Below are 72,089 nucleotides of genomic sequence, written 5' to 3'. Positions count from 1 at the left end.
CGTGTTGCACTTGCCAGGTAATCACCTTCGTTCGAATGGTAATTTCAAGACAGATATCTCAAGATTACTCGTTGCTCTGTTAGTTGGTGAGCACTGTTCTCATAAAAATTAATAAATGCGAAATTAAGATGAAGGCTCATGTAGAAGGAAGTGAAGTAAACAATCAATCAGTTCCCAACAATTTAATTTTAAGTCGCGCTTCTGCTTTTGTGGACAATTTACAGCGCCGCTGCATGGGCGCTGACATTTTTTAACACATTTTCGTTGAAGAGCTTGGCTAACGTTAGCTGGGACACCCTGTATGCACATGAATGTCTGCCCACTTAGCTACGATATTTTTATATTAGCCTATCGTTCACCGAGTTGTAGTCATTTAGATAAAAAGTCAAGGTTAGATGTAATTAAAATTTCGTGCCCAAAGTGTCTAGGTGTCTTGTGCTTCAATAAAACTACAGTCTATTAAGAATATTTCGATGTGATCTGAGCTCTCAGAACAGTATTTGCAGTAAAACACCTTTTAATTCCTGTACAGTGCTACAACACAGAGAATTATGTTTACCCGGGGGACGTTTTCTGCATATTATCATGACTCCGTGAGCAGTCCACTGCGATTATATGTATTTTGAGCCCTGACTAGTCGTCTTGTCTTGTTAATAAAATACACATACCGGACGTGAACTCTTCGTTAAGAAGTACGCGACAATGCGATTACATCAAAAGTGTGCGGAAGAACACTCAACGGCTTCTAGCGCACTGACATTCGTAGCTGTTCACATCGCATCCATATCGGGGCTAAACATCTCTTTTTCTAAGCTGAGTAGCCTAATCTATAAAAATACTCACTCATCTATGACAGAAAACCATTTATTTGCTAAAAGACACTGCAAGCACAACACGCGCACTCACGTTTCCGTTTACTGATATTACGGGGTACGCGGTTATCGTACAGTATCGGAGGGTACTTTTGCAGGTGTATACCACGCCAGACTTTGCTTCATATGTCCACTATGTTATCATTGCCAAGCAAAGACCCCGCGTCTGACTCGCTCAATCATGTCCTGTCCACGGAGTAGTCTTATCTTTGCAATATGGAACGCTTCCGCGATTTCATGCATTGGTTTTATCTGCACTGATGCCAAGAATCTTAATCCTTGGAAATGATAGTCGCCACGCACGATTTTCCCAGTGCATGGCTAGGTGAGCCTCGGTTGTATGTTATTCTATGGAGATAATTCATGTTGTTTCACTCTTTCGTTTGTCCCATTTAGTCGTTTCATATATCCCAGCCCTCGCTTTCGTTTCGCGCTTTTTAATGTTTTCCGATCACGATAGGGACACCAACAAGCAAAAAAGGAACATGAGGTCACATAAATGATACTTTATGCATAAAGAAGAAAACAGGTCTTTTCAGTTCTTTGTGTTAATTTCAGCAAAAGCAAAATGCTTTCTAACATTGTAATGCTGCACTCGACGGTCTTTGACGGCAGGCTGGCGCACCGTGGGTAAACTTCTCCTGACACTGGGATTGTTTCGATTCTCATCGAAGTGGGCTTGCACCTAATATTACAAGTGCGATTGAAAGTTTAAACGCGGACAAGTATAAAAAGATTGAAGTAGTCAGGCGTGCTTGAAATTGGCGTGTATCAACGGTTTAAAGCACTGTGCTTCTTTTCAAGTAACTCGAAGTGACTCCCCCGTGTCTCAGCATAGGCGCAAGTCAGTGACTGTTGCTTTTGTAGATTTCTTCAACGTAACCAAACACGTGAGACAGTCTTCTTTGGCATTTAAATCTGACGCGTATTAATATTTTATGCTTCAGAAAATTCAAGCAATCTGTATAATTCCGGAAGCCCGCTTCTCCACAGCGCAGAACGACACTTCTCCACAGAGCTCGTCATACGGTGAAGACCACTTCTTGCTCTGTCCGGTTGCAACGTCGTTCCTTTCTCCTGCACTGGTCGTTAGGGCATGTTATGTTGCAGCTACAATTAACGCATCTGGAATAACAAATATCTTCAGACTCGTACTTACCTTTGTGCCAATGCAACGAAGTGACAAGTGAGTGCGATTTCGAGGAAATTAAAAAAAAAATAAAAGCTAGCGTAAAGCGTGCACGTGAGTGTAACACAACAAACAAACCACCACATGCTGTGAACACTTCTCTCTCACGATTGCAGCAGCACCATCAATCAAACTCAGTGATGTTCAGCGACGCGCACGCCGAAACTGTAGAACCTGTCTAAAACAGAGAAATAGAGAGAGAGAGAGAGAAGATAAGACACAGCCGGGAGAAGAGGCGACTGAGGGTGGGAGTCATTTGAGACGCGAAACGCTCTCAACTCGCAACATGCGTTTGTGGAGAACGAAGATAACGCGACACACCCACTGTTGGCTCTTTTTCTTTTTTTTTTCCTTTTTTTTTCTTAGCCTACTACACGCGATCGCACGCGTTCGAGCATGCTTTCGGAAACTTCCTCTTCGGAAACGGGGGAAGTTCAAAAGTCGCCGCCCACGACACCCTTGGAAGTTTCAACTCGTATACTCAAATACGTACCACCCGAATTCCCCAGGGCCTGTGCATTCGTTTGTGGGAGCCGTACGTGTTTCCCAACGATTAAATGCGTTCGGCTTGCACGAACCAGCACTCGGCGCTGAGCTAGAGCTTCGCCTTGGGCAATCGGAAACTTCAAAAGAGCACGTCCTTGCGTTACGGTAAAACTTTGCGCAAATGACTGTTCGAAAGTTCCTATACCCCCTCTCTCTCTCTCTCTCTCTCTCTCTCTCGTAATTACAGCTGAATTCGGAAGAGGTGGCCACGTGTGAAGAGTTCGTGTCGACAGCGTTTGCGACGTCATAGCTTCGCGCATGTCCCGTGTAGATGCTTCCATGTTGGGAGAGCGTGAAGCGGAGCACAGTGTGACGGCATTTTCAATGTAATGTTTCGCCAAGCGCCCCCGCCTGAATATTTCCGAATCGCATGTTAAACTTCACCTCACTTACTCAGTGAAATGCAGCGAAGCCTACGGGTCACGTTAGCCAACCAGAAAAGCAGAAGCAGACGAAGGGACTCCCCCCGCTGAAAGCTATATGATCGCCCTCACTGGGATAACAAAATAAAAGCTTCACGGAAGGATTAGTACAGCACAGTGTGCGAGCCGTATGGCTCCCTTCTACGGAACACGCGGCCGGCTTTCGAAATTGATTGACAAGAGTCCCAGCTGTAGCCTTCTCTGCGCTGCATTGAGTTGGTGAGGCAAAGTATAGTCTGGACTCGAAAGCCTGATGAAATACCTAACCTAACCTAACCTAACCTAACCTACTATGTGAGCCCATGGATCATAATGTCTGAAATTTCTAGATTCTATAGACGTCCGTTTTCTGTAGAAAAAAAATTGATGGGTCCCCTGGTCCTGTCCCTATAAACAAGGAGAAGCTGTAAATGTCTTGCGTGATTTTCTTGGGGACAGTGATCTCATTCTAGTTCCTTGTGAATAGCGCAGTTAGGGGACACAAATTATTTCATGCAACAACACAATGTGGACCTACTTTGTCGTACCATTTGACATTTTTGTGTGCTTCTGCGTGCTTTTACTGTGCCATGGACTTCTTGTACGCTCTGCTTTTAACTGATGCATTTAATCATGAGCAGAGTAATTGCACTTTTCATTGGTCGTACGCTGACTAAGTTTTTACAGTTTTTATCACGACATTTGTATATTTGTAGAGTGAGTCTAGGAAGTTTCACTGCGTGCTACTATAAAAGCTTCTGACTATTTCTTTTTATTGTTCTGTTTAAGTTCTTCCCTCGTGTAGCGTTTAATATACGTGTGTGTTAGCTATGATTATGGGATAGCAGGCTCATAAGTAGCCAAACGTCCCATATTGTCACAGTTAATAACCAAAAAAAATGCAAGTACCAGCAATACAGATGTTTTGTAACAAGTAATGAGCGCAGTGAAAGTGGCGTTCTTGCAGACGAGTTCCTAAGCGAGGCGGACATATCCGACCGCTAATAACGTGAGCTTCAGAAGCGCTGCTGAGCACGAGGTCGCGGGATCGAATCCCGGCCCCGGCGGCCGCATTTCGATGGAGGCGAAATGCAAAAACGTCCGTGTGCTTGCGTTGTAGTGCACGTTAAAGAAACCCAGGTGGTCAAAATTAATCCGGAGCCCTCTACTACGGCGTGCCTCATAATCCGAACTGGTTTTGGCACGTAAAACCCCAGAAAGAAGAAGAAGACTAATTAATAAAAATTCATTAACTATGTGAAGGAAAAGACGCGCCTCCATCCAGCGGCATCGCCAACGCTCGGCCCACTCTGCTCGCGCTGCTGGTCGCTGATGTATTTGGAGACGCTGCCTCTCGCTGCCTCGCCGTTCCTTGAACTCGTAGCGTCCTGGAAGGACACCGCCAATAAACCTCTTCTCAACTAGTTTAGGGCCTTGCGTGCAGTTGTCTAAATGGCAGATTTGGAGGCAGTGGCATTTTCACTGCACACGCACCCATCTTTTAAATATCTTGAAGAGCACACCTGATTCGAGGTATTCATCATCAATTTCCAAAGCTCAATCGAGGCAATGTCAAGACTGAGCGCGCCCCGCTGCGCGTTAGACGGCAACACCCCGTAAAGAAGTGTGGGGTGAAGTTTGAATGATATCACGCCGCGGCAAATCCTGACCCGACACGCAGCCGCATATGCTGGCCAGGCAACATTGACGTATCAGTAGTTGCCGCGACTGGCCGAGACGCTCGCTTTCAAGTTTCCTACGCGCTTCTCGGTCTGATATGATATCGGAGCCGCCTTTTTTGCTCTCCCGCGGCGCTCAGTTTCGATATTGTCAGGATTTACCGTTGAAATTCAATTATAACAATCTTAAATTAGGTGCGACTTTCAAGATTAAAAAAAATTAGGAGGCTATAAAATGTGACTGCCTTCAATTTCGCCATTTAAATACCTGCCTCTAAGGCACTCATAAAAAACGGTACTTAATAAAATTTTATTAATTAGCCTTCTGAAGCTCACATTATTAGCAAAAAGTATGTCCGCCTCACCTATGAACTCGTTTGCAAAAACGCCACGTTCGCTGCGCTTATTGCATTTTATAAAAAAAATCTGTATTGTCTAAAAATATATACACCCTGTATAACCCCTGTAAGGCGATCGACAATGTAGTTCCAGTAAGCACACAAGCGTTAACTGCATAACAAAACAAAAAGTAAATTTCTACACAAAACTTGACCATATCATATCGGCTCACAAGTATCTCTAAAGCACGCGGATATGTTTATGGGATAGCACGTATATTCAGCGAATTATTTGATTTACTCGTATTTAGCCATTCGGTATGTACCACTAAGTGCATGGCCATTCTATGTCAATCTTCCAGAATCGGTATGTCCCACTATTGCCCAAGATGTCCAGAATTCCAAAATGTAGCTATGTACGTTTCGCACATTTCCCTGCACACACGCCTGTCATCGCCATTCTTTCCTCGACAAGGAGGAGGATGAGGAGGAAAAAGAAGATAGGAAAGGCAGAGAGGTCAACGAGACGCATGTCCGGTTCGCTACCCTGCACGGGGGGGAGGGGTTTAAAGGGATGAAAAAAAAAAAGGAGAGATAGACAGAAGAAGGTACTCTCAGTGTGAACACGTGCGGTTGTCCAACACTTCACAGTCGGACACTGAGACCAGTCGATTTCATGAACTGTAACATCGTACACAGCCTTCGTAATCGTGGTATCGCAGCGTACACGCCTCACGTACTGTGCATCCGCCTGATCTGGCTTTAAGAATTCTTTTGAGCGGAGAAAATAGTCCCACTACCATCAGAGCAACAGCAGAGATGCCAAGCTCCTGCAAACAAACAAAACATATTGGCACAGTAAACTTTTTTGGGCGAGTTAGTTGATACCCATTCAAGCCATATATAGTAGCGCAAAGAAGCACGGACAAAGAAGTGGACAAGACAACCTGGACATGACAACCTTTCTTTGTCCTCTTCTTGTCTTTCTTGTCCTTCTTGTTCTTCCTTGTCCTTTGTCCTCTTCTTTGTCCTTGTTTCATTGCGTTACGGCTTGAATGAATATTAGCATACCTTGTGAGCGGGGTAATGCATAGTAATGCATACACCAAAAAATTACACGAGAACATTCGCCTTTGGAGTGAATGAACATAAATATTGCGCGAGATTACACGTTGCAGAGGATGAACGTGAACACGATTCTACGCATCGCCCTGGGTCGTACACAGTTTATTTAACTGCTTCACTCAAGCTGCACTTCAAATATAGATGTACAGTTTTTTTTTTCCTGTGAATCGCGATTTTATAGCCCCCCATTCCCCCTTAAAATGAATGACGGAGTCAGTGGAGGCCCCTCACTCGAGGACCCCGCTGGTACAGCAGTTCAACGCAGCGTTGACGAACTCCACTGGATGCTCCTGGGCCGGCAAGGAGATGACCTGTGTCAGCCATGCAGCCGATAGAGTATACAGCCCTGGGTGGAGGGGCAAGGATGAAGAAGGGGGAGAAAAATTTTAATGGGCAAGTAAAAGTGTGTGTATTGTGTGTTGATTAGTAAGGTGTCAGTAATTTAAATTAACGAGAGTGCACTGACGATTATCGCACAATTCCTAGAACAACCGGTGCCGCGAGTAAGCTTTGCCTGAAAAAATAACCAATGTATCTCGGGCACACTCTCAAGAATTACATTAAGAGTATCCTAAAGCGCCCTGTATGTACTGCCAAAATGACGATGACTTTCGCAAGAGCCTCAAGTTCGTTCAAGGAACCACGCATGATAAGAATGAGCACCGGAAGCAGAAGTAGGAGCGTAAATTTACATCAGTAACCAATTTCTTGCTCATCTTCAGTTATTCTTAAAGCATAAACGTCTTCATTTTAGACGATTACAATCGCAGTTCAAATAATGTCACGTTGCGAATCTTCCAACTTACGAATCCGTTATCAACTAGGCTTCGCCGTTAGCGGACTGGCTTTCAGAAATATGTCCAACGCCACGATTGGCTGGCGTAGAAACATTTTATGGGGGTGCGCGAATGTACGGAAATTGTCAAATGTTCGCTTTTTTTTTCTCTCTCTAACATAAGGGGTAGCAAGATGAATTGTGGTCTACGCCAAGAAATACTTTTGTAATGGGTGGGAGAGAAAGAGAGATGGTGAGGAAGGCAGAGGAGACTTTTCTAACTTACGCAGGAAGACAGCGATTGCTGTGCAGTGGCGCCACCAACTCCCGTAGCGAAACCTAGGAAGAGCTAAGTTCAGATTCAGCTTTCAGATTTATCTATTTCAGAAGATTGCATTGAGTATTACAAAGTTTAAATATACAGCAGGAGGTCCCATGGTTCAAGGTCCGTAGGTGGAACCTCAAAGTTCTGCAAAATAATGTACAACCATTCAATAAAGATGCATCACCTTTAGGCAGCGTACGAGCTTGTTGTTTCGATTAGAAAAACCCCTTTGACCATTCTCGATGCACTTTGCATCCTTTTATGCCGATGTGTGGTGCTGGAAACTTTACACCTGAACCTTCAATGAACACAACCTTCACTTGAATCTGGCAATACACTGTTACTTCGTTTATTTATAAGAGTTATCATAGCACACCAAATAATCGCTTTTTACTTTCGTCTCACTTACAAGTTGACTGATCTGGCTGGACGTACTATTGTGGACGGCATTTACATTTATCAAATTATTAGAGGTATTCGCATAATGAAACTTTCGATTCTTCCCCTTTCCCCCTCCTCAAGTGTAGGGTAGCCAACCGGGCACATCCTTGGTTAACCTCCCTACCTTTCCCTCTTCGTTACTCTCTCTGTCTCTCGAATCGAATTGAATACAAATGTTCGAAAAAAGTGATCTTCGAATACTGAATTGGATACAGAAAATTTAGTAATTTCTTAAACAAGATATAAAGTTTTCATTCATCCATTTTTTAAAAAAGGACTAATCTGACGCTTGCAATTACATAACCAGACTTCCGGTCAACCGAGAATTGGATAAATCGCAAATAACTGCTTTTACATATCTGATTTACCACGGCGAATTGCTGCAATGGAAGAAGGGAACACCGCACCACCAGACGCAGGATAAGTGTTGCTTGTTTGTTGAATGGGACAATCCGGATATACTGGAGCCCCGCACGTCGTTCTAATCAAAGGGACACAAACATGGCGAAACTGACGAAACAATTAGTTGCTTTAGCTAAATCGAGACAAGAAATTCGTATGCCACCTAAAAGCGAGACATTCTTATTGAATCACTGTAAATTATTCAGCAACAGTTGTTCGCTCGTTGCGATCACTCAGAAATTGGTGCCGCTGTGCCCGAAACATGGTTCTCCTGCACAATATTCGCTCGAAACACTCCCCAGCTGCACCAATCTTTTCTTTCCCGAGACTTCCATAAGTTGTTATGCCTTATATTCGAATGAAACAAATATTCGACAATTTCGAGTAGTGAATTCCTGAATCGAATACGAATCGAATAGTTCGTATATTCGAAATTTCGAATATTCGTATAACCCTAAAAATAATTTTATTTATCCGACCACCCGGGCTTCTTCAACGTGGTGCATCGCTTCTGTACCGGCTGTTGTGGGGAGTGGTCTTTACGAAGGCTTACACGACATTAATTGGAATGACCGACAGCGCAGCATGCGATGTCCTGCGGCAGCGAAGAGAACATCGAGGATTTATTGTGCCACCGTCGTCGATTCCAGTCACGGAGGCAAATACTGTCTGTCGCATTGCGACGACTGGACCATTGGCCGTGGTCCGTGCAGGCGCTGCTCGAGAACTGTCCCCAAACCTCGTAGGCCCAGAAGGCTGTGAAGGCACTTTAATACTAGTTTCTTGAGGGTGACAGACCTGTGTGAACGGCTTTGACTTAGTGGGGCCCTCCGCGCGCATGCGCGAACTCACCGCGTCCTTCCTTCCCCCCTCTCTCTCTCTCTCTCATCTTTCTATTCCAATTACCCTTCCCCCAGCGTAGGATAGCCAACCAGATGCACTGCTGGTTGTTGTTGTTGTTGTTGTAGCCTATCACGCCTGTGGCTCCTACCCACGGAGGGGGATTGGCCAAGAAATGGGTGGATTATTCCAAATTAATATGGAGGATACATTTCCGAATATCTATGAAATTAGTATTGAACAGCGTAGAGTTATATGTTAAAGTAATGCTGGTTAACATCCCTGCATTCTCCTTTTCTTTCCTCCTCCATTCTCTTCACGTGGATCAAAGAAAATGAATCAAAAACTGGGCAGGTTGAATGCATTATGCTAGTCACCGCTTTTATTAATAAAATAAACGTGTCGCGGGTTGCGAGGGACATGATGGCACGCTTGGCGGTCATGAACTCCCGGCTACATTCACTCAGAAAGGAATGAGTGCAACAAAATAGGTGGACAGTGGGGCGCTGTACAGTTTACTGACTAAAAAGACGTAGAGGGCCTATGTCTTCGTCTTAAAAAGACCATACACTTCAGAGAGCGCGTGAGCCACCTGAATATCGCAGTTGCAATGCGGTTCCGGTCATGCTAAGAGTGGGGAGCTTTGCCAGCGTGCCTCACGCGTTTCGCCCCCCAGCGCATGCATGCGCTAAGCTTTTCATTTACAGAAGGTCATGTCCGCACCGTCATTGTCCATATTGAACGAGACGAAAATGCGTCGACTTCTAAGGGATTTCTGCTTTTCCGCCCTATCCACTGTCCGGACAGCGGGTTTCCATATCTACGAGACGCAAATGCTTCAGAAAAGCTTCATACCAGCAAAAACTTGTCCAAAATTTGAGTCATCCGTGATTAAGAGGGTCATAATGAGACAACCCGCCGTGGTAGCTTAGCGGCTATGGTGTTGCATTGCTAAGCACGAGGTCGCGGGATCAAATCCCTGCCGCGGCGGCCACATTTTGACGGGGGTGAAATGCACAAGAAATTGTCCGACGATTATACGATACTCCCTAATGCGAAATTTGAGCGAGATGTATAGTGTTTTCATTTCGCGCATATATTGGCTGGCGCGGACAATCTGTCTCGTGCGGCACGTTGCAAACGGAGCGACGTGTGGCGAGATTGCCTCGCTAATCTGGAGATCGCGAGAGCCAGCGCGTGGGTGACGCGTGGGCGCGATTCACAGCAGCAGCAGCCGACAGACCTACCAGACGACGCGCGCTACTCTGGCGCCATCTGGTAGCCATCGTCGCCGCACTACGCTTTTCTTCTCACGCTTTCGCCGTACCCTCCTCCGCTTTCCGCCTCAGGGTCCCGCTGTACCCTCCTCTCCGCTTTCCTCCTCGCGTCTATGCTCCCAGCGAGAACGGGTGCCTATAAGCAGTGCTCTAAAACGCCAGTGTCCCGTGCACGTTAAAGATCCCCAGCTGGTCAAAATTATTCCGGAGTCCCCCACTACGGCGTGCCTCATAATCAAATCGTAGTATTGGCAGGTAAATTTCCTAGAATTCAATTCAATTCATAATGAGGCATGACTGTAAATTCAATCTAATCGCAACAGGACGCAGCACAGGTATGCTTATAATATTGGGGCCATGTGTTCGTTTACGGTGGCTGCTCTCCGAGTATTGACACTCTGTCCAGCGCTTGCGCACCTGGTCCTTGATCAAATTCTGATGGCACGCTTGTGGCGTCTGTCAGTACGTGTGCTGTTTATGGATACTTTCAAATTTTCTCGCGTTTATCTTTTTCTTCATTTTTTGTGCAATATTGCTGTATTAGCAGCGAGTTTGGGATGACTTGCTCTAAAGCGCCCTACCTACCCATTTCCTTTATCCATTTAATAAAGCCCAAACAATCAAATCCGCAGTACCTGTACACTAAATGGTAACATACATACATACATACATACATACATACATACATACATACATACATACATACATACATACATACATACATACATACATACATACATACATACATACATACATACATACATACATACATACATACATACATACATACATACATACATACATACATACATACATACATACATACATACATACATACATACATACATACATACATACATACATACATACATACATACATACATACATACATACATACATACATACATACATACATACATACATGCATGCATGCATGCATGCATGCATATACGGTCAGTATACATACTGTATACTTACCGGTGCTTTCACCACAGTTCAAGGAACCTTGATTTCGTCGATAACTAATTCGGTTTCGGCACAATAAGTTGGCCGTAGTTTTATCGGCTGTCGTTCGCTAGGCATTACAGATGCGGGTGACTATTGTACCAAACGGCTGATATCAGATCGCTGAGAGGTGAAGCAGTTGCAACCGGCAGAATTTCCCTGCATGTTATTATTCACCGAAAATCGCGCAAAATGTGCGCTAAAGTTGTTTGCAATCTTCCGTCCCTGCATTTGAGTTTTATACAGCCTCGCGCACAGTAACTGATAACTGTTTACAAGAAAGTGTGTGGTTTTTCCATCGAGGCTCAGTTCGATACAAGGCACGCAACGGAAGAACGACGCTCTTTAAAGTAAAGGACGAGGGCTTTTATTGAACTTCCTTATCGGATAACCACTCTTTCTTTCGCTCTCACTATCTTGTTTAATTTTTTTCATAGAACCCTATAGGCCAGAGCTCACCGCGCTGCAGGCAACGCGCCAAAGCGTAGTAAGGATACTACACACCCTTAAAATGTTGCCTTCATAATTACACGATAAGAGAAATGCGAAGCGCCGTGTCGGCTATACCAGCACTGCTCTCCCTTCTATACCCAACCACCGAATCGATATGCTGTTCCTTGCCAATAACGGCGTGGCCCAGACGCCGAACCAGCTGCCGCACTGCGTGCGTCGTGGATATAGGCTAGGCCATGGGCCCGAGCCCGGGGGGACAAAACACCAATCGCTTGGCAACCGCGTTCGATCGGTTCGCGTCACATCGCCTCACCCCCCCCCCCCCCCCCCTCCTTTTCTCGTCGAAGAGTTCGTGTTGTCGTCTCGAACGGCCGCGGCGCGCGCGCATATAGGTCTGTCCCGAGAGCTTTCTGCTGCAGCGTATACATAATGAGCAGCTGCAAAAACTTGGATCGACCAATAAGGGATTCCTTCTCTTCTTGTTTTTCTTTCGAATCCGCTCGGGCGAAGTTCCAAGGGCGTACACACACGCGGTCGCTCGAAGCCGCTGCCGGGCGACTGGTCGGCCAATGGAGCGCGGCGCATCGTACAAGCCGAGGGCCGCTTCTTTCGTTCTCTCCTTCGCTTGTGCTTCTTTCTTTTTTTTTTTTTTCGTACTACTTCTCTTCGAATCTCGGAGCTCGAGCGCGCGCGTATTTATAGAGAGGCCATCGATTTGCCATTACGTGCTCCGAGTACTTGCTGGGAGGGGTGAGGGAGGGGGGGGGGGGGGGGGGGTTTCTCATCGTCGCAGGGGCAGGCAGGCAGGCAGGCATGGTGCTGCGTCGACCACGAAGCGGTGCGGTGTATAGATGCTCAAGGGGCCGACGGAGAGCTCGATCAGAGTCGCGCGCTTCGGGAGTCGCGGTTCGTGTATAAACCCTAGCAGTCCATAATATGCCAAGAGTATATGTGTGCGTGCGTTTAGCGAAGAGCCGTCGATGAGGCGTTTCCATCCGATGAGGCCTGCTTGTGCTGTTCGCCGGCGCGTCGTTCATTACTCATCGAACGACACGGCCCGTATTGATCGATCAGTCATGCTGATGCGCCGCTCTGTGCGCATAGCGCGCGTCGGCCGCGGCCTCGCTTCATGGTGCCTTTCCATGCGCGAGCAACGATCTTGAAATGCAAGCGATCCCGTTTAATGTAGGCTGTAACGAAGCACGACCGGAAGGACGTTGTGCTTGTTTCAGGACCTTTCTTTTTTGTTGTTCGTCAGGTTCCGCGGGTTGCCCTGTGTGCACAAAGTGTGTGCCCCGTTTGAGAGATCCCTATACTTGGCTCCGCCGTATTGATTTGCAAGTTTGTGACAGATCGCTCGCAGAGCAGAACGACTTCGAATGCCATCGACTTGAGCGCAGGCTTCGAAACTTGTATACTATTCGTCGATATTAGTATCGCGCGTTCCATGCACGGTGATGCGATTGAGCGCCGTCTGTTTTGTGTCGTTTTGCCGTTAAGCTCGTCTAATTGAGTACGTGTGTGCATGAATTGGGCAGACGAGGTAAGAGGCGAGACTTGCCGCTATCACGGCGACAAGCTGCAAGGGGCTGTAGTGATGTCAAGGTTTAATTCTTTGTTGTTGTTGTCATTCCTTCGAGACATTTGTTCGATTGACAAGCTCTGTAAGCGTGTTTACAGCAACACCATCACATTTCTCTCACCTGTACAAACCATGATCATATACAGTAAACCCTCGTTATAGCGAAGTCTACGAACATCAAATAGACTTCGTTATATGCGCTATTTTGGTAAAAGCGGAATAACTATAAAATACATATATTAACGCTGGGTGTGTACTCCAACAGCGCGGCAGCTCGTAAAACGTGGATTGAAACAGTGAAGCACTCGATAGTGGCGACTTGGCAGTGGCAAAATGACAGTAGGCGAAATTCGGACGACGCCTGCATGGGAACAACTGCCTCGCCTCTAAGTCACCATCAAGTGATACAGTTAGTCTTAAGGATCTCCCGCAACGTGGCGGAATAACTTTTGCATCGTTCTTGACTTTTGAAGCATGCTTCGACATGTTAGCCCGAACCTAAACGCAAAGGGTCATCGTGTGTGCTGCACCGAACAGTCCCGTACGGATTACCGCTGTGCCACTTCACACTAAGCAAAGTCCGATGCCGCTACACTTCGAATAATCAGGTCTAAACTGCATGTACTGTGGCTGGGATCACGAAACGGTTCGAATGAAGCGATATTTGAATAAATCAATTTCGCTATAGCGGAAGATTATTATTTTAACAGCGGATATGTTTAAGCCGGAGGTTGGCAGTAGACCAGAAACTGCGCCTGGCGATGACGTCACCGCGCCTTGCCTAGCAACCACTTGGCACAGCTGCGCTTCGCTTTGCCGCCGCTCCGCACCGCCGCGGCGAGCTGCTACGACCGACCGCGCACCTGTTCCATCTAGCCATGACGTCACTTCGCGTCGCCTAGCAACCACATGTGCCTCGCTTCGCCTAGACACGTCAACGCTTCGCCAGGCCGCGTCTTGAAGCGCGTCGTGCGGCCAAGCAAGAATCTGCGCGGCGGCGGCGAGCCGATCCGGAATACCGTGCCGAAGCTGCAGCCGAGAAGAGGCGTCGTCGAGTCGAAGATCCCGAGTTTCGAAGAAGAAGAAGAAGAAAAAGTTGTCGCAGTTTCACCTGAAAGGCGAAGCATCAGTTGCGATAGCAAACTTGTAGAGAGCTATACGGAGTAATGATATTAGCTTTATCAGCTGTATAAACTTGGACATGCAGCAGCATCGGCAACACGCAGAACTGTTGTCGACGCCATCGGCGTTTTGCCCGCGTTCGCTCAAAATGCGTGCGGCGTTGGTGACTGTTGCCGGAGCCTCTGATATAAATAGGCACTGCGTGCCGCAGCTAAACGTCGCCTCCCTTCCCTCCCCCTCCCCCACGGCCTCTCGCTCGTCGGAAGAAGGCGCGTTTGCTCTACATACATGGTGATTGTGAAGGAGAACAGAGACGCCTACTTCTGCAGCCCTTAAGCGAGCACGGCGCAGAACGCGCGTTTGTTCTCCGCCGTGCGTTCACTCCCCGTGAAAGACGCGCCCCTCGCAGAACGAGAACGCGAGAGTCCGCGTTTGAGTATCCAGCGTCGTCGGGATAGCGACCCTGGCTGTAGCTTGGTCAAACACAAGCTCCGCTGTTTGCTCAAGCCTTGCACCACTATAGTGCAAGCTGCGCGCATTTTTCCCCCTTTTCCCGCCCTCTTTCTCTAGAGCCTTGTATATCACCGTCCCCTTTCCCATGCAGAGTAGCATGTAGGCACCTACATATAAGTCGTGAGAATTCTCTGCATTTCATTAAAGAGCTTTATCTCTCTCTCTCTTTCTCTATTGGACTACTTTGAATGGAATCGAGCGGTGCGTTAGCATCGCCTCTGTGGCGTTGGCTTCTCCGGAGCTCAGTTTTCTCCACTGACGCGATGTAACAGCTAATGGTTCACTTGAAGTTCAGTTCAGATGTTAAGCTCAAGGTGGAGCTTGACATCATCGTCACGTGGTGCTCCCTCCGTGCAGCGCGGCAAGGCTGATTTCAGCTTTCTGTGAATGCCCCTATCACACCAGTCACCGGGCTATAGCGAATCTGCAATGCCATTTCTTCATCTGGTATGCTTATTTGTATCGCAGGCGATAAGTTGTACTTGCGAAGGACCTGAAACGCAGTCCGTGCGCACGTATACAATTTTACGGGCGCACACACTCGCCGTGCGGTGTCCCAGGGGGCGTATGGGCACGATGTTGAGGGTACGATTCCCGCGGCCGCGGCATCTGTAATATGACAAGAATGAATGCGCTCGCGTACTTAATTATTTGTGCGCGTTAAAGAACCTCAGGTAGTCAAAATTATTCCGCAGCCTCCACCGCTGAACTGTTCCTCATAGCATATAATGCGCAGCTTCGGGAGACGTTTAAAACTTACAACTTGAATTTGTTTACTTCCGGGCCTGCTTAATATTTAGTTACCTCCTTCGTCAAAGTAGGCCTCTCCAACATGAAATGCTTTCGGAGAGAAGCGCATTTACGCAATATATTCCGTTTCATGCCAGATTATTTGTATGCTGGAAGCATTAATGACGTGCTTGCGCGCATGCGTTTGCGTGTGTTTGCGTGTGTTTGTGTGCGTTTGCGTGCGCGTAACCACGAAATGTCACTGAGGTGATGACAGACAAGCGTTAATTGTTATGAACGAACGTGTAAAACGTAAACAAAGGGGCACGCCACAGGGAACCGAACTTATCCTTTATGAGACTATAGCGCTATACAACCAGTTGTACAATCGGGACGTCGCACTCATTAAGAGGAAAGCTGATATGACATGACCTGCTGTCAAGTTGCGAAGTATAGACAAGTGACAAGTGGACGCGTGGACGCTGTTGTGGGGGTGGCGACAGAAGAGTCTGGCATTCTGGACCGCCAATAGCTGGGCCTGACTTGCTGCTGAGCGCGAGCGAGTTGGTGCGGTTTACTATACGTTCTACCAGTTGGTGGTAATGCTTTGTGTGTGTCTTGTTCTCTGGGAGGTGTCTGCTTTTTTTTTTTTTTTTTTTGCACAGTTAAAAATAATGTATATAGTCAGCTTGGCTAAACAGCAGATACTCTGCGAGAGAATCTTTGTGTTCTTTTATCGCATCAAACCGGTTAATATATTAATGATTGTTTCATTACGCGCTTTCCCATCATTGGCGTCGCAAGGCTTCCAACCATTTCTTATCAGCCTCCAGCGCGGATTCATTTAGGTTTCCTCAACCGTCTTTAAAATCCAAGGTTGGGTTCCATTTGTACAACGACTCTGTAGTTTTAAAACTGCGGGACATTCTCGGGCCCTGAGGAAAGACTGCTTGCTTTCGTGCGAGGAAAGCGCTTGTAATATTTTTGAGAACTGCGGTCTGTGGTGAGAACAGTTTGAGTGTGAACGTGTCTATAGGTGTATGTGACGCTTGTGTGTTTATCTTATCGTTGTGTATATCGCGCTATGAACACACTGTAAAATGTGGAAAATTCTGCTTTTCGTTACCCTTCAGTGCAAAGAGAATGCATCTTTGCCTCCCCTGTCAACATCCTCTCCCGTTTTTAACGAACTAAAGTATCTGACGGCGCCACTACCCGCAACAGGTATCTGGCTTGTTCATACAAAATCTGTTTCGGCTACTCTGATCGTCATCTCTAAAGATTTTAACAGATAAATGTGCCTATGTTTATTTTGAGCGTAATGCGATGCTGGTTAACTAAATTAATTTGAGCCAACAAATGGCTGCCGATCTTCCAAGCAAAATTAAGTCCGAAAAAGTGGCGCGGTACTTTCCCAAGTTTAAAACCCTAAAACAGGCGGAATATATATCATCATAGATAAATAATTATTTAAAGATAAAGCTTTTTTCAAATCATTAAGAGACCTTTTGCGCACCATATTTCCATAAGTGGTTCGGGTGACGACTACATAATGTCGTTAAATGTTTAAGGAATAATGGTCGAACACGATGATGATGGTGATGATTACGGTGGTGGTTATGGTTGTGATTTGATGGTGATGACATTAGTATTCCTATTTGAAACGGGGTGTCGCACATGACACCAATATAGTTCTTTATTGCTTTTCTGCGGTCTGTTAGTCCTTGTATATTTTGTGCACTAAACTGGGTTATTTAAAATATCAATGACCGTTTCATTACTCGCTCTCCCTTTGGCGCTACCAGACTTCCAGCCCCTTCTTATCAGTCTCCACTGTAGATTTGTAATGCTGTGTGTGTATGTACTGTGTATGTGAATGAATGCTTTATTTTCATCTGCCACCCTCGTCGCTGATAGAGTATAGCATGAGGTGCACGGCCTTGCAAATATCGCCAGCAGCCCCTAAATAATGTTTACCTCTTTCACTGCGTCCACGCTTATCGCTGAATGCATATTTGCAACACTCTGATGAAACATGGGGGGGTCCCTGTTAAACCTGGGTCCCTCTAAACACTCCGGAGCCTATCCATCAAATAAACACACCTTGTGGGAGTGCCCCGCCAATTCAACCCTCGGAAAAACAACACTTTATAAACTACCGCTCAACCAGCGTTCCGAAAAACTATGGTGGCCACTTCTGGTGAAGCACGTCAAGGACGTGCTGGGCCAGGTGGCATGAGCCAACCAGGAGGCCCAATATGGGGCCTTAGTTCTCTTGGGGCTAATAAATGTTATTTATCTATCTCTCTCTCTCTAACGAAACATAATCGATGGTTTCTACACTATTTCCATGGTTATGCACGAATCATCGTATTTAGAGAACTTTCACCTGTAACTTATTATAAAACATCATCTTACAACATCGTTATACCACATAATAGACAGCACCTTCCGGCTTGAAAAATTTGGCTTTGTCTTTTGAATAATCGTAAAATCATTCCTTCTGATTTCAGTCTTTGCTTTTTGATACAGTTCCACAGCGTGCTTCCCCCTACCATCTTGCCTATATATACTCCTCGGTATATTGCCTGATTATCTTTGACTTTACTGCCTATACGACTTCGGCGTAATACTTGCTGCTTAGTTTTCGTGTTATACTTCTCCACTGGCATTAACCCGACCTGATGGCCTATAGTGGCAATGGCGTTGCGCTCCTGAGCACGAGGACGCGGGTTCGATTCCTTCTCGCGGCAGCTTCCTTCCCATTGGGGTAAAAGCAAGAACGCTCGTGTTTATAGATCCACGTTAAAGACCTCAGGCCAGTCAAAATTAATCCAGAGTCACCCACTACGGTATGCCTCATAATCATATCGTACTTTTGGCACGTAAATGCGCATCATTGGATTACAATTTCATTACAGCTTCATTACAATTTCAAATTTATTTCCGCTTAGAATCAACATTTTATCCTATACCTACAGTGTGGTGGCTGCAAGAGTGGATACGGCGTTCTGCAGTTGAGAAATAAGTTCGATGGGGGCTTGAAGACTAGTGTACTTAGATTTAGGTGCACGTTAAAGAACACCGGGTGGCCAAACTAAAATCGCAGCCATCCATTACAGCGTCTCTCATGACCCACCTAGGGACGTTAAACACCCCAATTTCAATACCATAACTGGCCATCCATCTTCGCTCATTTGTCCTCAGTTGTCCCTTCAAATAGATTCTCCTCCACGCCTCCCGAACTTCGATGGACACCCTGTTCATGCACTGTTTCATTTCTGTTGTTTTGTTTTTAATGCGAAGCATTCTTCTCCAAGTGACGCCAGTTTTTTTGCACCTCAGTGTTTTCGTGAGCCAACGATCAGACAACTACTGCCATCTACAGTCAAGGATGGGAATTAACGCGCGCCGATCCAGGCGGCCGTGCCGAGCCGACATCTACGTAATGTTATGTAGATGTCAGCTGGCGGGCGTATGTATGTATGTATGTATGTATGTATGTATGTATGTATGTATGTATGTATGTATGTATGTATGTATGTATGTATGTATGTATGTATGTATGTATGTATGTATGTATGTATGTATGTATGTATGTATGTATGTATGTATGTATGTATGTATGTATGTATGTATGTATGTATGTATGTATGTATGTATCAGTGGCGCACCGACGGGGGGGGGGGATTTGGGGGTTGTAACCCCCCCCCCCTGAGGCCGAGTTAACCCCCCCCCCTTTTGTTTAACCCCTTTTCTTTCCTTGCGCCTTGAGTACTGCAACTAAGATGTAAGACGCGCAGTCGTCTGCACACTCGCAAACTGGCGCAAAAAGCGCATTTTCTGACAATTTCCCGTGAAGAAATTGAAATTAGTGCTGTTTAGATGGTATCGGCAAACTGTCAACCCCCCCCCCCCCCCCCCCCTGGCAGAGATCCTGGGTGCGCTACTGGTATGTATGTATGTATGTATGTATGTATGTATCAAGGATAGTAGATTCGTGTGTATGTGGATGGATGGATGGCTGCTATGAGCGCTCTTTTTGGAATTACCGCGGGGCGGTGGCGTGCGCCATCAAGCTCTGTTTTCTTATTTTGCCGAATGTCTTACCTATCTTCTTGGATTGGATTGGATTTATTGGCCTCACCTTATTATTTCTTTACAACGCCATCTTGCGATAAGCATTTGAGGCTCATCGCTTTCGGCTTGCTTTTCTCTCATCCGGCGAGAATGACACGTCTAAATTGTTTCCATTTTCACCTAAAACAAGCGGACGTGCCACTAAATTCAATAATAAACATTTTCTATCAATCTAAAAAAAAAATACTTCGCTCCAGACCACGTGAGAATTTGACACTGCCGTCCTGGACTCGTAAACGAGTCGAAGGCCCAACAGTCAGTAATCTGAACAGAATATTGTTGTGGAGTAAAAATAAAATCTCAAACGCCAACACTATTTTTAAAACCTAAACGCGACAACTGACTCAAAATCTTAGACGACCGACTCGGCGAGAGCAGCGACCTCAAACTGATTCAAGTTAAGTGAATTAAACCACATCGAGTTCTACTCTGGAGTGCTATTCTGGATATTGTCAGCTTCTGCCACTTCGTCAGCCTTGATTGGCGCGCGAGGATGCTACGGCCTCCATGATTGGCTCAAAATGCCGCCATTACAGAAATCGACAGTATGGCGGAATTCGATAGTATGATAACAGTTCATGGTGACAGTGAGTTATCCTTTTTATCTAGACATGACCCGAACCCATGATGGGGGATTGGCAAGTAAGAATGAGGCTTATTGTCTACGGAAAGCAACTGCGTTAGTAGCCTTTAGGAGGCTACTGAAAGCAAGAGCGTTGGATTCAATAACAACGCGAGTCACAGCCAAGCATGCGACCTCGGAAGGATAATTCGAATACCGACGACGCTAATGAAACTCAAAAAAAAAAAAAAAAAAAAAAACATACGTTGATGCAGTATTATCTTCAGTCCAGGGATGCGATATTATATTGATTATGAAAGTGAACCGTTCGCTTGCCGTCGCATGATTGATCACGCGATTCTGACCAATCACGCGAGGGCAAGCTTTCCGGATCAATACAAGATTGCAGCCCAGTTCATTTCAGTTAACTTCAGTTTTATGAGACATAGCACTAAAAATGCAATTACAAATACTCTCTTGACCCCCATAGTAAGCTCTCTCCCTTCCCTCCTCGACAGGTAAGTACGTCGGATGGACCTTAATTATTTTTCTTATACCTATTTTTTCAGCAACATCATCACACACGCACAAGTATGCGGTTTTGCCTGTCTCTGCATTTTGTTCCACGTACTGTGTGCACGTACGTACGTACTGGGTGTCCTGCGTAACTAGTACCAAATTAAAGAAATATATATATTCAGGTGCCTTAACACGGATAGAACCAAGATTACGTAATGTTTGCCGTCGCTCAATTGGAGCAAGTCAGACTATTTTTTAATATATATATTTCACCGAATCATACAATTAGTCATTAATAAATAAGCGACTTTTACAATATTATATTCAGAGCAAAAATGTCAATGAGAAAGCTGTAGACCATATAGTCGCGCGACACTTTTTCGTATTTCGCGGTCTTTCTTTCAGGCTTAGTAAAATACTTTTATAGCACGTATTGAGGAACAGAAAGCTAAAGAGGGAATTTTTGAAGGATGGACTAAAATTTTCTCAATGATACTTTTGCTTTTAATACAATATTTGGGAAGTTGATTAATTAATAACAACTAGTTATGCGCAATAAGGCGAAATACGAAAAATAGTCTAACTTGCTCGAAGCGACGGCGAACAACAATACCTTGATTCTGTGCAGCTATGCGGCACTTATATACTTTTAAACTGTGGCACAAGTTATGTCATACACATGGTATAGTGGACCTTCCACAGTACAGTTATTCTACGTATAGAACGTGAAACACTTTTATCAAATGGACTGTGCCTCTCATCGGGCGTGTTTCAAATGATCTGGAAAGTAAACGTGTGTGGTTTACATCAAGATGCTGACGTACACCCGTGAGCAAAAGTATACGGACCACAGGGTCGCCGAAAAACTGAATTCCTTCTTAATTAACAAGCATAAACTGGAATTGACGAGTACACTGAAAAGTTCGCAATGCCTAGTTTGGACTACAGTCCTTAATTTCAAGTTGCGTTCACAGGCTGAGGAAAAAAATCGGCTTGATCGCGCAACCTCTGGCCCGTATACTTTTGCTCACGGGAGTACATCTGTTAACCGCGATGTTAAGTTCCCTTTTTTAGACAGACTGGAACAGGAAGTACACATTGTCTGCATTTTTGGAGGGTTAACCATGCACACGATAACTGCACCAACTAGTATAGCGAACCATGCTTTAGGATATCAGAAAGTACCTTTATGCGCTATTTCCTCATACTCGTAGAAAACTTACTGAATTTACAACAATAAAAAAACTGCATTCTACATTACGAATATGATATAATCGCCACAAATTCGTGGTAACATCTGAGCGTTATTTATTGAAGCCACTGCAAGTTCGCGTCCCCCGAATGCCAGCTAGCTTCTGAAAATTTGTTGCGGGCAAGGATGCGTTCAATAATCACAAAATTTCATTAACTCCAGTGGTCATGTGGCAGCAGATTGCTTTATTTCGAAGTACATTCTGCTGAACCAGCAGAGCAACAAGAACACGAAACTTCACCACAGAACATCTTTACTTTTGCGAGACTGCTGCCGCCATCTGTCAAACAATTTTCAAACCAAGTTCTCATGGGAACGCTAAACATCTTAAAAACACAAAAATAATAATTTAAAATCTGTCGGATTAACGAATCTAACTTGTGTTATTGCATATTTATAACTATAGTAACTGAGACGAACGATTAGAACCGTCAGGTGTCGCTGTATGCCATTTATAACTCAGAGGGGAACTTGCTACATTTGTCTGGTGATTATAGCAAATGAAGAAACAAACGTAAAAACGCGGAAGGCGCCGGCTGAAGCAATTGGAGTGTGTCCGAGAAGTCCCTGAAGTTTGGACATCATGGCCAATTATCACCGACCAGATGTTAAAACATCGCAGGAGCTCAAGGACATAGCCAACAAGCTTAGAATTCTCAGCATCAAGGCGACGAACGCCAGCAATTCGGGGTAAGTCGGTCGCTGCGAGCCCGCGAGCCCTGCATGTCGGCCGGCGTTTCTATGGTGATACGCTGTGACATGTGTTTGGCCAAGGTGAACACAGTAGCCACGTGTCCTATCCTGTTCTTTACTATGAATTCTGGTTAGTAGAGTGGTTAGAAAACCGTTATCGCGAGGTTTCCGGAGTCCATTACTCGCTGCACGTGCCCATTCCTTCGCGTCTGTCTGCAAAGGATCGATAGACGGCTTCCGGTCTTCAGAGACCCACGTGTTCCGTTTTGCATTTCCCAATCGTTTCCAAGAGTCACCGTTAATAGTGTCCTATTTATAGAATGACGATGGGCTGGCCCAACCTTGCCACTTAAGTTCCGCGCGGAGGTTTCGGCTGCTTTTCCTCAAACTGCTTTCGCATTGCCGCGACGTTGTGGACTGGTGTCGCCATCTGCGAACGTTTGCGGGTACAATTCAGTTACCAGAGAATGACGCGGTTTATTCGAGTTTTCAAGGTTGAACAATAACCATCTTATTATGCCCAATGGGGACTGATGAAAGATACTGCTACATGGACTGTGTTAGCTCATTGGCGATACTTGTCTCTCGTTTTTTTTTTTTTTTTTTTTTTTTCTTTTTCTAATTTCATAAGGTTGAACATTTCGGTAGGATCGCAGTTACCAGCGAACACATAGGAATTATTTCTTGTGTCGTTATAGCCAGCTTCAGTTGAAATACTGCTTTATCGTGAGAAACATCAGCCGCGGATTAACACGGAACGAAATCTGGCGCCTAATTTTCTGATGTCGCCCACACGACTCGACACGCTTCTGTGCGGCACATAGTTGAGTTGGTAAGTGTGGGGGTGGCATGTATAAAAAACAAGAATTTTCTCTAGTATTCTCGTTTAAAGCACGCATATATTATAGATTCGTAATTGCGTCTTTCATGTATAGGTTTCCCTACAGTCTACGTGTCTTGTTCGCGTTTACGCTCTCAACGCTGTTGGCGCAATTAATTCGTATACTCTTGCTCCATTAATACCATCCACCGCTACGGAAGTTACAGAGCGAACTGCACCCATTCGAAAGTCGAATTCGTAAAGCTTTAACACGCAATAGCCGTCACTGACTGACCAGCGTTCGTAGCTCTTTCTATGTGTTTTCTGGTTCTATCACGATAGCCACTACATTGCCAAGTCCTAATTTGCCGAGCGGCCTCGTTATAGTGACGTACAAAGGCCGTCTGTTTCGGTGTCGGTAAAAAATCTGGTCGCCCCCATTTTAGCGATGAACGAAAATGGGCTTGTACATGTATAATTAGTGCAAATAACGAGAAACTCCATTACCATTATGATTTCTTCAAGGGCTGTACGAACTTAGGGAAAGGTTTTTCTTTTGAACAGTATCGCTCAAGGTGCTCTACGGAAAAGAAAAAGGCGAAGAACTAGTGTACATATTCGTCTGCATCTCACATTGTCTGTACACGCCAAACACTTAACACGCTATGCGTCACAGCGGCCACTCTGTTTACTAACATTGAACGTGGTTTAGAGCGGTGAACAGCTCTGTGGACCCGATGCCTCGATTGGCTGACGCCAGTCGTAGCTTCTGCAAAGTTGCACAGTTTTACTGAAACGCGGAAGGTGTACAGGCGCCGCCATTTAGTTTAGCGTGAGACCGGTCTTTATATCGGGTTCTTATAACCTGTCAGTAGCGGGAAGCGAGGCCACTGGCTGCAGTGTTAACTTGTGTTTGTTTTCCGGAGCTGGCCACGGCGCGAACCAAAATAGATTTATCTATCTTTCTTTTTGTTCGCTCTCCCACGGCTCTCCAGCGATCTTTTTTGCTTTTTGCGCCGCTTTATTGCAAGGACGCTTGCTCCACCTGCACTCCTTGTTGTTTCGTTCATTTCTTTCTTTGTCGCGGCCGTGTTTCGAAGCGGCAAGGGCTGTTGCGCGTACGTCTTGCAGACCAGCCCTGCTCACGGACGCAGCCAGTCCAGGGATACGCTTGGCCAGCGATGAGTGATTTGTGGGCGGTGTCTGGGTCGTGGTCGTGCGCGTAGCTGCTGCAATGCTGCAATTATTGCGCGCGCTGCCGACGCATGTTCCGGAAGAAACGTTCGGTGGCGCGTTGCCAGAACGGCAGCGCCGAAACGGTCGCTAGCTTTCTTGCGCAGGAAGCACGTGAATTTCATTTTAGTTAAGCGAGTTACACAGTGTTATACATCCTTCCAGTGGGGATGTGGTGGCCCTTCACGAGCATGTTTACTGGAGAGGAGAGGTCGGCGGAGCTAAATAACAAGAACGTTGGGAACTTTCTCCGTTGTAGCAGGTTGCATAAAGGTAGTAGAATTAGAAAGTTCACCTGTGAAAAGACCGAATAGATAACTAGATCGATGATTGATCGACAGACAGACAGACAGACAGACAGACAGACAGACAGACAGACAGACAGACAGACAGACAGACAGACAGACAGACAGACAGACAGACAGACAGACAGACAGACAGACAGACAGACAGACAGACGGACGGACGGACGGACGGACGGACGGACGGACGGACGGACGGACGGACGGACGGACGGACGGACGGACGGACGGACGGACGGACGGACGGACGGACGGACGGACGGACGGACGGACGGACGGACGGACGGACGGACGGACGGACGGACGGACGGACGGACGGACGGACGGACGGACGGACGGACGGACGGACGGACGGACGGACGGACGGACGGACGGACGGACGGACGGACGGACGGACGGACGGACGGACGGACGGACGGACGGACGGACGGACGGACGGACGGACGGACGGACGGACATGGATTTTGAGATGAAGCATTCACCCGCTTTCTCTGTGAATTTGTTTACCAGCATAATTTTGAGATGAAGCATTCACCCGCTTTCTCTGTGAATTTGTTTACCAGCATCTAATCGACTAATTGGTTATGCTGTTGTGCGATACGTTCACACCATCATCAAAGATCAAAGGGAGTGCGAGGGAGATCGGAACTACACATTTATTGCATTACCTATCTTTGTTTTCTTCATGGAACTGAAACCGACGCTGTGTACAAGGTGATGTTTACAAAAGGACCATATGTGTCTTTCGTTGCTATAGCGCATCATGCTTGTGGTTTGCATAATTACAATCACGGTCCATGCCGCCGGCGAAGATATTAATTCACGACATTTGATGTGATTGAAAGAATTTCCCTCGAATGCGGAAGCCATCCCCATACAAGTTGCACGCGCAAGAGAGAGCTCACGCTTTGCTCGTTCGGCTTGCTTCGCTTGGCTTTCAACCGAGTAAACGGTTAAAAATAGTTCATCGCGATTAAAGCGTTGGTCGATTGCCAGGAAGACCGTAATAAGCCCGGTCGCCCAGCGACGCTGTAGCCTGTGATTCCGCCACTTCCAAAACCGGTTGCTTGCTCGGGGTGTTTGTTACCTGAAATGTATATATGCGTACATAGTAACGTCAAAGATTGAGCTAGTTAGTACTGCATGAACCAAAATGCAACAACGCGACTTCGGACAAGGGCACAGACTGAAGTGCGAAGACAACTGGCTATGCATAATAATTGTTCTGATCTCTGTATGTACTCGCTGTGACTTACCGAAGACCAAATGTTAGACCGTTGCAACGTTACGACAAGATTACCCTAAAGGACTCGCAAATGCCAGCTCAGCTTGCTCCTACACGGCGCCGCAATATGCAGGCAGGGTCAAAAGTGTTATGGGATGCGAGATCTGAGAGAGAGAGAGAGAGAGAAAAGCTATATTTCCTGAAGTTTTGTCTTCATCAACTCTATAGCCGCATGTATACACGAATGAGACAGTAGCGTATATCGCCTTTGTTAGCACATCGTCATCATGGTACTATAATCATACTATGTGCAGCATGCCCTTTTCGAAACTATAGCCGGAAACTGCTTTCGGTGATTCGCGTTCAGCCTGTGAGTGGAGCAGTGCACACGGCTGCAGCCGTCTCACGTTTCCCGCTCTCCGTCGATGCGATACGCCAGCCTCACCTCATGACACGACCTTCCCCGGCTCGAACTGTATACCTTCTCCTGTCGCATTAGTGTAAACGATTCGCCTTTCTAGCGCATTGCGGCCGTGCATGGATTCGAAGCTTTGGGAATAGGATGCGACGTGCCACTTGTCGCATTCATGTGAACGCCGCTTCTGTGTCCGTCTTTCAACGTTTCGACGCATTGCATTGTGTACACGTTTGGTAACACGAACCTCGTTCATCTCTGGACGTTGCCAGTCTCCACCTTTCGCTTCTGTGGTTTTATACATATTTGGTCGTGAGCAAATTAAACCTCGTCTGGCGAGGTGCAAGGAAGCTGTAATGGGCAGTGGGGCGCAGCATCCATGGTCTATACAGAGAGACATAGTCTTATACTTCCCTTGAACTATTTATCCGCGGAAGACTTGCAGTGGTAAAAGCGGGAACACGCCTGGGCGACCATGCGTTTCCTCGTTGTCGAAATAGTTATTGTAATCATATCGCTGCCGTGTCAGACGCGCAATCGTCTGCACACTCGCAAAAAGCGCATTTTTTGACAATTTCCCGTGAAGAAATCGAAATTAGTGCTGTTTAGATGGTATTGATAAACTGTCAACCCCCCCCTGGCCGAGATCCTGGGTGCGCTACTGGTCAGAGCCCATCATTTCAGTTGCACAAGGGTCCTGCCCTAAACGTTGGTCGCCGCGGCTGTGTGTGGCTATAGCAACTCCCAAGGTCACTGCCAATGCGCATGCGGAAGCGGCCAACTTGAGCGTATAACGCGGTTGATCCACAGGCTGCTGACCATAGTTTCCCAGGCGGAAATGGAACGGAGAAATGGCGCGTATAACCGGAGGCGTTATGGGGTATGTACCGCGTGTTTCTACGGAGACGTTAAGTAATATTTAAAAACAGGCGTTCTGAAATAAAAGGGCGGTTTCCTTCGAAGGCATGCCGTCAGCGGTGCCGACCGCACGCCACCTATAGGTAGCACAAGGCCTGTTCACTCCGATCCATGACGTCATGCTACCAGGCCCGAATCTAACGGGGACGCTCCTGAGCAAGCAGCGGTGATTTCGACGTCACCGCTTTCGTCACGCCAGGCTTGGCAATGGAAATTTCGGGCGAGGCAGCATGACGTCATGGATCGGAGTGAACAGGCCTTGTGCTATCTGGGTGGTGTTGGCCGACCTCCGGGTGACAGGTGATAGGGGGGCGGCACTGCTGACGGCATGCCTCCGAAGGAACCGTCCTTTTATTTCAGAACGCCTGTCTTTAAATATTACTTAACGTCTTCGTAGAAACATCCGGTATACCTTCTACCGAGCACTATACCTATATACCGTGTGTTTCTACGAATACTTTTACTAGTATTTAGAAATAGCCGTTTTGAACATTAAAGTGCGGTTTCTTCAAAGACATGACTGCCGGGAGTGGATGGCAACCATGTGGTCACGTGTGATACGAGGTAATTAATCGCTAATTAACAAAATTCCAATAATTAACTTTCAAACCTAATTTCAGCGGTTTCATCGTAATCGGCAGATTGAAGCGAGCTCTCCGTGCAAGCCATATCAACTTTTGCACCTGGGGAAAATGCGATTACCCGCGGAACTGTGGCACGACAAAATTCGGCTATCAACAGAGCGCGTGAAACCGAAACTGGGAAGCTGCTGCGCGCGCATAGCCGCGCCCCTTGGAGCGACGTCCTGCTTACGTCACCCAACGACGGGCTGCCTTGGAGCCAGCAGCGAGCTAGGAGGTTTATTCTGTAAGCGTCCACCTAGTGGACATGTCCATTTGATCTGCTGCCGGAGAGCTGATTAGCTGAAGGCGTGTGTCTCCTTCTGACGCGTACCCCAGCCCAGCCAATCAGAAGTTCCGTAGCAGACGAAATGGACATGTCCACTTGGTGGACACTCACAGAATAACCCCTCAACCCCCCAATTTTTTTTTTTCTCACTGGCTTCGGGACCGTGTTTATTGCACTGCCTATATGGTATAGTTACAGGCGTGTCAAGGAATGCTATATGCGTACTTAGACCTTCGCAACGGTGTTACGCGTCAGTCACCGTTTATCACCCCTGAGTCAATGAAGCTTTGTGCTATGCACTGTTCATTTATTCCGTTTCATTTGCGACGCGCGCGCAGTTTCGATAAGCGTCAATGAGCCTGCATGCATGCCTACGTGAAATATCCGTCTTGGACTGACTTTCGGGGCTGTATATATAGCTGTCCTCAGTGTAAGATTTTCGAACACGTGCTTATTATCTAGAAGACTATCCCTCTCCCGCCCTTTCTTTCTCTCTTACACGTCTTCATTTACGCTTAGCAGCGGAACCCTATAGCCACTTCTCCTTCGAGGCTGCCATCGCGCGGTGCTATCGAGAAATGGCCGTCTTGTATCTTTTGGCGCCGCGCGTGCGCTCGCGCCTCGAAAGTCTCTTTTCGCGCTTATCGCCTACCAAGCAAATAACGTGGTCAACCCTTATCTCGGCGCCGTGTCCCGTTCAAGTATGTATAGATCTCCCACGTTGATACGTTTTCGACGTGGATATATATACTCGGAACTCTTTCTCCCGTGGCATCTGGCGCTACAGGCTTCTTGTTTCGCGCTATCGCTCGCGAGCGAATTGCTCCGTCTGGTTCGTTAGACAAGGAGCCAGACGTTGAGACATCTAGTGATAGTCGCGTACGTCTGTTCTATTTATTTGTGCACTCTACTGGTTCATCCAGCGCGACGTCGGCAAACCCTTTCTATCTCCCTCTCTCTCTCTTTTTTCTCTTTCTCTCCCTGAGTAGCCAAGAATTCGCGCTTCTATAATGTTGTTTACGCGAAGGCGCTCTAACGCTTCTGGAATATGTGACCGATAGAAAAGCCTGCGTTTGCACGGTGAGCGCGATGGAATCGTGTATGAGGAAGAAAAAACGCTATATGAGCATGGTTGTGACAGTGCGGAAAGGAAAGTGAAATACAGGGTGATTGCGTTAGAGCGCAAGCTAATATACCGGGTGTTTCAGCGAACACTTTCAAAAAAATGTAAAGGTTGCCTGTGGCAGATAGCACAATTCTAGTTCATGAGCTGGTCTACTCGAAGAGGGGGACACGTAGAAAACATTGAAATGCATAGTCGATTAATTAACATAAATTCACTAATTACGTTCAAACTAATTCATTAATGGTCGATATTGCAATTTGCAAGTTGTAGCCGTGGATTTCGCAAGGCGAATCCACTTGGTGTCATCCTGAGAATTCGTTATTCTCAGGATGACACCAGTTTTGCCCGAACTTTGCGGAGAAATGCTTTGGCGTTCTAGTTACTTTTGCGCTTCAATGCATACAACGACGTCTTGTTAAGAAAGTCTGGAACGCCAATGCATTTCTCCGCAAAGTTCGGGAATCAATGTCTCGAAACTGGTGTCATCCGGAGAATTAATTCCAAGTGGATCCGCCTTGCGAACTCCACGGCTACAACTTGTAAATTGCAATACGGACCATGAATAAAGTAATTAGTTTAAATCTTAATTAGTGAATGTCTGTTAATTAGTCGACTATGCATTTCAATTTTTTTTTTTGCAAGTAATGTCCGCCTCTTCGAGTAGACCAGCTCATGAACTAGAATTGTGCTTTCTGCCACAGGCAACCTTTAAACATTTTTGAAAGCGTTCGCTGAAATATACCCGGTGTAGCTATAGCCGGCGAATCACGAGCGCTGGTGACGCGAATGCCACACTCAGGAGGTCGTCGGTTCTGCAAGTCTTAAGCGCGACCTTCAGAGACGCGTTCCGAGCAGAACTCGCAGCTTTCCCACGAAATACATACATGCGCAAAACGCCAAGAAACCTTCAGAAATTAGCGAGAAATCGGAAATCGCGGCTTCATCGGTTGCAAGATCGCTTTCTGCTGAGCTATATATAGTTCATTTATATAGCAAGGAAGAGATAATCACGCGATTCACTGAGCCGGGTTATTCGTATAAGTCGGGGGAACTTGCTCACACGCGCACAAGGTCAAGGTTCGCCGCCCTTGTGCGCAAATGAGTACATGTTTCGGGTATTCGGCCATACGAATAAACTATATTCGCGCTGTTACATACTTTTGCCTTATATACCTCTGAACACGGGGGTGCCTCTGAAGCAACAAGTCCTTTTGTAATTGTGCGCCCGTTCTAAAACGCGAAAGGCGGTGACATAACACTTAGGTACTGGTATTGCTTTAATCACGTTAGCTTTCCTGTATATGACGTGATTTTTCACTTGGCCGTCTTCTACACTGGCAATATAGTGAAAGATACAGGCGCTGTTTGTTCAGTGAAGTGGATCTTGTCGAATTCCTTTAAGAGGACGTCAGAGAACGTTCCAATGGATTTTTATCGCTTTTTATAAACACATTTTTGTTCTTGTTTTATTACATTTTTCGTCCGTTTGTTGCTCTGTATTGCTGCCAAGTTTTCTCGAAGTGCGGCCCGTTCTCAGAACAACGCCAGATTGATGTCTTATATAAATCCGAGGGTTGTTTTTCCTGTTGCGCAATTGTTCGTCCTTTTTTTTAATTTTTGCTGACAGCGTAATACTTACCGTTTACGTGCACTTACTTTTGAACGCCCTTCCCGCTCACGTAAGAATGCGTGAAAGCCGGGCTCTGAAAAAAATAGAAAAAAGAAAAAAAAAGTAAAAAGGTCAACGAAAGACAGCGCTCGACTCAGGCAACACATTTGGAGGTGCATGGCCCCACTTACTTCGCGTCGTTAGCGGTTTCCGCACCACTTGTGTCGTTGGCACAGTCTTTTTGCGTGCTTGCGCGTCGTCAACCCGAATGACCGTCGGACCGCGGCTCTGCGTGAACACGAAGTCGCAAGTTGACCTTGGGTCAGCGCACGAGTTGTGACGCAATTGCTGGACGAACTAAGGTGGCGAAATCGAAAGTTGACCATTGCGTTCTTTGAGTAAGTGAGCTTGAACCTAAGTAAGCAGCCTTTGACGCCTGCAGTCTCGGGTGGACACCGCGGCGTTCTCGATCGCCACTTTCCTGTAGCTGTGCTTGTCTGTATATTGCAATGAATGACGCATTTTTTCAAGATTGGGATACGTGAGCGTAAACATTCTGTCTCTCGAGATGCGTACAAATGTGTTAATCCCAGGTCTTTCGTGCATGAATGTTGGTCGTAACAGGAATGTGGCCGAGTTCTTTGAAGCTGCTACAAGCTCAAATTTCGTGTCGCAGAAAAAAGAAGAGAAAAAAAGAAAAGAAAGAAAAAAGTCGTTATACAGTCGAACCCAGATATATCGAATCTCAAGGGGATGCCCCCCCCCCCCCCCAAAAAAAAAAAAATTCTATATGTATGAAATAAAGATTTTGTACAAACATTTTCTAGGGGATTTTACTGCTGTTCGTTATACACAATAATTCGTTATATGTGGGTTCGTTATATCCGGGTTCGACTGTATACGCCTTGGTGATCCCGCTTTGAAAGCTTTTAGTCTGGAAAAGTATGTGAAACTTTAGTAGTTTTACTTTATTGCTCATTCACAAGAACATGCGTTTAGTAGACGATGCTTCCCATAAACTTTCCCGAGTTTTGGGGCGACAAGCGTTTGACGACAGATTTCAAAGGCTTTCGCTCAAAACTGTACACTTGCATACAGGGTCATCCAGGACCCACTTGCTCGAAGGCAATTAACATGCACGTGACTATAATTTGTGGAGTGACAATTAGGCAAGAATTTGCGTGGCATCTTCTTGTCTTTTGCGCGAGACGTTTTAGCTGTGAGCGGTCGATTGTGAGTAAACCTGCCCATGATTAAAATTTCACCGTCTCCCGCTTGCTCAGCTGACGATTACGTTGCAGTATTTGCTTACTTTTTAAATAAAGAGGTCGTTTTGAGAGCCCAGTTGTTTATTTGGACCAGTTGGTGCTTCCTGAGAAGCGCTGCGTGTGAACGACGTCGCGAAGACAAAAAACAAACTCAGACAAAAAAAAAGGAAAAAAAAAAGAAAAGAAAACACGAACACATGCAACGGTACGCGATATCACGCTTCGGTTGCATGCCTTCCCGCCACCCGCTAAACACCCCTACACACGTCCGCTGCGCCCGATTGATAATGTAAGCTTCTAATACTTCTCTCTCTCTCTCTCCAGTTTGTCGTCGTTTTTGTGATGAATAACGTCAGACCCGTAGCTACGCCCCCCTCTCCCTCCTCAAAAATTTTTCTAACAAACATTAGTATGGGGCCTGCCCAGACCCCCTCACCTTCTGCGTGAAGTGCCGCTGGCGAGCACAATAAACCCGCCTTCTGCTCGGCCATCTTTCTTTCTTTCTTTTCCTGAGATGCCGGCGCTGCTCGTGCCGTGCTATTTCCTTCTTTGCGATTGTGCGTAGCTTTAATTTTTTTTTATTTTCCCGCGCCGTCATTGTCAGCGGATACCGGCCGGTTCCGGCAAGGTGCGCCGCTAGGGAGCCGCCGTAGCCGTAGCCAGCAGCCGCCATTGGGCCACCGGCGAGCCGTCATACGAAGCCAGACACCACGTGACGCTGGCAAACCGTCTGCGATAAAGCGGCGCTCCCGGCGAAAAGCCCGTTTTCCCCGTTGCCGGCCCGGCTAGTGTGTTCTCCGCATTCGGTGTACGCGAGCATACCCAGACGGTTTTTCCGGCCGCAGCGCACGCCTTCGACATTGTGCCCTTGAGCCGGCCACCGGAGCGATTCGCAGGTGTCTTTGCGCTTTCGGAAAGCCCGTTAAACCGTCAAGAGGGATAAACATGGACGCGAGCACTTACCAGGAACTGCGGGACATCGCTAACAAGCTCCGTATCCTGTGCATTCGGGCCACCAATGCCTCGAACAGCGGGTTTGTAAAGCTTCAGTCTTCTTTTTTTTTTTTTTTTTTCCAGACATTGTGTCGCTCAGGAGTGCTCGCTTTACTGCGCGAGTCTGTTACGCAATTCTATTTCAATCAAGCGGCTCATGAATAGCAGTTCTGTGGCGCTCTTTTGTGGGAGCAAGTTACGCCGAAACACGGGGCTGTAAAGTTGGATACTAAAGAGTGTCGAATGCCTGCTGCCTCGTTAATTTCACTCGGGTGATTATACGGCTTGAGCGCGCGCGCTATCACGCGATCCGGCGCGATGTCCGGAGCGTGTGTCCGTTCGCGTGATGCTCCGCGAGGAGGTGAATGTCGAGCACATGCAGGAAACGCGCAATTTTCGAGACTCCTGTTCGTTTTTCTATTGTTTGTTCTTCTATGAACGTGAGCTTTTCGTCCGTTGGCCCCGCCCACTGCTTCTACTCGGGCTAGCGCGGGGATTTCTGTTCCCTGAATGCCGCGTGTGGTCAGTTTGAAGTTTTTGGAACTTTAATTTGCCATGCGCTCGTATGTGCTCCTCGTCACTCCTAGAAGTGGTCCGTGCCCAACGAATTCTACTTGCCCCTCCCCTTCAAGGAAGCCTTGCTGCACATGTCACGGCATTCGGCAGTAACTCAAGTGCAACTCGGCTTCTGCTCGTTCCTGCGTAGTGCTTGTGCGGCGCTTTCGTATGTATCGTATATCTTTGCAATTCTTTTGTCCATTTCCTGTGCCCTACTCATGCAAGACGGGTGTTAATTGTGCCCCGTCTTGAGGCAGCTGACACCCTCATAATTTAAATTACCAACGCTTAATTACCAATTACTATCATGCTTATTTTGTTTCATACATTGCGGCCCAAAGACTTGTGCTGTTCAAAGTGGCGCAGATTGGAAAAGGGTAATTTGACCTGCTTTTAGGATTAATTGGTGTCCAATAAAAATTGGATGAGTTAATTTTACTTTTTACTCCCAGTACACGCCCCTGTTTTTTCACGAACTAAAGTGCTCATTATTTCAACACATTAGCATACCTGCCGACTCTCCCGAATTTTTTAAAGCTTGAGTTTGAGCTTGTTCTGTGGTTTTATGTGTTGCATTATGTTTGACGAAAACTGACCTCGGTTTTCAAGTTTTTGAAGGTGAAGATGGGGTTGTGTAAGATTGTAAAAAGTGCATGCAAAAGAAATTGTGATGGTACCAGTGCCACTTTCTTGCAGCAGCGCAAGGCACCTTATGCTAGAGGGGTACTTACCTCGAATACGTTCCCGAAGCAGGCAAAATTGGCGCCATCAAAGTCGTCGGATAAGTAGCTGTGATCTAAAAACAATCTGTTCTTGTCAGTCTTTGCTATTCCAAGCTTGCTGCTGCTTGTGTTCTGTGTCTAAAGGGAAATGGTCAAGTATGTATGTGTTCCACAGTGTGCTCAATGCAAACTTTAAAAAATTGGTGCCATCTCCTCAGCTCCTTGTTGTGTCAGCAGGATGTTTACAAATTTTAAGGTTCACAGGTCAGCAGATATTCGTTGGACATCTGACGCTGCTCAAACTAAGGTTCCTGAGACTCGCTGTTTTCTGGCTATACCAGCACTGCGCTAACCTTTATTCCGCCTGTGTTGGATTCTCTATGGTTTTTTACTCGTTTGAAACCAGCTGGCTCTCGTGTTGAACTCTGATGAAATCACTTGGATGCTTGTGAGTGTCGTTACATATTTTTTTCATAAAACTTGCATCATTGGCTTTGAACAGCACGTTGCAATTTCATTTGGGTTGTTGGCAGCATCTGTACAAGCATTGCTGATCAGCCTGGACAAGGCTGCTGATCTTCTAGGCAATGCAGCCCACTCTTTAGAATTCGACTGAGGCTGGCATTTTCTCCTACAGGGCAATGTACTCTGGTTTACTGTTTGACCTAGACTGGTGTTTTCTTGTACTCTGCAATGTAGATTACACTTTATTGTATAGTGGCACTCCAAGGTAGTTTGTGCTAGGAAACGGCCACTGTAGAAATAGTTGCCATGTATTTAAATCACATAAATGCTCTGTTTAACCTTGCAATTATAATTTGAACTAGTTTGTCATGGCCCAGTGAGGTTGAATTTACTTAACTGTATCAGGCAGTGACTATTGGGGCCCCGGGGGGAAGCAGCTTAACCTATCTGTTATAAATTCTGCTGAAAACGAGGCACATTTTCTACAAAGCAGTGCTAGCTTGCTGTATAGTTCGCCCACACGATCTTCGGTGCCCTTGGGTATTATCTATCATTAGCCAGGTTCCAGTTGGCAGATGCATACTTAGTGTTGACCAAGTGTCAACTTGACGTAACCATAGGCTAGCAAGAGAAATATTAGCCTGGAGTCAACATTTTGACAAAGGGACCTGTTGAAACATTGACCCCTTCTAAAGGCTTCCCTTGTCCGCACACTGTACATGTGATATTTGCTCCGTCATCCTTTAACTCCTGCAGGCACTGTACATTAATTCACACCATGACAGTGCATCAAAAGCAATAGCACTGATGAAAATTGTATATTATACATGTCTGACATAATAAAACACAATAAAACACAATAAATCGGACCAGTGCTGCAAGTTTGCATAATCTGTGTAAAGCATTTTAGTAAAACCATTTGAAAGATGTTTACTGGGTGTTTGCTCCCTCTGGCAGCATGTTATGTGGCGTTTTTCACAATATTTTACGTAGGACATATTTTTCAAGTGGCTGCATAGGTGCTCTCCGAGTATGCCAGACATGAAAAAGTTTTCATGTCCGACTTTCCTGTAGCAAGTTCTTGCATGGTGTCCACATTCTGTAAACTTGACAACTTGCTGAAAAATGTGGAATTCTTACTCCATTCTGCTGCTGTATGCTTTTGTGATTCTGAAGACGCAAGCTGTGTGGTGAGAAACTAATTTTAAATGAACAGAATTGACACCTGAAAGGGTTATTGAATTTGGTCTGCTCATTCGAGTGGTTCAACATGACCAACTGCCTAGTGATTGATACATTGCTACTGTTTCGTGATGTGCAGGCACCCCACATCATGCTGCTCCATGGCAGAGATCATGTCTGTCCTGTTCTTCAAGACTATGCGCTATCGATTGGATGCCCCTCGTGATCCCTCTAGTGATCGCCTCATTCTTTCCAAGGTATGCTTTTTTCCCTTGCACTTGTGCTGTTAATACAGCAGGCCTTTAAGGTTTCTTGAATTTCAAAGGAGGAAAGATGGGGCTTACTCACTCTTTTAAATGTAAACTTTCTTTTGCTGCTGTAGCAAACTGTTGGTTCTTGGTGAGGTTTCATTCATTGTGCACTATCTGGGCAAAGTAGTTGCACCTTGTATAGTATGCTGACATAGTCAAACTGGTCTGAAATAAAGCAAGGTATTGATCTCCAGGACATGTCAGTTTTAAGTGTTTGTGCCTTAGAATAATGTAAAGAATGTGCATGTTATGCACTTCACCTCCCAGCTTTGTTTTATGAAGCCAGATATGAATTCTGCTAGCACTATGGCACACAACGTAAGAGATGCCAAACTCTGTGCTTGCATTGTTTTATACTCTAGGGACTGTAGATACTAGAGCCATACAAATGCATTATACTTAGATTTATGTGTTAGTATCCTTCGGTATATTAGGAAGACACGACATTCCATACTAAACACTGTTCGCTTTTCTTTGCTGAATCATCAGTCTCTGTGGTAGCCATCATTCTTAAGGCTGTGCAAATTAAGGAACATATGTGCTGAACAATTGTCATCTGTCAACTGCTGTTGTGCTATGCCCTATTGTTTAGGACAAGGTACAGGCAATGATGCTAGCTGTGTCCACAAGGTTCAGATGTTGACTGCTTCTATTGTATGGTTCTGCGATGCAAGTTCTCCATGTAACATTTCATTTGCACTTGTTGCTGTATCCAGAGTGAACTACTATTTGTGGTCCACCTTTGCAGGGTCATGCAGCACCCATCCTGTATGCTGCCTGGTCGGAAGCTGGGCTGTTCCCCGAGAAGGAGCTGCTCAAGCTGCGCAAGATCGACAATGACCTCGAAGGCCACCCAACCCCTCGGCTTAACTTCGTGGATGTTGCCACAGGCTCCCTTGGCCAGGGCCTGAGCTGTGCTGCTGGCATGGCTTACACTGGCAAATACTTCGACAAAGCCAGGTGCGTATGTGGCCATTGGGCATGCCAGGTTCGTAGATCAGCGTTCGTACCAAGGCTGTACTAGTGCTAAGACGACAGCTGTAGGAGGTTTCCTATTAGAGACCTTAACGAGAAGAGTAAAGCCGAATAGATAATTATGTATTTCTGGAACATGGGATAGGTTAACTTACCATTCCACCTTGACAATGCCACCTCATTGAGGCCACCTTGACATTTTCTTTGTACCAGTTCTCTTCAGTGTCATTCATTTTTAGTATTCGACTGGGCGAAATAATTATAAAAAATAAATGCACAAGACTAAACTAAGCAGACCCTAAACCTAGAGACATTTAGCAACAATCCCTGTCTAAATATGGCTGTAATGCTTGTGTAATCTTCAATTGCTGTCTCACTGGAATCAGCTGCACAGTGGTTCGAGCTTGAAATTGAAGATTGGAAGACTTTCCCAGAAAGGGCATCCCACATGCTCGGAGAGTTTTCAAAGAATAATTTAGCTGTCTAACCATTGCTTCTCATTAGTGTCTCTAACTTCAGTTCAGCTGTGTAACATGCCGCAGCTCAAGACCACGTCGCAGGTTAGATTTCTGGTGCAGCACTCCGAGGAAATCACTTCCTGGAATACTTGCGAGATTTCGCGTAACTAGAGCCAGATGTGTCGGCTACAGATAACAGCGTTTCTGAAATTGCTATAACATGTGTGGCATTGTGCCAGGAACGCGGTTGCCCAGACGCCAATGTGCTGAGCACCGGTCGTGCAATATCTTGCAAAAGTGAAAGTATCTCCTAAAGTAAGCCACCCGACTATTGGCAACTCCAGAATACATTATTTGTGCTGGCAACACGGTCCAAATAAATGGTGGCTCTTTCACTTGGTGCTGTGCTCAAATTTCTCATTTGTGGCATAGAATCGCATTTTTTGAGGTCCTTGCTGCCGATTACCTTATTTTGATCGGTCTCGAGGATTTCAATGAAAACTGCAGAAATACTTTTGCTGTGCATGTAAACGTCCGGCCTGCTTAGCAACCCGCATCAGTCTTTTTTAAAGACCAAGAGCCTTTCAAGCCAGCCGGAGGCTAAAAAGAAAAGGGAACTTTGTGTAGCGGGTCTCCGAAACATGCAAGCACTTGTTAGTGGTGTTGCTTCACTGCTACAGGTATGATACTTAACTGTTTTCGACCTTCATATAAGTAACTCCACACTGCGACTCGTGTTGCAGTATATTGCATAGCATCCCACAATTTATAGGCAGTAATGTCTGTCGTGCCTTCAGAAGCTAAATATGGAATCTGCCTGCGCTCTTAATGATAGTCAATCCACTGCGGACGACTTTATCAGGGACGGCAGCAGAGTAGATGCGATAGTGTCGCAGGCTTCACTTTGTACGGCTGATGTGAAGATATTGTCTACACATCATAAAGCTGCATCTTTTGTTGTCGACTCAAATTCAGCCAAGATGAATTTTTTTTTTTTCAGATTGTTCAATAATTTGGATTTACAGCTCCTTACGTGTACGAAAAATCTCTTGGCCACTGTACTTATTTGTATGAAACGTCGAATTTCAATATCACAAAATTTTCGTACAAGTGTTGATTTTACCAGCTTTGCTGCATCGAGGTTTAACTTGTTTGTGCAAGAGCATGCAGAATTGGCCAAGGCCAAGCTGAGCTGGGAAAAATTGACCTGCACTGTGGGACTGTGCCCTTTTGGATCAAACCATAGTTAAACCTGATTGCATCCCTGGTGGACCACAGAGCGCAAAAATGAGCTGTGGATTATATGTTGCGGTGCCACATGATTCCCAGTCAAGGAACTAAACTCTTAAATTGCTTTATGGTCCTGTGCGAGTTTGCAGCGGTGGCAAAATGGTTGGAAGATCTAATGGTTCACCATTATAATAAACTAGTGGGTTCCAGGCAGCACTGGGTTTCGATATGAGTACGTCCTGCATACGAGGCACACTCTATTTCACCTCCGTTGCAACGTGGCTGCAACATGGCAAAATGGTTGAGCGTCCGCCTGGCGTGTGAGAGGTACTCGGATCGAATCCCAGTGCAGCTGGGAACCGGTGTGTTATAGTGGGTAGAGATGTGCCCCAGCCAGTGCTTGGCCTTTTCATAAGGGGTTCCCATCTCGAAGGGGGCCCTATGGAGATTAGAAAGGTCTCTGGGCAGCCCTTGTCCCGTCGCAGCAATGGTGAATTGGTCGAGCATCTGCCGCGGCTGTGGGAGTCAGGCTAGTGCTGCTGCCTTGTACATATCTGTAACAGGTACAAGTTCACTCCCGGCCTGGTGCTCGGCCAGTGCAAGGGAGCTCAATGCATGGGAAGAACACCCACTTGGTGGGAAATTGACGGAATTGAAGAGGCAGCAGTCCTAACCCACCTCGTATGCAGTAGGTACTGGGTTTGAATCCCGGTGCCGCTGGGAACCAACAAATTTTTCTAATGGGTAGTCCTTTGACCTGGTGCTTTGGCCACTTGCAAGATTTTTTCATCTCGAAAGGGGGCCCTATATAAACTGTAAGGTCTCTGGGCATCCTTTGTCCAGCCATAGACAGTTTTCTAATGGAGCATCCACCGCGGCTTTCAGAGGCAGACAAGACCTGCCACCACAAACCTACTGGTAAAATGGGTACAAGCGCGCTCCCAGCCACAATACAAGACTTAACGCTTGGCAAGGACACCTGCTTGATGGGGCATTGGCGGCATGGGACAGGCAGGAATTCTTTTTCTGTGACTCGCAAGGGTTTCAACTGGAATTTTAGGGTTCAGACTTCTTTCTCAAGCATATCACCCCTGAAGAAAGTGGAACGCCAGGCCAAGGGTTCATTTGTGCTCATTTAGCAGCCATCTTTTTGAGTTGTTTGGTGTTTTTGTTTGTCTTGGTTTTTGCTTAGCAAGCATTGCGGTCTGTACGAAATTGGGGGGCGGTGCTTTTATTAACCTACCAGGCTTTGTAATACCTTGGCTTAAGAGGTTTAGTTTAATTTTTTTCTAATGTTTTTGCTGCTTCTCAAATGAACTATTTATTCCTTTGCACAGCTATCGAGTCTACTGCATAATCGGCGATGGCGAGTCTGCGGAGGGTTCCATCTGGGAGGCCCTGTCCTTTGCAGGGCACTACAAGTTGGACAACTTGGTGGCCATTTTCGACATCAACCGACTGGGACAGAGCGAGCCGACAGCATTCCAGCACCATATGGACATCTACAAGACCAGGCTCGACTCCTTTGGGTGTGCTGCTCACCATTTTCAATAATACAGTAGAACTGTGTTCGTATGTTTGGAAAAAAAGCAGAAAACATGTACTATCCGGGAAAAGGTACAAGCCAAAATCGGTCAGTTTTGCCTGAAAGGTGAAGCATTGATAGATACGAAAGATTTTACTATTAAATGAAGTAAGGCTAGTAGTTCTGTGAGCAGTGCAAGTTGCTGTAAACATCTGCTTGCTAACTAAAGCATGTAACACTTTAGTTAATGGTGTAACTTAGTGATGTAATTTTAGTGGTGTAATGTGCCTCTCGTCAACGAGCACTTGCTTTCACAATGCTAGTGGGATGAGTACCACCAAGAGTTGGAAGCATGTCTGCTTGTCCTAAAGCGTTGTTAACAATCCTTGCTATCCCTCGCTTCAACTTTTCAACTATGCCGCTGTTATAGGCGTTCTCTTGCCGTGTCTCCAAGACTCTGATCACATGACATCCAACACACTGCGTGCATTGATGCTGCCAGCCTTCCCGGCTCGTCCCACTTGCACGTGTCTCCAATACAAATTTGGGGCCATGTATGCTCGTTCGTATTACCTCCAACATTTACCACGCGGAAAGATGTCGCACGTCAATGCATATCAGCCGGCTGTTGGCCTTGCACCTGCAGAAGACCACGTGGTTTGGTCTCAATGTGCGTTTTGTTGGCCCAAAGCTCTGTACAATAATCTGTACCATTACGGCATCCTGGTGACATCGCATTTGTGCAAGTTGCTTAATACAGTGTAGACCGCTTATAACGTACGTCGCCGGAGTCGCGAATATCCACACTATAAGCGGTACCGCACTATAACCAAAGCAACAATTTTCAAGGCCCGCACATATACAAAACATGTGCACCGAGCTGCCACGCGTATGCGACAGTCGAGGAATGCGGCTAGAACGTTTGCATTCAATTTACAGTCGAATCTCATTAATTCGAACCAAATCACGCGGTGGCGCCTCCGACCGGCATTGCTCCAGCACCGCCATAGAGTAAAAGCTTCGGAGAGACCCCCCCAATGTCGCGCGCGAACAAAAAAAAATAATAAAAACGCGGTGGAAATTTCACCCTCTCTCAAATGGCAAGGTCGCCAATTCTGCGTTGCGCCGGAACATGCGTGTATGTGCTGACGACTCAGCCACGCTACCGTAGCCACGCGTAAAAAAATGGCCGTGAACCCTTCTTTCTCCTTTATGCTTCCTCTACTTTTTAGTCACGTGTTGACCTTGCACACTGCGGCTACGGCGCAGAGGGAAGCAGCGGTGCTGTCCCAGGCCGGCCAACGAAGCTGCCCACACCGGCAAACGCCCACTTCCCGATAACGGCAGAAAACGAAACTTCGGGGAGCTGGCGCTGGGCCGGCTGGAGCGGCGGCGCCTGCGGGCGCGCACAGTGACAGTCGAAAGTGAGGGAGCTACGAGGGAGGGCGAGGGGAGCCACCGAAGCAGCGGAGTTGCCGAGGCGAAAACTGCTTCCCTGCTGCCCTCCTCCCTCACATTCCACGGTCTCCGCGTGCGCCCTTCGCCGTGCTGTGTCGGCGCCGCCCGTTCCCTCCCTGTAGTTTCGTTTACTGCCGTTATCTTGAAGCGAGCCTTGGCTGGCGTTGACAGTTTCGTGGCCCTCGCTCGCTATGCGTGCCGTGATATTTCACGACTCGCACTCAAGATTCTGGTTTCAGCCTCACTGGCTGTTCGTTCGCACCACGTGCCCTTCTCCTCCACTTCATCTCTTTCTTCCTCGAGCACTCCTTGGGGTGCCCGTTTTTGAGGGGAGCGTTCGCCATCTCCGCTGACTTCCGTACTCCCAGGCAGCCGCACTGTAACCGGTATTTTGTTTCCTGCAACTGCACTATAAGCTATACTTGTATACATGGAGTGCTATGGGAAAATTAACGGGAGTCTGAAAAGACCGCACTATATCCGGTCCTGCACTATAAGCGGTTACGTTATAAGTGGTCTATACTGTATGTCAGTGGCTTTGTGATTAGGCTAGTTTCTTTTTCTGGTATAGTTGCAGATCTGTTGATGCTGATGTGAAGCTGTTTTTATCAGTCATGCATATTATTCAGGCAGCACAGATGTTTTCCACCTTTCTTGTAGGGAAAGATTACACAGTAGAACTGGTTCAAAATTAGAAATCGGTATTTTGCCTCTTGTGTTCCGTACTCTTTTTAATAATTCCCTCTTCTGTTGTGCAGTTTCAACACGTACGTCATCGACGGCCACGATGTCGAGGCATTGTGCAAGGCCTTCTCGGATGCTGCCAATGTCGGCAACAAGCCCACAGCTATCATTTGCAAGACGTACAAGGGCAAGGGCCTTGCAGGTGAGAGTACTGCTGCTGAGGTGGTCTTTTATTTTCCCTGCCGACAGCTCAGTTCGTTGCTGAACTTGTGGACACGTGAGCTATTGTTTGTATCGGCAACCTCATACAGCCAAGGTTTTGGGTCGGGTCAGCCAATGGGAAGTACCAGAAGGGCTTGACAAGTATTTAGGGGCGAAGCTCCTTAGGGTGTGGGTCGTTCCCTCCTCTGTAGTTGTAGTAGTAGTAGTATGTAGCCACCTGTAGTTATGAAGTGTTCACTAGATGGCGTTCCGGTTCCACTTTGTGCGTGTTCGGTGCGAACGCGGGCAAAACGCCGACGGCGTCGACAACAGTTCTGCGCGTTGCTGGTGCTGCTGCATGTCCAAGTTTATGCAGCTGATAAAACTACCTTGAGTCGACCCCATGGCTGCTTCGCATACTACTCAGGGTTCCCCTACGGGAAGATGGTGTAATTTTTTCTCTCGTTCCCGACGCGCGCTCTCTATCTCTCGTCCGTAGCTGTGATTTACCCGAATGATCCCCCGGTGCTTCGCCCACTCATCATCATTCACTTCGTGGATATGCTGTGATTTTTTCACCTGTCGATCATGTTGTGCGTGATGCTGACCGAGTAGGAAGTTCATAGAAGGGTTAAAAGCATGCAATGGGAGAGCCCTGTTTCTTTTTTTCTGTATACACGCTGCCTCTTCCTGATTGGCTGACAAAACCTGCAAGTTTGAGCACCTGTTCAGATTTGCAGAGTTTATACTTCATTTGGTAGGTGCTTCTGGGTGCTTCTGAAGACACTGTTAAAGACCAACTGCAATGAAATGCTGGACTGCTTAAAGAGCCTAGTTCAATATAGTGTCTATAGAGGGGCCTCCTTACATAATTTGACTTGAAATATGAACAGAAAGGTCGCGAGAAGCTCGCAAAAATAGGCATTTTTATACCGAAACTAATTTAAAAAATTGTAGCTCTGCTATTGCTAACACCAGAGGTAAGCGGAGCTGGGGAAGGCCTAGTAAAGTAGTGGCAAACCACACACTTAGCTTCCTGGCACTCGGGATTTCTTCGCGATATTCCGCGTAGTATCGCGATGAGTTCAACCAGCCACGTTCACAAGCCTGCTGGATCTTCATTTCTTCGCCTACGCGAACTCGGCTCCCCTCAATCTAAACTCTAAATGTTCTCTTCTGCGACGCTTGGTTTCAGCTTCCCTAGCTCTCACTTCAGTCGTTCGGAAGCGACTCGTGTCGAGTTCTCTGGTCAGAACATGCCGAGCGGCCGCCAGAGGCATTGGCTGCAGTCACTGACACCGGGTGCGTTCAGGGGCGAACGCGGGGAAACGTGGCCAGCGACAGCAGCAGCTCTACGTGTCCCACTACCACCTGCCTCGCTCCTCCTCGCCTCCGCTATGCTGCACAATGCTATTTTTACGCTCTCTCAGCGCTATTTCACTCTCTCAGCTCTTCCCCAGCTCGGCGAAGCTGCGGACGACGGAATGATCATTATAGCAAGTTCCTAACAGCTCCGCTGTAAAAAATTACAATCCCAATATTAGCATTCGCTGAATAATTCGAACTTTACTGGTCAGCACGTACGCATCTAACTCCAATGGTGAGCCAAATCCCAATGCCTTTAGCGGGTGCGTCTGTCTTGGCAGAGCTTAGAGCACAACGCATATGGTGAACAAACGCCATCCCCTGTGGAAAATGCCTATTTTTGGCCTGCCATAGGAAGATGGCTTACAATGAATAATTACAGATTTTACCCGATCATAATGTGCTCTTTTTTTTCTTGCAATAAAATTGATCCAAAAGTTTCCTGCAAGGTGCTGTTGGATACGAAACCGAAACTGCATTTGCAACGTTCTCAACAGCCTACCATCAGAGCCAGCTTCATTGCAGTGCGTGCAGGTAGTTTCATTTACAACAAATTTCGAAATACTGACTCTGCATCTGCTCTAATGGTAGCTGACCAAATTCAGCCCCTCCACATAAGGTGAAATCGATTAAACTTCATTCACTACTTCATAGGAAATTTGGAATCTCTCCAGACCCTTACGTCGTGCACTCAGTTACACGGGAAAACCCTCCACAAGCATAATTACACCTTTGCAAGGAACAAACCAATATATTCATATTTGCCACAATCACGGAATGGAATTCATTACCAGAAGTGTTTGAAAATGAAAATTTTGCGAATGCCATTGTCAGCACTGTATAATTTTGTCCTATTCATGTTTTCCATACTCTGCCTGTCTCCTGTTAATGATCATTCCTGTATTTTATTGACTTGCACTACTATTTCTTGGCATTCCGAATATTGTATATTTTAGATTTGGCCCATCCTGCTTGGACCAATTAGGTCTGCAGTATTGTGTAAATAAAAAAAATTGCCTTTGCAAGATGGCAACTCGTGCACCATGGTCGCATTTGGTCTAGTACTCTACCCACTTAGTGTAACACAGACTAAGCAGTGCTTTGTCTTCAATTACAAACATTCATTCTAAAATTCATTTTTCATGCTAAGCTAGGCTCAAGGTCACGTCATGTGCTTTTTTTTTTTTGCTGTTTGGGAGAATTTTATGCGTCGCAGGGAGGAACTAGAGAAGTGGTTAGTCTAGGCGAGGGCCACCACTCTGTAGCGATTGTTGTGGACTTTTGATATATGCAGAATACCAAACGTGAGCTGGACATGTAGTGGTTCAGTGTGCTTCGAGGCTTATGATGGTAAATATCGATGTAAATGTCTATTCTCTGAAGGTTAGTTTTATCTTTTTCTTGGTGCCTGAATCGGAAGCCTGCCACATTTTTCTTCCTCAGGGTCCAGTCAGGGTTGTCTCTGTGTACCACTGATTTATAACAAATTTAGCCAAAGTGAATTTTGTTGCAGTTGGTCTGGTATCCTCTAAAAATTTGAGCAATTAGGGGACATCAGTCTAGGCTTTCAGTTTCAGCAGACATCAGTTAAGTGGAACTCGTTAATGAGTCATTCACATGGTCCAAATGTTGTCAAAACATGCCAATTTGTAGAGCGTAAAGATATTAACATCAGGTTTGTATTACGGGAATTTTGGAAAGAAATTGTCACTGTTATGGGATCACTTACAACTGCATTTACCAGATCGACAAGCCCATTTTCATAGCTGACAGGCCTCTAACTGAAGCAACCCTGCGTGTTAATTTGCCTACTAAATTTGTGTTCTTTAAACAGCCTGGGCATGCAAATATATGAACTTTCGAATATGAATGGAAGTATGCCATGAATGGCTAAATGCTGTCCAGGTATTGAGGATGCCGAGAACTGGCACGGCAAGCCATTGGGCGACAAGGCTGCAGCTGCAATCGAGGCACTGGAGAAGCAGATGGTGAGCAAGGGGCCTTGGAAGCTGGCTCCTCAGAGGCCAGAGAAGGAAGATGCACCCGCTGTGGACATCTCCAACATTCGCCTCTCCGAGCCCCCCAATTACAAGATGGGCGAGAAGGTAAAGCTCCTTTTCTCTTGCGTTGTGCTTGAAGCAAAGGGGGTTTCATTCTAGCACCATCAATATTCCACATCACATCATTTGGTGATTAGTGCAATTGTGCTTGTTCAGTTCAGTTTTATTTCCTAAGGTTTCTCCTTAATACCCCTTACCACAGGGACCCTTCCTTAAGGTCCCTGTGTTAGGGGTACTATTACATACAGAATGGGGTTACATGTAGCTGTAAAACTGTCAGCTAGTGGCCCATGTAAGGTAATTGGCCTGCAGATAGTTTGTGTTCCTGACATGGACCACTACTCAGATGTGCACTCATGGTGGGTAGGGCTTGTGAACTTCGATACTATATATAAGCACCTTGTAGGTGCATGTTATTTTTGGGAATTCGTCGTCACCCTCTTGATTCCAGAACCTTTGACGGGCAGCAAATGACGCTGAACCTGACATTGAAAAGGCCCCTGCTCTTTACAGTCGGCATGACTGTGACAGACCCTTGCAGCACCGATTTCGACACGGGAAGTTGTGATCAAGTCGCATGGTGTGCAGTGTACACTTTCGTCTGCCGCGCAGATTGACTTTAATGAGCTGGTGATAACCCACCAAGCCCACCTGCTCATAAAGCTGGAAAACTCATTATTTTGGAGTAAAACTGCAAAGGACTTTTTATGCAATAAATTGCCATAAAGCACATGCCCACTATCAAACTGAAAGTCTGGTAACATATTCAGTATAGTATAACTTCACTGCTTCAGCTTCAGGGGAGAAAAGAAGCACTTGATTCTAATCATTCTATTGATAAAAAAATATTTGCCAGATTTTCATACAGAACTAGTGCTGGCATACTAATTTGGTGTTCCCATGAGTAGCCAATACTGTACATATAGGTACCTAAGCTACTTATAGCTCGCAACATTCTTGTTATGCAATGCTAGTAGACTCCCTAGTTTCAACATCACTGTGTTCTTGCACATTTGTAGGCGTTAAACGCTGCGATAAATTTTTATCAATTCAATCTTTTTGGTTCAGCTCAATATTCAATCCACTGTTCGGTATTTGCACACCCCTACTGTTAACCCTGTTTATTAAATGCTTTGCCCAAGTATATGGGTCTGGATGCTAATGCAGAACCCTGGCCATTTCCTACTAAAGCCATGTCACACTTTGAGCACACTCCCTGCCTTTCCCAAGATAATTTGTGTTCGGTTAAACTAAAATTGTATGGCAGTTTTGCTCCTCTCATTTTCTGACATGGCGGATCGGTACAAACAAGCCTGCACTTTTTGAATGATGCAGAAATTCGAGCTTGCTATGAATTCAGAGGAATTTTAGGCTGATTACGAGGTGTCTTCAAATGACAGTGACAACGTTAAAGAGACAGTGTTGCCTGTACAAAACTTATTAGTATCCTGATTAGTCATTAATTAGCATGTCTGCATTTTTGTTTGAATTTTCTGATTAAAAAAAAACTTTGTAGAAGGTTGTGATATATCGCCGATATGTCCCTCTACCCACCAGCCCACAGCAGGCATAAATGCCAGAAATGCCCAGCAACCAAGTTTTCAAATCTCTGGTATGCATCGTGCCACTTTTCTGTCTTGTGCAGGTCGCAACTCGTCTTGCCTACGGCACTGCGCTGGCAAAGCTCGGTTCCAACAACAAACGGGTTGTTGCAATGGATGGTGACACCAAGAACTCAACATTTTCAGACAAGTTCAAGAAGGCCCACCCGGATCGGTTCATCGAGTGTTTCATTGCTGAACAGAATTTGGCAAGTTTGGGGTTCACAAGTTAATGCGTCTTGTTAAAGTGGTTAACAATCGGAGAGCATGGGACGCCTCAGCCTGGAGCCAAAGTTTTGACAGAGCTTCATTACTTCAGAGTAACGAAGCACAAGCATTACTTGCATATAACTCAAGTATTTTCGAGTTCAGTGCACTTGACTTCATCATAAGGACGTTTGAGTGTATGTTCTAGAGTAAACCATGATCTTCCTTGTTGGCAAGTTTGCTTTGCCGCAATGCATATTTGCCAAAGTAACATGGTACTGTTCATTGGTAAAGAATGCCAAGCCTTAACAGTGCATAATAGCCCATCTGTTGCATGCAGTTTAATAATGGCACTAGTTCAATTTTCCGTCTTTTAAAATGCACCAAGTGTCCATATCCACTGGTTAAAATATTGGTTACTGGCACCTTTCTCTTGGCAAACTGCATTGCAGAAACTCTAGCCTCACCGTTGGGAAGAAAAGGTCTATTGAGGGGACAGTGTAGACATTGCACGTATTGTCCTATTTACAGGTTGGTGTGGCCATTGGCTGCGGGTGTCGTGGAAGGACTGTCCCTTTTGCTAGCACCTTTGCTGCTTTCTTCACGCGAGCATTTGACCAGCTGCGGATGGGTGCCATCTCTCAGGCTAACATCAAGTGCGCCGGCTCTCATGCTGGGATCTCTATCGGTAGGCATTTTTCGAGGAATGCAAGGAATATAGGAGGTGGGGGAGGGCTTTTCTTGCTTGCACAAATTATGGTGACCTGTTCAAGGTATGCACATTTATAAGCGTATGACACTGGGCTAATTGGGTCATCATGGCTTGTGATGGTAAATAGTACAACTCTTCGTTCAGGGGCCAAGTTAATTTTTTTTTTTTTTTGCTTTCCATTTTTTTTTTCTTTTTGCTTTGATTGGTTCACCTCTGTGGTAGGATAGATGATAAAAAAAATAATGCTGATCCCACGCACTGTGGGAATCAATGTAAACAAAGCTTTTTAACTATTACATAAACCTCTCTATGTGCTGTTTGCTTTGACAATTAGCGGTGATGTCGATGGTTGATAGCAAATGTTAAATTTCCTTAGCGTTTAGTGCAATATGCGTAGCGAGTTAATGTTATTTTGCGTGCACCACTGCTGTTTGTTTGCATAATACACAGAACACGCAGTGAGACGTGGTTGCTCGAGGCATTGTGCATCATTGTTCATAACGTCAGCTAGTTAGCATAGTCATTACCTCACATGGCACATCACATCGTGACAGAAGTGCTCAACTTTAAATTAAATATGGGTCTGTACGTGTTGAGAGTGCTGCAATACAAAAGCACATGAGCACGGTCCCAGGGTTTTTTCATAATTGGCGGGCTTTCTTTAAACACCTAAAGAAATCGCTATGCAGCATGTATGTTGCCACAAAAAATTGGATCAATCATTTCTGAACCCCCTCTACAACATAACGAAATGTACTTGGCCTTAAAGTGAATATTATAAATTTTTAATTCATCTGGGTTAACTGATGAAACGGAATGTAAAAAAATATTGTGACAAATGCCACATGATGGCAGACCATGTTGTGGGTTCTGCCCAGCTGTGGTTAACCGTTTATTTTTTTATTCCTTGGCTCAAGTTGCATGAAACACCCTGTATAAAACTGCACACATTAAAAAGATTTTGCCGCTTTATTATTACATAAAATTCGCAAGTTCTTGAATTAAGTCTCTCTGCAGAACTCTAATTCACAATAAGACTCTGGGGAGAACCTTTTTTCAGAAAAAAAGGTTGCAGTTTCACCCGAAAGGTGAAGCATCGATTGCAATAGCAAATTAGCAGAGCTACACGAATTAAGGACAGTACTTTTATCGGCCATATCAACTTGTAAACGTTCGCTTGCTAACTAAATTAACAAGCATGGTGTCGGTGCGCACAGCAAACATGAACACATCACACTTGACTGCGGACACTCGCTGTCAGAACGCTGGCGTGAGGAAATGCGGCAGCAGCAGCGAGCGAAGTGGCCTTCGTGCGGTCTATAGCTTCAACGCAAACTGAGTGCCGAGAACACATGGCATGTACAAAGCTACGAGCCGCCGATACACCTACTCGTACACTGTGCCCGCAACATAGATCGCTCTCAAGATACGGTCACACGACCGCACGCAGCTGCCGCATACACAGTAGCAGCCGGAGCAGAATCCTCCCTTTCACGCTGGCAAGATAGAGCCACGATCACTGGCTCACCCTCGCACTTTTAATCACACATATGTCGCGCAGCGACAATTTTATCGCCCTTGAACTTTATGTGGAACCTGACGCTGACGCTGGCGGCAGAACTGCGCCTGGAGTGTCCATGTAATTGCTATTGCAATAAAATATGGCCCTCCAAGTTTAAAAGCTGTGCTGTTTTTTTTATTTACTATGTCTGGTTTCTTGCCATAGGTATTGAAATTTCAATTTAGGTTGGCACTGTTTATTATGACTTCACCTGCCACGGTGACTCAATGACAAAGGCCTTCTGCTGCGGAGTACAAGCTCACAGGTTCTATTCTCGGCCAAGGCAGCCATATTTAGATGGGGACAAAATGCAAAAATGCTTCTGTATTGAGTTATGCAAACATGAAAGACAAACCCAGGTGGTCAGGATTCATCGGCAGCCCTCCAGTATGGTTTCTCGCATAGCTCCAGTGTTGCATGTAAAACCCCAAGGATCAATCGACAAGGAATTTGCTCTATCCAGGGTTACCCACATGGTGCGATTTCTTGCAGCGCGAAGCACTGAAGTGAAGGAAGAAAAAGAACGAAGGGTTAGCGAAAGGATAAATTCTCTTTTGCTAATACTTCGTTCTTTTTTTTCTTTACGCACTTCAGTGCTTCGCACTGCAAGAAATCGCACCATGAACTTGGACTAACTTGCCCACATAACTATTATCTAGAGTTACCCGCCTGTGGCACATTGTCTTGTCCAGCTTTTTCCTTTTCCAGATCTCTATATTTCAGTTAGGGAGGTATATTGGAGAGGGTTCAAGCCCTGGCACAAACCCCCCTCTGCCTATGAAATTGTTTTCTGGTTTGGACATTTAGCCGAAGTTGGCAACGGTACAGTCAACCGCAAAAGTTTTCGGGACACGGGCTCCTTAAAATGCAAATTGCTGCTTTAAAGCGTTGCACTTTCAATTAAAAGGTGCCTGCAAGACCTTTTCTTCAAACTTGAGAAACACACTGGAGTAACAGTGGTGCCTTTAGATAAACATGCTATTTCGAAAAATTTGTTGAAAAGTACCTGATAAGATGATATATAAAAGGTGCAGTTTTACTTCCCTATTCCCCTTTAGCTGATAGTGATGCACTGCTGTTGACCCTGTTTTTTTTTTTTTTTTTCTGTGGTGCATTTACCAATGCTGGTGTCTGAAGATGCCAGAGAGCGGCAAAGGAGCAGTGACACTGACGAACGTGATGCGTTAATGAACGCTTCTCACTTTGATAGAAGATTGGAGGGTGCGCTTGCGTTTCAAAGCTTTTGCTCGGGAGTAACTCTTGGATGTGACATGTCGCCCAGTGGCTGGCGTCTGTGAGCTGCCGTGTCTGAGCTGCTGTGTGATCTGTCACGCCGTAGACGGCAGCAAATTAGAGGAGGCCTCTAAAGCTGCAGGAGGAAGCGAGCAATCTTTCATTTCTGCTGGATGCAGTAGGGCAGTATTTGGCTGGCATGTTCGTGACGGCATTGTGTGAAAGTCGCAAATGTTTTCTTGGTGCCAAGAAGTGTTGTGGTGCCCCTCTAGTGGATCACTGTGCAAGTCATAAAGCCTGCTAGATCGAAACATATTGCATTGAAAGACCAAGGTTGAAACTTAAAAAGCTGTACCAGCTTCGTCGCAGTTCAACTTTTTATATGTGTGTGTATATATATATATATATATATATCGTGTCCCGTAAGCTTTTGTGGCCGACTGTACACTTTGTTTTTCCTGCACTCCAGACAGAAAACAATGCAAGTAGTTCAGCTGTAGGTGTTTCTTTTTTCTGCCTTAGGTGAGGATGGGCCCTCTCAGATGGCACTGGAAGACCTTGCCATGTTTCGAAGCATTCCTGGCTGTGTTGTCTTCTATCCAAGTGATGCGGTGTCCTGCGAGCATGCCGTTGAATTGGCAGCCAACTATAAGGGCATAGTGTTCCTCAGGACATCACGCCCCAACACTGCTGTGATCTACCCCAATGATGAAAAGTTTGAGATCGGCAGGAGCAAGGCAAGGGGGTTTTTTACCTTTTTTTTTTTACTGCTGTCAAGACTTGCCTTTAGACATGTTTGGTGTGTATTATGTATGCTGCAAGGCCTGTGTAGTGTAGGAATTCAAGCAGTGTTTTGTGGTATCTGCTGTCACGTACCCATCGATTGTAGCTGGTCGTGGCACTGTACCAGACGCCAACTTGCAGTAGATGGGAGCGTTCCTCTTGCAAGCAAGGGTTCCTGCAACTGCTTTTTCTAACGGGTGAACATGTGTTAGAGGCTACATTCATGAACATTATTGGTAAACCTTGCAGCTCATGCAATTTTGTTGAGCCGAATTCAAATACCTTTTGGGTTTTGTCACACAATACGTAACAGTTGTCGCTGAAAGTTCATGAGGTAATATGTGCAATTTGAGAAGGAAATCCTTCGGGCCTAAATTTCAGTCTGAAGGATGAGCTGGCAACATGACAATAGTTTTCTGCTATCAAGGTACCCAAATCTGCCAAATAAGCAGATGTTCGTGCATATAGTGTGCTGTAACGCATCCAAAATGTCGACTTATGCATTAAATTTATGGGCTAGTGGGGGTGCTACAAAGCTGTCCAAATTAGTGTCAATTATTGGTTTCAGTATTTCCAGTCTACATACTTCGGTGAATTAGATAAGCAATGCAAGGCTCTCTTTGCGACTCAGTGGTGCAGTGCCATTGCTAGCAAGTGCATTGCTCATATGGTGTCAACTCATGCTGATAAACATTCACTTATCTCACATATTGTTCTGTATATTGCTCTGTGTCATGTACTGACAAAAAAATATTTGTGCTGTGTGCTAAGTGCAAGAATGCATTTCAGCACCACCATGTATTACTTTGATTTTTGTGTGGGCCATGTAGGCATTTATGTTGGGAATGAGTACAAATGTTGTAAAACCTTGTCCAGGTTATCCTAATGTCACTTTATTGAGAGAAGAAATTTATAAGCCGTGTTTCTGTCTTGCACGAAATCTGCATGGAAACGGTAAGGTTCACAAGCTCAGTTAATATCACCCAGATTTCATTTGGTTTAAGTTAGTGTGTAGCACACAATTCTGCATGTAGTTGGCTATGGCATTCTGCGTGTGTGCACGAGGTCGCATGTTTTAGTCCTGGCTGTAGTGGCCACATACTAACAAGGGTGACATGCAGAAATGCTTCAATGATCGCAGACAATCACTTCAAAACGCTGGCGCGAGCAAGCACGGCGACAGCAGCAAGCGAAGGTTCGTGCGGTCTATCGCTTCAATGGAAACTGAGCTGTGACACCATAGCGCATACAAAGGTCAAAGCCGTGTGGAGATCACTTTCAAGATACGGTGCGCACGACAGCCTGCAGCTGCGCAAAGTACAAGTACGCAGGGTAGAAGCATAGGGGGTGTTGGTAGAAGCCGTACCCCCTCTCTCCCGCGCTGCCTTCCGGCTTTCCTCCTTTCGCGTGGGTGATTGAGTCGCCAGTTCCCCTTGCGCTCGGTCGCGAGATGAATTTGGTGCCACAGCCAAATGTTGCCTCCCATACCCCGACGGCCTTTTGCGCGATGGAAACGTAGCGTTTGCTCTCCGCCGTGCGTTCGCTCTCCGGGGAAGTGCACGTCCCTCGCACGCTTTCACTCGCACATTTCACTTGCTGATTAGAATTGGGTGCATCATTGCACTTTTTAGACAACTTGAATTTCGGTATTCGATTGTAACACGAGGATCGACTTCAGGTAGCAAAAATCTACAAAACTCGCGTTACAATCGAGTAAATATGGTAGTTTGCTCTCATATCTGACATTACTGTAGTTCTCACATGGAGTCTACATTCTAGGAACTTCGCAAAACTTTGAATAATTAAATTCCTAATCTGAAAGCTTTTGATTCCAAAGATGCAAGAAACGTAGTGAAACTAGATCTTCAATAGCAAGAATTATTTGGTGCCTGAAAAGGTTAAAGAATACTAGGGGGTCAAAATTAATCCAGAGCCTTCCACTACAGTGTTCGTCATAGCCCATTGTCCAGCATAGGGCCATTAAACCCCATGATTGGATTTTATTCTTCTGTGATAGTGAGCGCAACTTGGCAAGCGCTGGTCTAAATGTCTGTGCGGGCACGTTCTGCAGGTGGTATTCAGAAGCCTCTCAGACAAGGTCCTGCTGATTGGTGCTGGCGTTACCCTCTATGAGGCACTGCATGCAGCCGAAACCCTCAAGAAGGAAAGCATCCACGTGAGGGTGCTGGACATATTCTGCTTGAAGCCCCTCGACCAGCAAGCCATCATTTCCAATGCCAAGGAGTGTGGTGGACGCATTGTTGTCGTTGAGGACCACTATCCTGAAGGTAAGTGCTTGCAATTGTCCAGGATATGCGAGTGCAAACACGTGATGCACAGTGGCATACTAGAAGGGTGTGAATGAGTTGGTGAAAAGACTTTTGAAAAGCACATGTGCCTTTACTACAACCATGTATAGTTGGGATCTGAAAGTAAGCATCGAATAAATTTTAAGGTTTGGTTTGCTGCTGAAGTGCTGGTTGGCTGTGGCGACTGGCTCCTATTGAAGCACACTCCAGCCCAGCCAATCAGAACTTCAACAGCAGACTGAAATGGACATGTCCACTAGATGGACTCGTACAGAATACCTCCCCAGCATCCCTCGATGCCACACCATCAGCCAACGCACTTGCATTTAGCAACGTTGAAATAGCTGGTCAGTTTGCGCTGAATATTAGTCTTTTCAATGTGTGTAAAAAGTTATTGTGGAAGTTAAAAAAAAATGAAGCTGCCAGTTTCCTCACTCAACTTGGCAGCGGTGCACTATGAGTCGATGTGACCGCACTGCCGGAGCAGCGTACTACCGCTGACAGCGCGCCGCGCGAGTTTTTCCACCAGTGTGGCTGGGGCTCAACGCGTGCGTTGTTGGAATGTTATTTAAGCTAGTACACTGCAAAATAAAGCCACGAGTGTTCAAAATACCAGTAAAAGCTCACTTCTGCTGGGGTATTATCCAATTTCAGGTGAAAACACTGTCGCAATAACCATACAGTGGATTCCAGATAAACTCGCTTAAACGTAAATTCTAGATAATCGGAAAAACGGCATCAATGTTGGTTGGCTGCCCGTAGGCACAATGTTAACAAACCTGTGTTAAATGGGACATTTTGTGAACTCCAGCTAAACGGAACATTAACCGAAACTGCCACCTACCTTCATTGGTGTATGCAGCAAGAAAAGTCCAACAACCATGTCAAATGGCGACGTTATAAATAGTGAAGAATGTCCAATCCATCGGGCAGTTGCGGGAAAGTTAGTGCAAATTAAAGAAGTCCCAACGGTGGGGACTGTGCAAGTAATGATCCTTGAATCGGGAATAAGAGACCTCGGATGATGCCCTTATTACCTGCTCTGAGGAGACAGTTGAAAATATTTGAAGTTTGTGGCGAAGGCTACGATTCTGTTGACAAAGACATAGGCATTACTGTTCCAGTGCATGTTACTGTTTTGGACCATACGGCGAGAGACTCAGTTGAAACTGAGTGCTATACAGTGCACTCCACTTACATTGATATCAAGATGAACGAAAAATCCCATCATTATAACCGATTATCGCTATATCTGGACTGCCGTAAAAAAAAACTGTTGCATCCACCTTTGTAGTCATGAAACCAAATTTGCCACTTGCGCTAAAAAATTGACGTTGTAGAAAGCAGGCTGTGAAAAATAAAGCATTATACCTCTAAATAGCGTTTCAGTCGTTAGGTGCACTAAAATAGTCGCAAATCTGCACTTGCTTTCGCGGAAGTTTCGGGTGTGCAGCAAAACAACCGCAGTGTGCAGCGCGTCCAGCTGCTGTGCGAACACTGGCGGCTATAATTTAACGTGCATAAAATCAATGAGTGACTTTATCGACGACAGTGCACTTTGGGTGAACATTAGGGTCTGTATCAAAGACTGTCTATTGTCAATCTGGTCGTCACTACCGCTGCTGTGGTCGCCTCCCGTCTGTTGCGAACCAAGGAGGTTATATACAGTAGAACCTCACTGATACGTTCCCGCTTAATATGATTACCCGGCTCCGTTTGCAATCGCGAAAAATAAACATAACCCCATGGAGGAATGTGTTAATACGTTCCGGAAAATACGATTATTCGGCAGCATTGTTCAGCATTGCGGCAAACTGCAGGCGTATGATACGTTCTGCAGCGAAAAATTATCATTCAGGTGTGCACAAAGGCCGTTCTCATGTGCTTGTGAAGCACCAAGTGGCAGACGGCCCCGCCACGCTGCTTCTCTGCAGTGCTCAATCCCCCTCCCCCGACTTCTCTGCATTGCTCGTTCGCCTGAAGTGACGAAGTGCGGCAGCAGCGGCGAGCAAATTGACCTTTGCGCTACCTCCCCCCTCGCTTCAACACGAACTACTAAGCGGCGAAAACAAGCGGATGGGCGCGGCGCTACGACTCGCCAAGATCGCAGCGGAGGTGGTGGCGGACGAGGCGCCTGAAGAAGGCAGCTAGAACTAAGGCTTGCGCCCACCAGCTACCTTCGCCGAAGCCCTTGCTGGCCTGGAAGCCTTACAAAGCTTCTTTCGCACGAAAGACAACGAAAATGCAGACAAGGGTCTGCAATGTGTGCAAAAGGAGTTGTTCCTGTACAAGGGTGCGACGCGCCAGCAGAAAATACAGCCGAATCTCGATAATTCGAACTCGAAGGGGCCCGAAAATTTGTTCGACTTAAAAGGACTTATTTTGACACGAAAGTGTTTTATGCCGGGGTCCACCAAGACTTCACTGACGTATTTCCGTCACGGAAATACGTCATACGGAAATACGGAATGACGTTCTTACAATGTACACGAACATAATACAAAGAAAGAAACCAGAAGAAAAAGTTCCACAAACATGCAAAATTTGGAAATCGAACCCACGACATCTCGGTCCACGACGATAGATCGCCGAGCGTTTAACCCATTGCACCACAAACGCATTTGCAGAGAGCTACACAGACGCGCCTTATATATCTAACACTCCTCCGTGTACCCGCGCTCTTGCTCGGGGCGGTGCCGCCGCCTACGAGCAGAAAAGAGAAGTACTGCATTATGACACTAACGCGCACCGACAGTGAACGCTTCGGTGGTCTCAGCACTACGACGCCTCGATGCCAGCATTCGAAGGGACGCTGGCATCAAGAAGCACTACCAACGCCAGGTGGCGTTCACCGTACTCAGCACAGCGGAGCGTGGCCTCCGCAATTAGCTCTGAAAATGTTTCTGAAGTTGATCGCGGAGGCTGCAATTACGACGCGCTGTACGCGCTGATTTGACTCGGTGACGATTCAGTTACGTGCTTTGTCTTGCGCGTTGTATTAGTGTGTCAGTTACGTGCTTCGTCTTTCGCGTTGTGCTAGCGTGTGCAGCGTAGTGCAGCTTCCATATGCACGACGGTTGCTCATGGTCATCGACGTTGGCAGTCGTGATGGAGGAGACGTGCCACCAGGCGTCAGCGTGGGTGCATCAACGCCTAAGGGCACTTTAGCCACAAAACACCAATAGACATTATATATCAATGTGCAATAAACATTACACTACTTCTGTGAAGACACGTTTCACTTTCATGTTCTATACCGATTCCTATATAAGAGGGATCAGCCACATTTTTTTGACGTATTTGTGCACCATAGCGCTACGTACGAACGGTGAGTCGTGCAATATCGTGGTGCGCAAGCACATAGTGAGTGAGGGCCATGACACTGCCCACGCTGGCCAACGCTCGCATCCCGATAGCGCCTCTTCACAACCACGATCTCTCTCTCTCTCTCTCTCTCGCATCCCGATAACGGCAGTGAACTAAGCTTCAGGGAGCGGGCAGTGCCGGCACGGCGACATGTATGCAGAGACCGTGGAAGGTGAGGGAGGAGGGCGGCAGGGAAGCGCATTTGGCCTCGGCAACCCCGTCGCTTCGGTGGCACCCTCCCTCTCAACTCTCGTAGCTCCCTCGCCTTCAACTGTCTCCGTGCGCGCACGCCACCGCTCCTGCCGGCCCGGTGCCACCTTTGCCCGCTCCCCTAAGTTTTGTTTTCTGCCGTTGAAGCGAGCGTTGGCCGGCGTGGGCAGTTTCGTTGGCCAGAGTGGGCGTCCGAGTTGCTTCCCTCTGCGCTGCAGCTGCAGCGTTGGCCGAGACGTCGGCACGTACACACGTGTTCAGGAGCGACACAGAAACGACGACCTTACCATTTGAGAGAGGAAATTTTCCCCGCGGTATGTTTTTTTTTTTTTCTTGTTCTCCGCGGGGCGTTGAGGGGTCTCTCCTAAGTTTTTGCTTTACGGCGGTGTCGGAGCAATGCCAGTCAGAGGCGCCACCACGTGATTTGGCATGCTGCTGAGAGCATTGTCGGTGCACGGTTATGTTGAATTAACTGTCGCAAATGCTTTCGCATTCGAATTGCCAAGCGTTCTTGTCCATTGGAATACTCGTAACTTTGACGGGTAACTATGTTTTGCAAGAAATAAATGCTTTCTGCCCTTGCACCTGAATATGGGCTTGTCAGCTTCAATTTTTACTGGATTCAGATCGTACGTCTTCCCGGATCGTACGTTTATTTTTTGCGTATTTTTTGAAAACGTATGAGCGAGGTTCTACTGTACTAAAATATAGAAGCAGTGGCGAAGCCAATCAACGGAAGAGCCGGGCTTTGTGCGCCAGGACGAAACCCTCATGGGTGAAACTAACACTGTGAAAGCTGCTAACATTACCGAACTCTGGGAGCACGGCGCTACAGATGATTAAGACAGTATAACCTCCTTGGTCGCAACAACGATCGCGCTGTCCGATATCTCTGCGCAGAACGTGGCAGCACTATTTGCACTCGGAAACTCCTCCATCGAAGCATTCCCTATTTTATCATCAGTAGCGACGTGCTCCCAGAGTTCGGTAATGTCAGTGGCTTCCGCCGTGTTAGTTTTACCCATGAGGGTTTCGTCCTGATGCACAAAGCCCGCCTTTTCCGTTGATCGGAATCGCCACTGCTTCTAGCCTTCATGATCGTGGCACTCCCGGTTTTCATAATCGTTGATATCGACTGCGCCTGCTCGCACTTCTTAGAGTCTTGCAAAATTTGCAGCTTCGTCTCAAGCGACACAGCTTTGCGATTTGTCGGCGCACCTCCAGCTGCTTTTACGGCTCAATTTCCATGCTCATTGAGAGAGATGGAGATTGTAAAGGGAGTGCAGGGGCACTACTCACTTGTCGCTTCTTTTTCCCCTGCTTCTGTGGATGCTCTCACAACTGCCGGCTACGCAGACGCAAAGCAGCTGGCGTCATCATGTGCATGCTGCGCCAACTTGCGATGCTCTTCGTGGCTTTTCGCAATCAGCGTGGGGGTGGGTACGCTCCGCGGTAATGGCGGCAGATACGAACGCGCATAGGCAAACTTTTCGTCTCGTCTCGGTTAAGAGCAACTTAGGAATGCAAATTTCACAATTCTGCATGAAAAACGCCGCCCAGACGCAATATTTCGATCGTTATCTCCAATATGTGGGGAACAACATATTGTTATATATGGTTTTTTTCCTCGTAGCCCTAATGCATATGTTGATACTCTCAAGTAGACTCACCGTTATAACCGATATATTGTTATATGTGGTATCGTTATAAGTGAACTGCACTGTAGTACCTTTATTTATTTTTTTCACCAGTAATATCAAAATACTCGGACTCATTTTGAATTCTGTGTCCTTCGCTTAAAGGAAACTTCTGATAAACGAAACACATTTTTATGTCCTTTAGAGTTCTGTTTAGGCGGAGTTTACTGTGTAAAGATGCATTGCTCCATAGGAGCAATGCATTGACCGCGAAAAGAAAACTTATATGCAGAATAGTATCAACGTAATTCCACTGTACATCCAAGCTTAGTGTGCTTCTATAATCTTTGCTATAACTAATGCATGTTCCTGTAGACTGTTGTGAAGCTTAGTATACTGAACTCTAGCTATTATTGTAGTGAAGTTCTTTGCACATCACATGGTGCAAAATGTGCTGAAGCCTTTATGACTAGTGTTTTGTGATCTTCATAAAAAAAATAAGGTTTGGCACCTGTAGTGAAACCATCAAGACGAGCTTTGAAGAACCTAGTGGAAGCAATGAATTGTACTACAATACTGGCATCATTTTCCATCTTGTGGTCAATCAATCGCAGTGCATTAGAAATGTGGTCGGTCGTCTTTGCAAAAATGCAATATACCATGCTGATGATTGCGTAGCTGCACTCAAATGGAGGCCATAAAATGCTGGCAGCAAAAGTAGTCGCAAAGGTTTGCATACTGTGGTTTGAAGCATTGTCACAAGATGGTAGCACCAACTCTGCTGTTTGTATTTGTCTTCCAGTATGCATTTATGCTAATACAGTCGATTTCCGTTAATTCGACCGTGACGGGACTAACAAAATTGATCAAATTATATGGCAGGTCGACTTAACTCCTCCTGCATGGCGGTCACCTGGGGTGACCTTCTCTGGAATTGAAGCGTGCAAGTGTTGTGTGTCGACTTTCATATGGCGTGCTCTTTCAAGCTTCCGCTACTTCAAGAGTGGTAGTGCACTGCCTTTGGACTCGAGTGTCACGTGTGGCGACATTTTTCCTGACCGCGATGACCTCCATGATGCGATACACGCTGAACCGAAAAGACTGCTATGGAAAGTTGCTTACTAGGTTGCAAGCATGGGATGTTATATGTGCACAGTCCATGTCATGCAAGAAATAAAATGCTCGACTCCATTATTAGTTTGTCATGAAATTGAAGGTGGTCATGCTTCAAGGGTCTTGCAGGGCTTGTTTTATAATAATTGCTTTTATGTAAAGTATGAAGAGCTTGTGGAAATTCAATCATACTGAGTTTTGCAGGTGCTAAATCAGATGACAGCGATTACGACTTTAAGCTCCTGATAGTCCATTAGAACGCGCAAAGAATGAGCCGTTATGAGAAAAGCCCTTCACTCTGTGTATGAGCCTACTGATACATAGGCTTGTGAAGATTTTACTTCTCTCATGACTCCAAATGTGCCTACATAGAGTCCTACAATATTCACCATTGTTGAACTATTTATCATACAGTGGAGTGTCATTTGCCAATCAGAAGAAAAAGATAAATAAGCCCAAATGACATCTTCAGCTTTTTCTTGAAGCTGTCCTTAACACAACTGTTAGTATTGCAGATAAAAGCCTGTGCTCAGCAGTGGTGCAAATCATACAAACTGCCTTGGTGAAATGTGTTCTCTTCTGGGGCTCTATTACTGAGGTGTCCCAGATAAGAAAATCAAATCTTTATGCAGACACTACAAAGTAAATTCGTCACTGCAAACACTAGCCAAAAAAGGTGCATTCTACAGAGGTGTGCTGTCTGTCTGCAGTATGAAACTCCAACCTTCGAGGACGACATGCAATGTCCCCTTATGCCTGCTATAGAAACGGGACCTTAGCTAGGCCCTTAGTGCATGACAACCTACCTCACTTCTGTCTGACTGAAAACGAATTATTTCACTGTGTGAACAGCATTTTCTTACCAGATGGTCTTCATTTCTTGAGTAAAATTAAGTTTTACTCGCAAAATAAACTGTGCATGGAAGAGTTAAACAAGGTGGAGAAAAAATGCCATAACAGTGCAGATTCATTTGGTAGTATTCGCCACATTCTTGCACTCGCCCGAACCAAATGCACACCCACTTTCTATGTGTCCAAAGTAAAAACAATTAGCGTAAAAATGACATCAAAACTCCTAAACAAAGCAGAAATCTAATGCACAGTTTGATTTCTTTAGCAAGAAAAATGAGCAAGGGTCTTATGTGTTGCACATTGGCATTCCTAAAGTCGGCTTCACTGCAATAGTTGTACAGTAAAGCAACCACTTGACTCGCACTTATGCAGAACAACCTCAACTTGACTCACTCAGCCTCAGAGCAATGTGCAACTGTGAAGTTATTTCGCCAACGTGCGAGCATGAATGCACACCAAATATGAACAAATTGCATTGTGAACTCACTTTTGTGTCTGGGTAGTAGTGGTTTATTGAGGAAAATAACTCTATATATATATATATATATATATATAGGTTTCCGCATTCGAAGACTAACATTAAAAAACTAGAAACTGTCCAACGTAAGGCTGTGAGGTTTATTCACAACAAATATAAACGTACGGATTCCCCTACTAACCTGTTGGTTGCTTCTGGCCTTCAGACATTAGAAACTAGAGCGATACAGTCCAGATTAATATTTCTTTTTCAAATTCTTCATAATACTTATAAAATTGACCATTCCAAATATGTCGCTTATTCACAGTCACGTGAAAGCCGACATAAGCATCTGCATACATTGGTGCAATATTCTCACAAGGTTGACGCATTTAAACACTCATTTTTCCCATCTACAATACGAAAATGGAACCAATTAGATCGCAATATAACAAGCACTAACACTCTCTCCGAGTTCCGCACCAAAATAGAGGCACTAACTTTAAATTGACAAACAGCATGTTTACGCAATTGAACAGGCTGACTGTCTCATCGTAAAGGATATATATAGATATTTTAATCACTTGATTGCCTTTCTTTCTAAATAACTCCTATGATATATTATATATATATATATAATATATATATAGTCAGACTTTTTAGTCTCACAACTATTGCTGTAGACCTACTGAACCAATAGGTGGCGCATTAGCAGGCTATCTGTATATGCTGACGCTTAATTTGCATGCTGATGCTGTAATGAGCGGACATAGATGACATCAGTCGCGAGACATTTCGGTGGGGCAACTGGCAGGTAGCACTTGCCGGTGTGAACGGTCGCCGTGAGTCACTCCTTGGTCGCCAGTTGCAGTTGGTTGCGTGTGACCTGTGTCAATTGCCAGTGTAAACGTGCCTTTAGTCAGACGAGCTAGCCCACCATTGTCTAAAACTGAATTGTCTGCCTTCCGCTTCTGAGAGGGTTGATTAATGTTCTTTTTTTTCCCCTGTCTCTAGGTGGCATTGGGGACGCAGTTAGCTCGGCTGTGGCCCTGGAGAGGGACATCGTGGTGAAGCACCTCGCAGTGCGTGGAATACCACGGAGCGGCCCCTCTGCTGCTTTGCTCAACATGTTTGGAATTGATGCTGAGCACATCATCAAGGCTGTTCACGAAGTCCTTAAAGTCTGAATAGTGTGCAAATTCCATGAACCATCATCGTTACGCTGGCAGATTTAATTGGGTCCTGCTTGTACTAAAATAACCCTACACTTGTTATGTCCTTTAAAGATATATTTTTGTTTGCATTCATTCCAAGCAATTCTTAAATGTATTCACTGTGCATTAAAATTTTTTCAAGTTTTATTTCAGGTATTGTCTCCATTGCATGCAATATACCTAATCGTACCTGAGTAGTAGCAGGAATGCCTAAAGCTGGTACAGTATGCGAGAATAACAATACAAAGATGCTGCTAAAATGCCACAGCTGAAAGCTATACATGTAGCCTATGACACAGCAGCTGAAGACAAAATGGCATGTAACCTACATTACCCCTTCACCACTGAGCTCTAATTTTTTTTTAGTGACAACTGTGCACTAATCCACAGAAACATAAAGCTACAAGAATACCAGTTTGACAGTTCTTTACTAACCTCCTCTGACACTTTCTCCTGCTTCACTGTATATTCTCACCAACTCAATGCAATGCTGCAAAAGCTATGGATTTCACCAACACACCATAAGAAAAATCCCTCCAATATGCACCCGTAATTGCCGACTAGATGCCAACTAAATGGAAGTTTCGCAAAGGATCAGTGGTGCACGATGGGCGATCCCACTCCCTTCTCGGAACATGCAGCTGGCTTTCGTCACTTCCACCACTGTCCCTTGCCAACAGACCAATTCACAGGTACTCTTGGGTGACCTCGTGCGCAAAGCCCTGCTCATGTCATGATGTACAAAGCAGGGACTGGAAAGTACGTAGTGCGCATTTTTTTTTTTTCATTTGTGGCGTATCTGTGGCACTTGTCAAAACAGCTAGTGGTCGCATTGCTAGATCTCTTCTGGCTGACGTGGGATACCGATCACTTAGGTGCCATACGAAAACTGCTGTGGAACTACCCATAGTTCTACAAAGTTGTGCATACTGCAAACGCAGGCCAGTTGTCTTTCGGTGATATCCTAGAACACGTAAAGCTACAATGGCAATGACACGAGTGGCTCCCTGGCACGGTGTGGCAAAAAAAGAAAGTTGTAAAACATGGCCGAAACGTTGCAGTGGGTCTGGTGGAACTTATACCATCACACCCATCCCCAGAACTGGACATGCCCAACTGATCTCGGCCACACACTACGCATTTTGGCTGAAAGTACATAGGTACGTGAAGGGTCAGAAGTTTATGCAAACTCTCAGTAAAAGAATTGTCGCCACCTGTGAAAACAGATCGTCATACAGCATACTTTCGAATATTTAACAGATACTACAGATAATACACGCTTAAAGGGGGAGAACGAGGCGCCGTAGAACCCTGTTTTACGTGGCATCTTGCAAGCAATGAAGTCTCTTCATTGTGACGTGTGGTGCATCCGTGCGTTCCATGGCTGACACGTGGCATGCGTCTTGGAAATTAGGCAAATATTAGGGTTATTGTGCAGATTTTTCTGCTAGGTTTATATTTTGCGCCGCAATTACAGTTGAACTCAAGGCTAAGCGAACTGGTACCTAATAGCCAGAGCTATTACTATTCATAATTGGGCTTCTGCATGAAACGTCGACGAAGTGCTAAACAACACGAGCGCAACATAGACATTTTGCAATTGTCTTCTAGGTCTTTCATAAGTCTGTGTTTCATGCGCAACCCAAAGTATGAATATAATCGCAGTTGGCGTGGCATATTGGGTCTGTCCTGCAAATGCATAACTGACGCTGAATGTTGGAAAAAGTAAAGGGGTGGGGGGCTGAGCGCTAACTGTTCCCGAGGACCGAATGGGCTCAAGTCCCTCCTCCCCAGCTTCCGAAGCCTCTAGCGCTGGTTCGGTGTATAGATCACCCCCTATGCTAATGCTGATGCTAGTGTATGCGATGAATAAACGAATATGCGCAAATCGGCTTTCACGGAAAAAAAAAAGCCAATTTACAGAAAAGACGAAGGTCCAACCAGTTCCATTCCCTCCTCTGAAAAAGCGCTGGTTTGGTGCACACACACTACCCATGCTAATACGCTTGCTGATGCCGATTGATGTGATGAATAAATGCATGTGTGCGGATTGGCTTCCCCGAAAAAACAAACAAAAACATCGGCCTAAGCCCATTACAATGTCGGCCCAGCCAGGTCAGCTTCCTGAAAGAGCGCTGGTTTGATGCTTACATCACTCTCCATACTAATACACGTGCTCACGCCTCCACAGATATGCACAAATTGGTGTTGCGCAAAAAAAAAAGGTAAGCCTATCGCCCATTAAAATATTGGCCCAGCCAGGTCCGCTCGCTTCTCTAAAAGAGCATTGGTTGAGCGCATACATCACTCCCCATGCTAATGCACGTACTCGCGCCACCTTTACACCATGAATTAACGGATATGCTCAAATTGGCTTTTACGGGAAAAAAGAAAAGCCCATTAATATGTCGGCCCAGCCAGGTCAGCTAAATTCTCAAAAAGCGCGCTCGTTGAGCGCATATATCACTCCCCATGTTAATGGACGTACTCGCGCTACCTTTACGGTATGAATTAACGAATATGCTCATATTTGCTTTTACGGAAAAAAACGTAAGCCTATAGCCCATTGAAATGTCGGCCCGCCAGGTCAGCTCAATTCTCCGAAAGAGCGCTCGTTCAGCGAGTACATCACTCCCCATGATAATGGACGTACTCACGCCACCTTTACGGTATGAATTCACGAATATGCTCATATTGGCTTTTACGGAAAAAAAAGGTAAGCCTATAGCCCATTGAAATGTCGCCCGAGCCAAGTCAGGTCACTTCTCTGAAAGAGCGCTCGTTCAGCGAGTACATCACCCCCATGCTAATGGACGTACTCACGCCACCTTTACGGTATGAATTAACGAATATGCTCATATTGGCTTTTACGGAAAAAAAGATAAGCCTATAGCCCATTGAAATGTCGGCCCGCCAGGTCAGCTCAATTGTCCGAAAGAGCGCTCGTTGAGCACATACATCACTCCCCATGCTAATGCACGCACTCATGCCACCTTTATGATATGAGGTAACAGATATGCTCAAATTGGCTTTTACAGAAAATAGGTAAGCCTATAGCCCATTAACATGTCGGCCCAGCCTAGTCAGCTCAGTTATCCGAAAAAGCGCTGTTGAGCGCATACATCACTCCACTTGCTAATGCACGTACGCACGCCACCTTTACACCATGATTTAACAGATATACTCAAATTGGCTTTTACGAAAAAAAGGTAAGCCTATAGCCCATTAACATGTCGGCCCAGCCAAGTCAGGTCACTTCTCTGAAAGAGCGCTCGTTGAGCGCGTACATCACTCCCCATGCTAATGGACGTACTCACGCCGCCTTTACGGTATGAATTAACGAATATGCCCATATTGGCTTTTACGGAAAAAAAGGTAAGCCTATAGCCTATTGAAATGTCGGCCCAGCCAAGTCAGGTCAATCCTCTGAAAGAGCGCTCGTTCAGCGAGTACATCACTCCCCATGCTAATGGACGTACTCACGCCACCTTTACGGTATGAATTAACGAATATGCTCATATTGGCTTTTACGGAAAAAAAGGTAAGCCTATAGCCCATTGAAATGTCGGCCCACCAGGTCAGCTCAATTCTCCGAAAGAGCGCTCGTTCAGCGAGTACATCACTCCCCATGATAATGGACGTACTCACGCCACCTTTACGGTATGAATTAACGAATATGCTCATATTGGCTTTTACGGAAAAAAAGGTAAGCCTATAGCCCATTGAAATGTCGGCCCAGCCAGGTCAGCTCAGTTATCCGAAAGAGCGCTGATGAGCCCATACATCACTCCACTTGCTAATGCAGGTACGCACGTCACGTTTACACCATGATTTAACAGATATGCTCAAATTAGCTTTTACGAAAAAAAGGTAAGCCTATAGCCCATTAACATGTCGGCCCAGCCAAGTCAGGTCACTTCTCTTAAAAAGTGCTCGCTGAACGCGTACATCACTCCCCATGCTAATGGACGTACTCACGCCACCTTTACGGTATGAATTAACGAATATACTCATATTGGCTTTTACGGAAAAAAAGGTAAGCCTATAGCCCATTGAAATGTCGGCCCAGCCAAGTCAGGTCACTTCTCTGAAAGAGCGCTCGTTCAGCGAGTACATCACTCCCCATGCTAATGGACGTACTCACGCCACCTTTACGGTATGAATTAACGAATATGCTCATATTGGCTTTTACGGAAAAAAAGGTAAGCCTATAGCCCATTGAAATGTCGGCCCGCCAGGTCAGCTCAATTGTCCGAAAGAGCGCTCGTTGAGCGCCTACATCACTCCCCGTGCTAATGCACGCACTCACGCCACCTTTATGATATGAGTTAACGGATATGCTCAAATTGAGTTTTACGAAAAAAAGGGTAAGCCTATAGCCCATTAACATGTCGGCCCAGCCAAGTCAGGTCACTTCTCTGAAAAAGCGCTCGTTGAGCGCATATATCACTCCCCATGCTAATGCACGTGCTCACGCCACCTTTACGGTATGAATTAACGAATATGCTCATATTGGCTTTTATGGAAAAAAGGTAAGCCTATAGCTCATTAACATGTCGGCCCAGCCAAGTCAGGTCACTTCTCTGAAAGAGCGCTCGTTCAGCGCGTACATCACTACCCATGCTAATGCACGTACTCACGCCACCTTTACAGTATGAATTAACGAAATGCTCATATTGGCTTTTACGGAAAAAAAGGTAAGCCTATAGCCCATAGAAATGTCGGCCCGCCAGGTCAGCTCAATTCTCCGAAAGATCGCTCGTTGAGTGCATACATCCCTCCCCATGCTAATGTACGTACTCACGCCACCTTTACGATATATGAGTTAACAGATATGCTCAAATTGGCTTTTACGGAAAATAGGTAAGCCTATAGCCCATTAACATGTCGGCCCAGCCTAGTCAGCTCAGTTATCCGAAAAAGCGCTGTTGAGCGCATACATCACTCCACTTGCTAATGCACGTACGCACGCCACCTTTACACCATGATTTAACAGATATACTCAAATTGGCTTTTACGAAAAAAAAGGTAAGCCTATAGCCCATTAACATGTCGGCCCAGCCAAGTCAGGTCACTTCTCTGAAAAAGCGCTCGTTGAGCGCATATATCACTCCCCATGCTAATGCACGTGCTCACGCCACCTTTACGGTATGAATTAACGAATATGCTCATATTGGCTTTTATGGAAAAAAGGTAAGCCTATAGCTTATTAACATGTCCGCCCAGCCAAGTCAGCTCAATTCTCCGAAAGATCGCTCGTTGAGTGCATACATCCCTCCCCATGCTAATGTACGTACTCACGCCACCTTTACGATATGAGTTAACAGATATGCACAAATTGGCTTTTACGGAAAATAGGTAAGCCTATAGCCATTAACATGTCGGCTCAGCCTAGTCAGGTCACTTCTCTGAAAGATCGCTCGTCGAGCGGATACATCACTTCCCATGCTAATGCACGTACTCACGCCACCTTTACACCATAAGTTAATGGATTTGCTCAAATGGGCTTTCACGGAAAAAAAAAGGTAAGCCTATAGCCCATTGAAATGTACGCACAGCCAGGTAAGCTCACTTCTTTGAAAGACCGCTCGTTGAGCGGATACATAACTCCCCATGCTAACGCACGTACTCACGCCACCTTTACGATATGAGGTAACGAATATGCTCAAATTGGCTTTTACGAAAAAAAGGTAAGCCTATAGCCCATTGAAATGTCCGCACAGCCAGGTCGGCTCACTTCTCTAAAAGTGCGCTCATTCGACGCTTACTTCACTCTCAACACTAATACACGTGCTCACGCCAGCACGGATATGCGCAAATTGGTATTCGCGGAAAAAAAGGTGAGCCCATTAAAATGTCGGCCCAGCCAGGTCAGCTCAGTTATCCGAAAGAGCGCTGTTGAGCGCATACATCACTCCACTTGCTAATGCAGGTACGCACGTCACGTTTACACCATGATTTAACAGATATGCTCAAATTGGCTTTTACGAAAAAAAGGTAAGCCTATAGCCCATTAACATGTCGGCCCAGCCAAGTCAGGTCACTTCTCTGAAAGAGCGCTCGCTGAACGCGTACATCACTCCCCATGCTAATGGACGTACTCACGCCGCCTTTACGGTATGAATTAACGAATATGCTCATATTGGCTTTTACGAAAAAAAAGGTAAGCCTATAGCCCATTGAAATGTCGGCCCAGCCAAGTCAGGTCACTTCTCTGAAAGAGCGCTCGTTCAGCGCGTACATCACTCCCCATGCTAATGGACGTACTCACGCCACCTTACGGTATGAATTCACGAATATGCTCTATTGGCTTTTACGAAAAAAAGGTAAGCCTATAGCCATTGAATGTCGGCCAGCCAAGTCAGCTCACTTTCCGAAAGAGCGCTCGTTGAGCGCGTACATCACTCCCCATGCTAATGCACGTACTCACGCCACCTTTACGGTATGAATTAACGAATATGCTCAAATTTGCTTTTACGAAAAAAGGTAAGCCTATAGCCCATTAACATGTCGGCCCAGCCAAGTCAGGTCACTTCTCTGAAAGAGCGCTCGTTGAGCGCATACATCACTCCCCATGCTAATGGACGTACTCACGCCACCTTTACGGTATGAATTAACGAATATGCTCATATTGGCTTTTACGGAAAAAAAAGGTAAGCCTATAGCCATTGAAATGTCGGCCCAGCCAAGTCAGGTCACTTCTCTGAAAGAGCGCTCGTTCAGCGCGTATATCACTCCCCATGCTAATGCACGTACTCACGCCACCTTTACGGTATGAATTAACGAATATGCTCATATTGGCTTTTACGGAAAAAAAGGTAAGCCTAAAGCCCATTGAAATGTCGGTCCGCCAGGTCAGCTCAATTCTCCGAAAGAGCGCTCGTTCAGCGAGTACATCACTCCCCATGATAATGGACGTACTCACGCCACCTTTACGGTATGAATTAACGAATATGCTCATATTGGCTTTTACGGAAAAAAAAGGTAAGCCTATAGCCCATTGAAATGTCGGCCCAGCCTAGTCAGCTCAGTTATCCGAAAAAGCGCTGTTGAACGCATACATCACTCCACTTGCTAATGCACGTACGCACGCCACCTTTACACCATGATTTAACAGATATACTCAAATTGGCTTTTACGGAAAAAAAGGTAAGCCTATAGCCCATTGAAATGTACGCACAGCCAGGTAAGCTCACTTCTCTGAAAGACCGCTCGTTGAGCGGATACATAACTCCCCATGCTAACGCACGTACTCACGCCACCTTTACGATATGAGGTAACGAATATGCTCAAATTGGCTTTTACGAAAAAAAGGTAAGCCTATAGCCCATTGAAATGTCCGCACAGCCAGGTCGGCTCACTTCTCTAAAAGTGCGCTCATTCGACGCTTACTTCACTCTCAACACTAATACACGTGCTCACGCCAGCACGGATATGCGCAAATTGGTATTCGCGGAAAAAAGGTGAGCCCATTAAAATGTCGGCCCAGCCAGGTCAGCTCAGTTATCCGAAAGAGCGCTGTTGAGCGCATACATCACTCCACTTGCTAATGCAGGTACGCACGTCACGTTTACACCATGATTTAACAGATATGCTCAAATTGGCTTTTACGAAAAAAAGGTAAGCCTATAGCCCATTAACATGTCGGCCCAGCCAAGTCAGGTCACTTCTCTGAAAGAGCGCTCGCTGAACGCGTACATCACTCCCCATGCTAATGGACGTACTCACGCCGCCTTTACGGTATGAATTAACGAATATGCTCATATTGGCTTTTACGGAAAAAAAGGTAAGCCTATAGCCGATTGAAATGTCGGCCCAGCCAAGTCAGGTCACTTCTCTGAAAGAGTGCTCGTTCAGCGAGTACATCACTCCCCATGCTAATGGACGTACTCACGCCACCTTTACGGTATGAATTAACGAATATGCTCATATTGGCTTTTACGGAAAAAAAGGTAAGCCTATAGCCCATTGAAATGTCGGCCCAGCCAAGTCAGGTCACTTCTCTGAAAGAGCGCTCGTTGAGCGCGTACATCACTCCCCAT

At 45.9% G+C, this 72,089-nt stretch overlaps 1 protein-coding gene across 2 annotated transcripts; it reads left to right on the top strand.

The window, feature by feature from the left end:
- Positions 1 to 22,602: 22,602 nt before the first annotated feature.
- Positions 22,603 to 64,194, top strand: LOC119461252 (transketolase). 2 transcript variants are annotated; one of them, XM_037722483.2, is made up of 11 exons: positions 22,603 to 22,777; positions 36,665 to 36,782; positions 37,585 to 37,796; positions 40,837 to 41,028; positions 43,241 to 43,368; positions 46,638 to 46,837; positions 48,438 to 48,602; positions 49,132 to 49,288; positions 52,629 to 52,843; positions 54,961 to 55,177; positions 63,848 to 64,194. In XM_037722483.2, the coding sequence occupies exons 1-11, from the start codon at positions 22,671 to 22,673 to the stop codon at positions 64,018 to 64,020; spliced, it is 1,884 nt and encodes a 627-aa protein (XP_037578411.1). In that variant the 5' UTR covers positions 22,603 to 22,670; the 3' UTR covers positions 64,021 to 64,194. The 2 variants fall into 2 exon arrangements, with proteins under 2 accessions (XP_037578411.1, XP_037578412.1); XM_037722484.2 differs by lacking the exon at positions 22,603 to 22,777 and adding an exon at positions 33,299 to 33,639.
- The last annotated feature ends 7,895 nt before the right edge of the window (positions 64,195 to 72,089 follow it).

The sequence above is a fragment of the Dermacentor silvarum genome, chromosome 8 (assembly GCF_013339745.2).
Source record: "Dermacentor silvarum isolate Dsil-2018 chromosome 8, BIME_Dsil_1.4, whole genome shotgun sequence".
NCBI classification, from domain to species: domain Eukaryota; kingdom Metazoa; phylum Arthropoda; class Arachnida; order Ixodida; family Ixodidae; genus Dermacentor; species Dermacentor silvarum.
This window is presented reverse-complemented; position numbering and strand designations above follow the sequence as displayed.

Bases quoted from the DNA above. Each gene is read 5' to 3' on its own strand.
- LOC119461252 (XM_037722483.2), top strand. From the start codon at position 22,671: ATGGCCAATTATCACCGACCAGATGTTAAAACATCGCAGGAGCTCAAG. The intron at 48,603-49,131 runs GCAAGTTTGGGG...TCCTATTTACAG, and splicing joins TCATTGCTGAACAGAATTTG to GTTGGTGTGGCCATTGGCTG. The intron at 55,178-63,847 runs GTAAGTGCTTGC...CCCTGTCTCTAG, and splicing joins TGAGGACCACTATCCTGAAG to GTGGCATTGGGGACGCAGTT.